General features: G+C 45.3%; 1 long non-coding RNA gene across 2 annotated transcripts; it reads left to right on the top strand.

Moving 5' to 3' along the window:
* The first annotated feature begins 12,152 nt into the window (after positions 1–12,152).
* Positions 12,153–45,207, top strand: LOC141101006 (uncharacterized). Of its 2 annotated transcripts, none has more exons than XR_012234842.1 (4): positions 12,153–12,233; positions 26,412–26,497; positions 40,850–41,100; positions 44,512–45,207. It is a non-coding gene; the product is annotated as an uncharacterized lncRNA (long non-coding RNA). The 2 variants fall into 2 exon arrangements; XR_012234841.1 differs by having other exon boundaries at positions 40,850–41,119.
* The last annotated feature ends 26,882 nt before the right edge of the window (positions 45,208–72,089 follow it).

Here is a 72,089-nt window from a genome sequence, read left to right as displayed (position 1 = left end):
TTTTCAATGCAAAATTGGTTGGAATTCAGATCGGACGCCATGTCACGTTTGGAGAGCCCCTGATGTACCTAAAAAGTGGAAACCCCCCACAAGTGACCCCATTTTGGAAACTAGGCCCCCCCCAAGAAACTTATCTAGATATGTGGTGAGAACTTTGAACCCCCAAGGGCTTCACAGAAGTTTATAACATACAGCCGTACAATTAAAGAATCATATTTTTTCCACAAAAATGATTTTTTCACCCTCAATTCTTATTTTTCCCAGGGTAACAGGACACTAAAAGTTATTGTGCAATTTGTCCTGAGTACGCTGATACCCCACATGTGGGGGTAAACCACTATTTGGGCGCATGGCAGAGCTCGAAAGGGAAGCAGCGCCTTTTGACGTTTTTGGCTGGAATTGAGATCGGACACCATGTCGCGATTGGAAAACCCCTGATGTACCAAAACAGTGGAAACCCTCCACAAATGACACCATTTTGGAAACTAGACCCCCCAAGGAACTTATCTAGATGTGCGGTGAGCACTTTGAATCCCCCCCCAGTGCTTCACAGAAGTTTATAACGCCCGGGCGTGAAAATAAAAAATTTGTATTTTTTCCACAAACATGATCTTTTAGTCACCAATTTTTTTATTTTCCCAAGGGTAACAGGAGAAATTGAACCCCAAAAATTGTTGTCCAATTTGTCCTGAGTATGCTGATACCCCATATGTGGGAGAAAACTACTGTATGGGCACATGTCGGGGCTCGGAAGGGAAGTAGTGACGTTTTGGAATGCAGACTTTGACGGAATGGTCTGCGGGTGTCATGTTGCCTTTGGAGAGCCCTTAACCCCTTCACCCCCAAGGGTGGTTTGCACGTTCATGACGGGCCAATTTTTACAATTCTGACCACTGTACCTTTATGAGGTCATAACTCTGGAACGCTTCCATGGATCCCGGTGATTCTGACATTGTTTTCTCGTGACATATTGTACTTCATGTTAGTGGTAAAATTTCATTCAAATAACTTGCGTTTATTTGTGAAAAAATGGAAATTTGGCAAAAATTTTGAAAATTTCACAATTTTTCAACTTTGAATTTTTATGCCCTTAAATCACAGAGATACGGCACACAAAAAACTTGATAAGTAACATTTCCCACATGTTTACTTTACATCAGCACAATTTTGGAACCAAAATTTTTTTTTGTTAGGAAGTTATAAGGGTTAAAAGTTGACCAGCGATTTCTCATTTTTACAACACCATTTTACTTTTAGGACCACATCACATTTGAAGCCACTTTGAGGGGTCTATATGATAGAAAATACCCAAAAGTGACACCATTCTAAAAACTGAACCCCTTAAGGTGCTCAAAACCACATTCAAGAAGTTTATTAACCCATTAGGTGCATCACAGGAATTTTTTTGAATATTTAAAAAGAAATGAACATCTAACTTTTTTTCACCAAAAAAATACTTCAGGTTCAATTTTTTTTATTTTACCAAGGGTAACAGGAGAAATTGGACTGCAAAAGTTATTGTGCAATTTGTCCTGAGTACGCTGATACCTGATTTGTGGGGGGGAACGACTGTTTCGGCGCATGGCAGAGCTCAGAATGGAAGGAGCGCCGTTTGACTTTTTCAATGCAAAATTGGCTGGAATTCAGATCGGACGCCATGTCACGTTTGGAGAGTCCCTGATGTACCTAAACAGTGGAAACCCCCTACAAGTGACCCCATTTTGGAAACTAGACCCCCCAAGGAACTTATCTAGATATGTGGTGAGAACTTTGAACCCACAAGGGCTTTACAGAAGTTTATAACGTACAGCGGTACAATTAAAAAATCATATTTTTTCCACAAAAATGATCTTTTCACCCCAATTTTTATTTTCCCAAGGGTAACAGGACCCTAAAAGTTATTGTGCAATTTGTCCTGAGTATGCCGATACCCCACATGTGGGGGTAAACCACTATTTGGGCGCATGGCAGAGCTCGGAAGGGAAGCAGCGCCATTTGACGTTTTTGGCTGGAATTGAGATCGGACATCATGTCGCGATTGGAAAACCCCTGATGTACCAAAACAGTGGAAACCCCCCACAAATTACACCATTTTGGAAACTAGACCCCCTAAGGAACTTATCTAGATGTGTGGTGAGAACTTTGAACCCCCAAGGGCTTCACAGAAGTTTATAACATAAAGCCGTACAATTAAAAAATCATATTTTTTCCACAAAAATGATCTTTTCACCCTCAATTCTTATTTTTCCAAGGGTAACAGCACCCTAAAAGTTATTGTGCAATTTGTCCTGAGTACGCTGATACCCCACATGTGGCGGTAAACCACTATTTGGGCGCATGGCAGAGCTCGGAAGGGAAGCAGCGCCATTTGACGTTTTTGGCTGGAATTGAGATCGGACACCATGTCGCGATTGGAAAACCCCTGATGTACCAAAACAGTGGAAACCCCCCACAAATGACACCATTTTGTAAACTAGACCCCCCAAGGAATTTATGTAGATGTGTGGTGAGCACTTTGAACCCCCCAGTGCTTCACAGAAGTTTATAACGCCCGGGCGTGAAAATAAAAAATTCGTATTTTTTCCACAAACATGATCTTTTAGTCACCATTTTTTTTATTTTCCCAAGGGTAACAGGAGAAATTGAACCCCAAAAGTTGTTGTCCAATTTGTCCTGAGTACGCTGACACCCCATATGTGGGAGAAAACTACTTTATGGACACACGTCAGGGCTCGGAAGGGAAGTAGTGACGTTTTGGAATGCAGACATTGATGGAATGGTCTGTGGGTGTCATGTTGCCTTTGGAGAGCCCCTAATGTACCTAAACAGTGGAAACCCCCCACAAATGACCCCATTTTGGAAACTAGACCCCCTAAGGAACTTATCTAGATGTGAGGTGAGCACTTTGAACCACCAAGGGCTTCACAGAAGTTTATAATGCCCGGGCATGAAAATAAAAAAATCGTATTTTTTCCACAAACATGATCAATTAGTCCCCAATTTTTTCATTTTCCCAAGGGTAACAGGAGAAATTGGACCCCAAAAGTTGTTGTCCAATTTGTCATGAGTACGCTGATACCTCATATGTGGGAGAAAACTACTGTATGGACACACGTCGGGGCTCGGAAGGGAAGCAGTGACGTTTTGGAATGCAGACTTTGATGGAATGGTCTGCGGGTGTCATGTGCGTTTGGAGAGCCCCTGATGTACCTAAACTATTGAAACTCCCCACAAGTGACCCCATTTTGGACACTAGACCCCCTCACGGAACTTATCTAGATGTGTGGTGAGCACTTTGAACCCCCAAGTGCTTCACAGAAGTTTATAATGCTCGGACGTGAAAATAAAAAAAAATCATTTTTTTCCACAAAAATGATATTTTTGCCCCCAAATTTTTATTTTCCTAAGGGTAACAGGAGAAATTGGACCCAAAAATTGTTTTGCAATTTGTCCTGAGTAGGCTGATACCCTACATGTGGGGGTAAAACACTGTTTGGGCGCATGGCAGAGCTTGGAAGGGAAGGAGCACCATATGACTTTTTCAACTCAGAATTGGCTGAAATTGAGATCAGACGCAATGTTGCATTTGGAGAGCCCCTGATGTGCCCAAACAGTGGAAACCCCCAATTCTAACTCCAACCCGAACCCCAACACACCCCTCACCCTAATCTCAGCCCTAACCCTAACCCTAGCCCTAACCCTAGCCCTAACCCTAGCCCTAACCCTAACCCTAGCCCTAACCCTAGCCCTAACCCTAACCCTAGCCCTAACCCTAGCCCTAACCCTGGCCCTAACCCTAGCCCTAATGGAAAAATGGAAATAAATACATTTTTTTTATTTTATTATTTTTCCCTAACTAAGGGGGTGATAACGGGGGGTTTGATTTACTATTTGTGGCGGTTTTTATGTTTGGCAGCTGTCGCACGCTAAAAGACGCTTTTTATTGTAAAAATAGTTTTTGCAATCACCACAAATTGAGAGCTATAATTTTTCCATATTTTGACCCACCGGGTCATGTGAGGTCTTATTTTTTGCGAGACGAGTTGACGTTTTTATCGGTACCATGTTCGGGCACGTGACATTTTTTGATCGCTTTTTATTCCGATTTTTGGGATGCAGAATGAACAAAAACCAGCGTTTCATGAATTTCTTTTGGGGGGGTGCGTTTACACCATTCCGCGTGCGGTAAAATTGATAAAGCGGTTTTATTCTTCGGGTCAGTATGGTTACAGCGATACCTCATTTAGGTCATTTTTTATGTTTTGTCGGTTTTATGCAATGAAAACTATTTTATATAAAAAATAATTATTTTTGCATCGCTTTATTCTGCGAGCTATAACTTTTTTATTTTTTCGCTGATGATGCTGTGTGGTGGCTCGTTTTTTGCGGGACAAGATGACGTTTTCAGCGGTACCATGGATATTTATATGCGTCTTTTTGATCGCGCGTTATTACACTTTTTGTTTGGCGGTATGATAATAAATCATTATTTTCTGCTTCGTTTTTTATTTTTATTTTTTAAGGGGTTCGCTAAAGGGGTTAACTAATGGGACAGTTTTATAGGGCAGGTTGTTACGGACGCGGCGATACCTAATATATGTACTTTTATTGGTTTTTTTTTTATTATTTTCAAAAAATGAATTTATTGGGGAATATTTTTTTTTTTTTTTACTAATTTATTTGGCGATTTTTTTTAATTTATTTTTACATTTTTTTTTATTTTTTTTTTTACTTTATTACATAGTCCCAGGTGGGACATCACTGTCCTGTGACAGATCGCTGATCTGTCACATCACAGATCACTGTGACAGATCAGCGATCTGTCACAGGCAGTGCCGAAGGCTTCCTCATGCCTGCGCTTTGCAGGCACTGAGGAAGCCAGCTTCCTCAGGTCCCCGAAGGCCCCCGTCGCCATCTTGGATTCGGGGGCCTGGAGGATAGGAGCCCCCCGCAGCAGCGCTGCACATTGCGCTGCCGTGGGGGGCTCAGGGAAGCACGGAGGGAGCCCCCTCCCTGCCGATGCTTCCCTTTAACTCCCGGTACACCGCGATCATGTTTGATTGCGGTGTGCAAGGGGTTAACGTGTCGGGGGCGGTCCGTGACCGCCCCTGACACATTGTGCCAGGTGTCAGCTGTGATAATCAGCTGACACCCGGCCGCGATCAGCGGCGCTCACCACGTGGGCGCCGCTGATCGCGGTAGACGTACTATCCCATCCACGCACATACGGGCCCGGGTACCGTGGACGGGATAGTACGTCGGATGTCAGGAAGGGGTTAATGTACCTAAACAGTGGAAACCCCCCACAAATGACCCCATTTTGGAAACTAGACCCCCTACGGAACTTATCTAGATGTGTGGTGAGCACTTTGAACCCCCAAGGGCTTCACAGAAGTCTATAATGCCCGGGCATGAAAATAAAAAAATCGTATTTTTTCCACAAAATGATATTTTTGCCCCCAATTTTTTATTTTCCTAAGGGTAACAGGAGAAATTGGACCCCAAAAGTTGTTTTGCAATTTGTCCTTAGTAGACTGATACTCTACATGTGGGGGTAAAACACTGTTTGGGCGCATGGCAGAGCTTGGAAGGGAAGGAGCACCATTTGACTTTTTCGACTAAGAATTGGCTGGAATTGAGATCAGAAGCCATGTTGCATTTGGAGAGCACCTGATGTGCCCAAACAGTGGAAACCCCCAATTCTAACTCCAACCCTAACCCCAACACACCCCTAACCCAAATCTCAGCCCTAACCCTAGCCCTAATGGGAAAATGGAAATAAATACATTTTTTTTTTAATTTTATTATTTTTCCCCAACTAAGGGGGTGATGACGGAGGGTTTGATTTACTATTTATAGCTGGTTTTTATGTTTGGCAGCTGTCATACGCTAAAAGACGCTTTTTATTGTAAAAATAGTTTTTGCATCACCACATATTGAGAGCTATAATTTTTCTGTATTTTGACCCACCGAGTCATGCAAGGTCATATTTTTTGCGGGACGAGTTGATGTTTTTATTGGTACCATTTTCGGGCACGTGACTTTTTTTATCGCTTTTTATTCCGATTTTTGGTACACAGAATGAACAAAAACCAGCGTTTCATGAATTTCTTTTGGGGGGGTGCATTTACACCGTTCCGTGTGCAGTAAAATTGATAAAGCGGTTTTATTCTTTGGGTCAGTACGGTTACAGCGATACCTCATTTAGGTCGTTTATTTATGTTTTGTCGGTTTTATGCAATGAAAACTATTTTATATAAAAAATAATTATTTTTGCATCGCTTTATTCTGCGAGCTATAACTTTTTTATTTTTTCGCTTATGATACTGTGTGGCGGCTCTTTTTTTGCGGGACAAGATAACGTTTTCAGAGGTACCATGGATATTTATATGCTTCTTTTTGATCGCGCGTTATTGCACTTTTTGTTTGGCAGTATGATAATAAATCATTATTTTTTGCTTCGTTTTTTATTTTTGTTTTTTTAAGGGGTTCGCTAAAGGGGTTAACTAATGGGACAGTTTTATAGGGCAGGTCGTTACGGACGCGGCAATAACTAATATGTGTACTTTTATTTTATTTTTTTTTATTTCCAAAAAATGGATTTATTGGGGGAATATTTTTTTTTTTCTAATTTATTTGGCGTTTTTTTTTTTTAAATTATTTTAACACTTTTTTTTTTTTACTTTATTACATAGTCCCAGGTGGGACATCACTGTCCTGTGACAGATCGCTGATCTGTCACATCACAGATCACTGTGACAGATCAGCAATCTGTCACAGGCACTGCTGCAGACTTCCTCATGCCTGCGCTTTGCAGGCACTGAGGAAGTCAGCTCCCTGCAGGCCCCCAAAGGCCCCCGTCGCCATCTTGGATTCGGGGGCCTTCTGGGAAGGAGCCCCGTGCAGCAGCGCTGCACATTGCGCTGCTGTGGGGGGCTCAGGGAAGCACGGAGGGAGCCCCCTCCCTGCCAATGCTTCCCTTTAAGCCACTGTACACCGCGATCATGTTTGATCGCGGTGTGCAATGGGTTAACGTGTCTGGGGCGGTCCGTGACCGCCCCTGACACATTGTGTCGGGTGTCAGCTGTGATAATCAGCTGACAGCCGGCCGCGATCAGCGGCGCTCACCACGTGGGCGCGCTGATCGCGCTAGACGTACTATCCCGTCCATGGGCATAGGGGCCTGGGTCCCATGGACGGGATAGTACGTCTGATGTCAGAAAGGGGTTAAGGTCCTCAAGCAGATCAGCTCTGAGGTCTATTGGCTGGCCCTTCCACCACACTTGGCTATCTCTGACACCTTCCACGTGTCCCTCCTTAAGCCGGTCCACACGTCCGGGTTCTCCGAGTCATCTGCCAGAACATCAGACCTGTCCTCAGGCAAATTTGAGGCTAATGCCATCGTGGGATGCAGGGTGGTACGTGGAAAAAAGTTTTATTTGGTGGACTGGAAGGGTCATGGTCCAGAAGCTCGGACCCGGGAGCCAGTCGAGAACATCCATGCTCCGCTTCTCATTTCGGCATTTGAGCGTAGCGAGGCTCAGAGGGAAGGGGGGGGTAATGTTAGGCGTCAGGTTCCTGTCGCTGCACAGCAGAAATCTCAAGCCTTGCATTTGGCAGTCTCCCATTCCTCTCCAGCCGCAGAGGAGGTTGCTCATCGATCCTGGCGCTCTGCTCAGACCAGCTCTGTGGGATTGGTTGCTTCCGCTACCTCTGGTCCAGCTACAGCAGCGCATGCTGGTCAGCAGCGAGCTACTACAGGAACTAAGTCCTCCTTTCGGTCCACTGAGCATGCCCGTGGGACGATCTCTCATTGGAGATCAGAGGTCACATGCTCAGGTCCTTCTCCAGCTCGGATTGGACCATCAGGATGTCAGGAAGTTCCTGGAAGGACGCTGCTATAAAAGATTCGCATGGCCGCTCGGCCATGTGCTAGTCTGCATTACCAGACTATGAGGAGTGAGTGTTGTATGCATGTATGAATGTCTCTGGTGAATGACTCATTAAAAAACCCTTACCCTTGGTACGCATGTGTTGTGCAGCCTAGCCTGTTAAGCACCCAGGCTTAGGTGTAGGTAGAGGCAGAGTCTGAGACTGGCATCAGTGTCCACCAGTGGCTCTGCACCCCACGGTGCACGTGCTCGACATGCCACCATAGTCAGCGTCTATAGTGGCATCCGCAGGTGCAACGCCGCGCGCTCAGAAGATCTAGAGGGACTCTGACCCCGTGTCCTTGGGGCAGAGTTCTGTGACTGCATTCTGTACGCTCCGTTGTGAGCTAAACAAGCTATGGCATTTATGTTCTGCGGTAGTGCGGCTCTGTGAGGTAACAGAGTTCGCCCTGTTCACAACGGGTGACGTTAACCCACGTATGACCTTTATATTTCCACCATTACTAAGCAGCAGTTTACCACCCCTGCACGGTGGACCCTGGGCTGCGAACGCACCTTACTATTATTTTATTATTTGGTGCATTCCGCCAGCCCTAACACCATCCTTAACTCCTTTACCCCCAAGGGTGGTTTGCACGTTTATGACTGGACCAATATTTACAATTCTGACCACTGTCCCTTTTAGTGGTAAAAATTTCTTTGATATTACTTGCGTTTATTTGTGAAAAATGCTGAAATTTTTCAACTTTGAATTTTCATGCTGTTAAATCAGAGATATGGCGCACAAAATACTTAATAAGTAACATTTCCTACAAGTCTAATTTACAGCAGCACAATTTTGGAACCAATTTTTTTTTTGTTAGGAAGTTATAAGGATTAAAAGTTAACCTGCGATTTCTCATTTTCACACCACCATTTTTTGAGGGGGACCACATCACATTTGAAGTCACTTTGAGGGGTCTATATGATAGATAATACCACAAAGTGATACCATTGTAAAAACTGCACCCCTCAATCTGCTCAAAACCACATTCAAGAAGTTTATTAACCATTCAGGTGCCTCACAGAAATCTTTTGAATGCTTTAAAAAAAGAATGAACATTTAACTTTTTTTCAGAAAAAAAATTATTTCAGGTCCAATTTTTCTTATTTTCCCAAGGGTAACAGGAGAAATTGGACCCCAAAAGTTATTGTGCAATCTGTCCTGAGTACGCTGATACCCCATATATGGGGGTAAACTACTGTTTTGGCACGTGGCAGTGCTCGGAAGGAGCGCCATTTGACTTTTTCAACGCAGAATTGTCTGGAATTGAGATCAGATGCCATGTCACATTTGGAGAGCCCCTTATGTGCCTAAACAGTGGAAAACCCCCAATTCTAACTCCAACCCTAACTCCAACACACCCCTAACCCTAGCCCTAACCATAGCCCTAACTGTTGCGAACTCTCTTGATCTGACTTCTGAGTCGAGGCTCCCTCTGGTGGTTACAGCGGGTAGTGGAGCTGGTTGTAATGACAGAAGTCTATCACCTGAAGACGATGATTGGAAGTCAGGGGTTATTGACTGGGAGGATTTAAGTGAGCAAGCTTCCTTCAGTTGCTGCTGGTGATTTGTTTGTCTTCCTGTTCATTGTGAAGTCTGCTTTTTCCCCCTTCTTGGTCTTGCATCATTCAAATAAGTTATTTGTTTGCTGAATCTTTTGCATTTGAAATAGTTTTTGCATCACCACATTTTGAGAGCTGCAATTCCATATTTTGGCCCACAGAGTCATGTGAGGTCTTATTTTTGCGGGACAAGTTGACGTTTTTATAGGTACTATTTTCGGGCACATGACATTCTTTGATTGCTTTTTGTTACGATTTTTGTGAGGTAGAATGAACAAAAACCAGCATTTCATGAATTTGTTTTGGGGGGGGGCGCGTTTATACCGTTCCACGTGTGGTAAAATTAATAAAGCGGTTTTATTCTTCTGGTCAGTACTATTACAGTGATACCTCATTTATATCAATTTTTATGTTTTGACGCTCTTATACAATGAAAACAATTTTATTTAAAAAATAATTATTTTTGCATCGCTTTATTCTGCAAGCTATAACTTTTTATTTTTTCGCTGATAGCGGCTCATTTTTTGCGGGACAAGATGACGTTTTCAACACTACCATGTTTATTTATATCCGTCTTTTTGATCGCGTGTTATTGCACTTTTTATTCAGCGTTATGATAAAGCAATGTTTTTTGCTTTGTTTTTTATTTTTATTTTCTAAGGGGTTCTCTAAAGGGGTTAACTAGTGGGAAAGTTTTATAGGGCGGGTTGTTACGGATGTGGCGATGCTAAATATGTGTACTGTTTTTTATTATTATTTGCATAAAGAAATGAATTTATTGGGGAATTTTTTTTTTCTTTATTTAGGAATTTTTTTTAAATTATTTTTACACATTTTTTTTACATTGTCCCAGGGTGGGATATTACTATTCAAAGTCAGTTCACTGATATGACACTTTGCACTTTGCACAGCACTGTGTCAGATCAGCGATTTGACAGGCAGTGCAGGAGGCTTCTCAGCGCCTTCTCTCAGCAGGCACTGAGAAGCCACTTCCCTGCAGGATCCGGAAGGACCCCGTGGCCATCTTGGATCCAGGGGCCTGCAGGGAGGAGGCCCTCAGAGCAACGCAATCACATTGTATTGTTCTGAGGGTCTCATGGAAGCACGCAGGAAGCCCCCTCCCTGCCAGATGCTTCCCTATGCCCTGTAACACAGCGATCATGTTTGATCGCAGTATGCCGGGGGTTAATGTGCCGGGAGCGGTCCGTTACCACTCCTGGCACATAGTTCCGGGTGTCAGCTGTGATAATCCCCCCGTGAGCGCGGGTGATTGCATATGATGTACTATACCGTCTATGGGCATGAAGACCCAGGGCACATGGATGGTATAGTATGTCAAATGTCAGGAAGGGGTTAAAGCACCACTCTAGCATTTTATTTTACCACTGAAGTGATGTCACTAATCTAAATTCCCTGCCCAGGATTATACTTATCAGTCAGTGTCTTTGCCGGTTATCACCAAGAAAAAGAATCAAAGCATGTATGATTTGCCTCCTATAATCAGATGGCACTAGCCTATTTGTGTCTATGGGTCCGTGGAAAACATTGGACCGCATTCGGATGACATTTAAGTGGATCTGATTTTCTCGAATAGGCTGAATAGAGAAGGTAGAGAAACTTTTTTTTCTCCATCTCTGAGAAAATTCGATCAAACTCTGATCAAAGTCTAAGGCCTCTTTCACACTTCAGTTTTTTGCATCAGTCAAGATCCGCCAAAAGGACGGATGGCGGATCCGTTTTAGTACTGATGGCACCCGTCCGTTTTTTTTGACGGATCCGACAAATGAAGAATTTTAAAGGAATCGCAGCCTGGAAAAGGAGAGAGAGAGAGAGAGAGAGATTAACTTAGTGACCGCGAGAATCCTGCGTCTCTTGTGGACCTTTGCCCTGTACCTATGCCTATATGGAACGAAATCCAGTGATTGCCTCAACGTTGAAGATTTTCTCATTCATGCATATGAAGTCCGATATGGCGGCTATTGTAATATCTGTATAGGGATTTTGTGTCTCTTTTCTTCTGACCTTATTGTATCTTATGTATATAATTGGAATATTATTTATGTAAACATCGGATACTCCTATAATGCTTGGCATTCGCTTATTTTAAATGGTTATGAATTTTTCTTGAATTATTGAATCCATATGATATGTGGGAGCATTTTACTGGTCCCTACATATATATATATATATATTTTTTTTTTACAACTTTATATTGCTCCCTAAAAGGTAATATGGGATAGGATATTAATATATATCTATTATACTGACTATATGCCTATTTAAGTTGCGGCTCACATATTGCTGATTTTGGGACATATTATTGAAGGTAAAATATTAATTCCTGTCCCGTATGACTTTATATGTATATGGTTGTATTTGGAGTCCACTGGGAATCGAACCACAGGGAGCTGTGCGCATTACTTTGTGGAGGCACCAGGCCGCTGACAGAAAGGTGTCTTTCTGCTATGTACCACGGGCTGTGCGTTGGCTGGCTGGTATTCATTCTTAGCATGACACCTATTCTGTATGACGACGCTGGCCGATCCCAGAGCACATGCGCCGCCCATACTCTTCTGATTGGCCGATTCGGATCATGTGACAGGGGTTATAGGGTATTTTAAGGTCCTGTGGAGAGGCAGATACCATCTCCTTGATAAAGCAGCCTGTTAATGCTGTGAAACGCGTGGTGGAGGTCACTACCAGACGCTCCCTCACCTTCCCTCTGTGTTCTGCCCGGTAAGTGCCTCTTTACACCAAATTGTTCCTGGGCATATTTTGGATTGCTGCATCTCACTATTCAACCATGGTGCAGCATGATGTTACACTGGAATTTTCCCATTGTGGATATATTACTCTTATAATATACACACAGGGACTTTAATCTGATATGGACGCACTTATCTCGATTGTATCAATTTTTTCTGTTCAATGCAGACACTCTGATAATATTATACCATACTGTTCTACTATATTGTTTTTTTGTAGCTCCCATTTATGTACATTTACCGTTACTACATCTTATGATTATTCAATGGTGCAGTTCGATATTATAGTGGGGCCCTTTTGGACCTGTTGCTAACACCATTTACACATATAGTAGAATTTGACTATTATCGGGTGTCCATGGGCTTTTTCAATCCAATATACTGCTTTTTGTAGCTCCTATTTACATGTATTTACCGTAACCGTATCTTATGATTATTTAATGGTGTAGTATGATATTACGGCAGGGCCTTGGTGGGGCTTTTTGGACCTGTTGCTAACATCATATATGCATATAGTAATATTTTGATTATCATCGGGTGTCCATGGGCATTCTTTATCTTGATTGTGTTGCAATTTGAACTATCTATTGTGGATATACTCATAACATCATATACAGGTGGACACAGTTTTCATCTGGGTCTGTGGAGGGAACCTTTCTGGGTGTATATTCATCTGTTTTGTATTGACACTTCATCATGACTCTGTGCACTTTTTTGTAAATTATTTAATAAATTTTTGATAATTTTGCAATCATTGTTTCGCTCCTTTCCTTCTCCGTTGTTCTATTGATTATTGGAGCAGATGTGGCTGTTGCCCGGGGTGAACAAACAGTTTTGATATCATCCCTGAGCATTACAGCTTCTTATATGGGATTCTTGCTATTATTATGTATGAGCTGTACTAATAGCTAGCGCTGTCTACAGCTATTGTAGACCATGTACCAGGGTGGGCAGGATACATCAAAGCCAAACTTCCCAGATTAACTTTTACTGACGAGTTTAGATTGAATACTTTTCCAACAAAAAAAAAGTGAACTCACACACACCCAGCCAAGACTTGCCGGAATCAATGTGCTGCACAACTCTGTCGGCCAAGGAGTGGGAACTACGCTGCTATAATTTAACTAATTGGGTTACTATCTAGTGTGGTTGTGGGGAGGAGGACTCCCAGACAGTGAAAGGACAGGTACCCAGGGGATCGCCATCAGGGTTCCTGAGGGAATGATACTGGGAGGACAGTAACAGGAAAGACTTGACTGAAGTTGTCAGGGAAACAGGGGGCGGGGCAAGCTTAAATGGAGCAGGGGGCGCGCTGAAGTGGCAGTTGACAGAGAGCAGGACAACAGACAGGAAGCCATGTGAGACAGAGGACCGAGGGAGCAGACAGCGTGTTGTGGAGAGACTGACAGGGGCCTGTGAAATGAAAGCTGTGGACTCACCAACTAGTGACACATGAGAGACTTCCACCAGCGGCCGCTCCCCACATACGGTCCCATACAGCGACTCCCGCTGCTTCCCACCCTGTTGTGACAAGGCGGCTACCTCAGGTGACCGCAGCGACGACAGACCATTCCTTTACAGTGGTCAGGACACTGCCCCCCTGCCTTCTCCCACAGCTGTGGCCCTGTCATCACCGGCCCCAGGGGGCGCCACCTCGCCACAGGCGGTAGTAGAGGCCCCCGTCCGGTTTGCTCAGGGACCTTGAGCTGAGGTTGGTGAACGGTTATATTTTGAGACTGCGTCATAACCCCGCGGTGAGATAAGAGCCGCAAGGAGACGCCTGTTGCGCCCAGCGGTACAGTTTCTTCAGGGCCTGTTGCACCCCACCTTCACAGTTTCTTCAGGGCCTGTTGCACCCCACCTTCACAGTTTCTTCAGGGCCTGTTGCACCCCACCGTCATCGTTTCTTCAGGGCCTGTTGCGCCCCACCTTCATCGTTTCTTCCGGGCCTGTTGCGCCCAGCTCCATCCTGGAATATTGAGGCGACAAGGCAGCAGCATCAGCGACCTTTACGCAGCCACGCCTGTGATACTGACAGACCCCTGGAAGGATAAGTTTATTATAAGAGATAAGGACCCCCCAGTTTGGTCATACGTGGCCTATAGCACCCGGGCCAACCGAGTTAGTCGCATTACCCATAAGAAAGTGTTGTTAGGTTTGTTGAGTCCCTGCGTGGACTGGTTGCTGTTAATATGCTAATACTTTTTTCCAGGACGTCCACCTGACAGCACCATGGAGGACGTCCTCATCCTCCTTACAGGGACAGTAAAGCACACGAGAGGTTAAAAGGCCCCGTCCCACCCCTTTCCCTCAGTGTCTTTCCTGTCCCTGCACGGAGGGACATATGAGAGGAGCAGGAAGATTACCTGAGGGCGCAGGGGGATCAGGCGGCCGGTCCAATCCTTCCCCCTGTCAGGATGCCCAGGGCCGACACTTCCCGGTGGGGAGTCCCTCTGCCCCAAAGCCAGGAGCAGGACGTCGCTCCTGGAGGAAGCCGCTCCTCCCGGTGGGAGGCTCTCGGCTCCAGGCCGCGCGGCAGTCGCCCGGGTCCCCGCAGGCAGCGAGCGATACCGGCGCGACATACATACCGCGCTGCGGTTGCGGCTGGAAGCGCTTGCCCCGCACGCAGCCAGCGGTGTGGGTGCCGGCGAGAGAGAACCCGGGGCAGCTGGAGCCGGGTCCCCGCAGAAAGCCAGATGGGCGCCGCCATTGCAGGATGCTCGGGGGGCGGGGCTTCAGAACAGGAAGCGGAAGTGGCCGGCGCGCGGCGATGACGTCACGGGCCGATTTGAAAACAGCGCGCCAGCAGCCTGGACATGCTAGCAGCTCAGTGCACGCCAGCAGCTAGCCGCACCAGCAGCTCTCACCGCACACCAGGAGTTCACCGCACGCTAGCAGCTCACCGCACGCAACAGCTGCTTCAGTGGTATGGACGCAGAGGCGCCAGCCGACAGAGGGGTAAGTGCACCTGGCGCAATCCAACCCCCACACGGCCTTCCCCGCAGCCCAGGACAACTGACCCGACTATCCCTGTTCTGTATTGTACAGGAGAAGGGTACCCCAACCCCCCCGACAGAGGTTAAGGACTCAGTAAAGGCCACATCTAAGTCTGTCAGATGCCCGGTTTGCAGGGTAAAGCTGCCAGACAACTATACCAAGACTCTCTGCAGACCCTGCACTTCAAGGGTCGTAAGAGACGAGCAGCCGTCCCTCCTGGCCGAGATGCGATCCTTGATTCGGGAGGAAGTACAGGCCTCCAGATCCAGTCTCTCACAGCAGCAGTCCCCTAGTCCGGGGCCAAGCTGGAAGCGGCCGAGGTGGGAGATGGAGCTAGCCTCGGAGACAAGTTCGCCTGAAGGGTCAGACCCCCGGGACTCGGATCCCGAGGAGGGGGAGATCCCGACTTACAGGAGGGACCAAGGCAGGAAATACCTGTTTAAGTTAGAGGACACCGAGGACTTGGTGCAGGCGGTAAGGAACACCATGCAGATAGAGGATGTTCCAAAACCGCAGTCCCGACAGGACCTGATGTTTGGGGGACTGGTCGCTCGGAAACAAACTGTGTTCCCCGTAAGCGAACACATTAAGACAATGGTCCTAGAAGAATGGAAAGAGGCAGAACGGTGACTTGTACTGTCTCGGGACTTTAAGAGCCGACTGCCCTTTGACCCAGAGGAAACACGATTGTGGGAGGAAATTCCTAAAATCGATGTTCCTGTAGCTAGGGTGACCAAAAAAAACGCCATCCCCTTCGAGGACTCATCAAGTCTCAGAGACCCGATGGACCGGAAGGCGGATATTCTGTTAAAGAGAACATGGGAATCGGCAGCTGCCCTTACTAAGGTTAACATAGCAGCCACCTCTGTGGCCAGGTCCATGTTCCTATGGGTGGGGCAGTTGGAAGAACATTTATCCAACAAGACCCCTAGATCTGAGATCCTAGTTTCCCTCCCTCTGATGAAATCGGCCACTGCGTTCCTTTCAGATACATCGGCCGAGTCAGTAAGATTCGCAGCCAGAAACAGCTCCTGTTCCAACGCAGCTAGGTGAGCGGTTTGGCTGAAGTCTTGGTCTGGGGATAATGCTTCAAAGGCAAAGCTTTGCTCCATCCCCTTTTCAGGCTCAAGGGTGTTCGGGCCAGCTCTAGATAGCATCCTAGAGCAGGTGTCTGACAAAAACAAGGGGTTTCCAGAAGAAAAGCCCAAGCGTCCCCAGTCCTTTCGTAGAGGGTCCTTTTTCATGAGACAGACCGATTTTAGGAGCCAGGGTAGATCCAACAGGGGCTCCTTTAGAAACACTCAGAGCCAAGGGGGGAGAAGCAAGGCCCCTCTTTTCGCGTCATCCTCCAGGTCTAGAAGGCAATGACGTCATAGGTGTTGGGGAAGACTGCGACGATTCGCAGCAAGGTGGCGCCAGGTAACCCAGAACCGGTGGGTCCTCAGAACCATCACAGAAGGGTACAGCATAGAATGTTATTCCCCTCCCCCCGACAGATACATCGCCCCCACCATAGTCCCAGAAGACTCTACCATGTGGGCAGACCTACAGGACCTGCTCCGGTCAGAGGTCATAGTGCCAGTTCCGCAGCAGGAGAGGGGAAAAGGTCATTACTCTTCCCTATTCTCCATTACAAAACCATCTGGCGAGGCCAGAACAATTATAAACTTAAAACCCCTAAATGCCTGGGTGGTATACAAAAAGTTTCGAATGGAATCAATACGCTCAGCGATTCAACTTATAGACAGGGATGCTGTCATGTGTACTCTGGACCTGAAGAATGCATACTATCAGGTCCCCATCCATCCCGCATCTCAAAGCCTATTAAGATTCGAAATCAGTCTACCATCCCAGACCTGCAACTTCCAGTTCCAGTGCCTTCCGTTCGGGCTGGCTTCGCCCCCCCCGAATATTTACAAAGCTGGTAGCGGAGGTGGTAGCCTACCTGAGAAAGCAGGGAGTCATTATAATACCGTATCTAGATGACTTTCTCCTAGTCGCAGGATCGGAAGAAAGGCTCATCCAGGACAGGAGCCGAACGATCAGAACACTGGAGTATCTCAGCTGGCTGATCAACGACCAGAAGTCAGACCTAAAACCAGAAAGCAGGAAGATCTTCCTGGGAGTCCTTCTGGATTCAAGAGACAGAATATCCCGGCTACCGAGAAAAAAGCAGCAGACAATTCAAGACAGAGTCAAGGGACTACTGAGACACCGCTCCTCCATAAGAGGTGCAATGGAAGTTCTGGGTCTGACGGCTTGCATTCCATGCGTCAGATGGGCCCAGTCCCATTCGAGGCCCCTGCAGAAGGAAATCCTCGCAGGATGGAACAGGATTCTCTCGACGGGCCCATATCCTTACCAGACATGGTAAGAACCCTGCGGTTGTGGATACAGCCCCAGAACTTACAGGTGGGCGTGCTATGGACAATCTCGCCGTACGTGGTAATCACCACAGACGCCAGTACGTGGGGATGGGGAGCCCACGTAGAAGGGAGAATTTTTCAAGGAAGATGGCCGGTCAGCATCAGAAGCAGATCCTCCAACTTCAGGGAGCTCTATGCGGTCTGGGAAGCCCTGCGTCAGAACCGGTCGGTAGTGAGAAATCGACATGTCCGGATATTGTCCGACAACACAACGGCAGTCTCATTCCTGAAGCACCAGGGAGGTCCGAGACATCGACCACTCCAGGCACTCGCAGGATGAATATTCGCCTGGGCAGAAGAGGTGGTCCTCTCCATAACGGCAATCCACCTAGAGGGTTCTCTGTTATGATTGAGTCACCGTAGGAGGCAGACACAAAAATAGAAGCTACGTCCAGAAAACCAGAGAAGTTGGCAACTATCAGATTGCAGACCCCTGAACCTATCAACACAACTAGCAGTAGCTGTGGGGGGTTCCTACGATGCCCTAGACCCCTCGATCACAGCCGGAGCGCTAAATAGCCTAAAGACAGAAAATGAAATCTAAACTGCCCCAGAGCAGACCCCAAAGTAAAAGGCAGCCCCCAACATATAATGACGGTGAAGCAAGATGAAAAAACACTCACACAGATAGAAACATAGGCTGAGCAAACAATGGGGCCCAAGCTAACTAAACAGAAAAGGAAAGGAAGGTTGCTGTCTGCAATCTGCCAAAAACCCTATCAAAGACTTAAGCCAACAAGCTGATATAAAAAAGACCCTGAAGCAGCTAGGCTTCAAAAACTACATCAGCACTCAGGTATTTTCAGAAGACAGAGCTAAAGGAATTCAGCACACCCCAGCAGGGAATGGCAGAAATCCAGAAAAACAAAGTCACAGCACAAACGCAAAAAGCCGAGCAGAAAACTTAGCTTTAGAGGAGCAGGAATTCAGACTGGTCTCCAAGGATCCCACAGAGAAATCACTCGCAGGGCAGAAGGGCGTCGGCAGCCTTATATCCAGTCAGTAACTTCACTCAGCCAGTCATCATCAGACTCAGGTGTTTGATAATCAGGCTCACTACCTTTCTTTACCAGAAGAGGGAGTTCCTCGGGCCTCAGTAGTGAAGGGGAAAATGAACTCACAACAGTTCTCAGAACGTAGTAGCAGACTATCTAAGCAGATAGCGGGTCAGCCCGACAGAGTGGGAACTAAACGAAGAGATCTTCCATCAGCTTTGTCAGCGTTGGGGGACCCCCAGTATAGACCTGTTTGCAAACCGGAAGAACTCAAAGGTCGCCAGATTCTACTCCTTGAACCCAGCAGACCACCCGGACGGAGTAGATGCCCTGAGCCAGGCCTGGACAGAACCCCTCTTGTATGCATTCCCACCACTGGCGCTGATACCGGCGGTACTCAGGAAGATCTGCGAGGACCGCGCGTCAGTGATATTAATAGTGCCATACTGGCCAAAGAGAAGCTGGTTTTCGCTGCTAGGAGCCATGGCAGTAGGAAACCCAGTCGAGCTACCCCTGAAGGGAGATGTTATCCACCAGGGGCCGATTCGCCATCCAGACCCAGCAAGGCTACGCCTCTCGGCATGGATCCTGAAAGGGACATCCTGAGAGCAAAGGGCTTATCTGAGCAGGTCATATCCAGTCTACTGGCCAGCAGGAAACCGGTAACATCCGCAATCTACAGAAATATGGAAGAGATTCTGCCTGGAAGGTGGCAGGTCCGACCTCTCAGCAGGTACCCCTGACCTCCCTAGTGTCCTAGACTTTCTACAGTCGGGATATAATAAGGGGCTTAAACCCAGCACGTTAAAGGTCCAGATCTCGGCTTTGAGCGCCTTCTTCGACTACCCTTTAGCCTCCCATCCTTGGGTGGTAAGATTCATAAAGGCCACGCAGCATCTTCGCCCCACAATTAGGCAGCTCACCCCGCCCTGGGACCTCGGCCTGGTACTCAGATCTTAATGTAGGGACCCCTACATGCCTAGTGATAGAATGTCCATTTCGACTCTCTCTCGAAAGACTGCTTTCCTCGTAGCCATCACCATGGCCAAAAGAATAGGGGAGATCCAGGCCCTGTCCACCAAGGATCCATATCTCCAGATCAGAGACGATCATATAACCTTAAGATTAGATCTGGCTTCTATCCCCAAGGTAGCCTCTTCCAGAATATAAATCAGGAGATAGTGCTACCATCCTTCTGCAGCAATCCCCGCAATGAGAAAGAACAGCGTCTCCACTCCCTAGACGTAAGACGGGCAGTTATAAGCTATCTAGAGGCCACCAATGACTGGCGTATTGACTCAAACCTGTTCATCCTCTTCAGGGGTAAAAATAGGGGGAGAAAAGCCTCTAAGGCGTCCATCGCAAGATGGATCACATCAGTAATTTCAGACGCCTACCAGTCGGAAGGCGCCAACCCACCATATACCTTAAGGGCCCACTCTACTAGGGCAGTTTCAGCCTCCTGGGCCAAGCGCGCAGGCGCCTCAGTCGAGCAGATTTGTAGAGCGGCAACCTGGGCCAGCCTGAATACATTTTGCAAGCACTACAAACTTGACGTGCTATCAGGCCAACAAACCGCATTTGGGAGAAAAGTTCTCCAGGCGGTGATCCCACCCTGAGGAGGTGCTATGGTGCTGTCAGGTGGACGTCCTGGAAAATAGGTATTAGACCTACCGGTAATGATGTTTCCTGGAGTCCATCCTGACAGCACGGGTAGTTCCCTCCCGGATAGGTTGTTATGTCATATGATGATACCATTAAAAGAGTTATAGCATTATCCACGCTGTGGTTCTTAAGTCACTGAGGGAAAGGGGTGGGACGGGGCCTTTTAACCTCTCGTGTGCTTTCCTGTCCCTGTAAGGAGGAGGAGGACGTCCTCCATGGTGCTGTCAGGATGGACTCCTGGAAACATCATTACCGGTAGGTCTAATACCTATTTTTTTGGTTGCTCAATATAGCCCCAGCGGCTACAGTTTATAAAAGTTATTTCCACAAACCACACTCAGTCTCGTGTCTCGTCACTGCATCCTGTGAACCTCATCACACGTTTTCCTAGAATTCTGGAACAATCAAATGAATCTCAGGGATGGCCTATTTGTGGTGCAGCACAGCAGCTTATAAAATTAACAAAATGACTCTAAACCCACTTCTACCCAACCCCATGAATAAATAAGCACTTGTGTCGCCCTCCCAGGGCTGTGGGGTACTCGGTACCAGGCCGGTCTCTCAGAGGGGATTGTCACAGCAGCGGTGACCCGGTCCGGGCCCTGGGCACCCATGTAAAAGGGGGTTGATTTGGGAATAAAGTTTATGAGTGATTTGTGACGCCACCTGTGGTGTTTGGGAAGGGAGGTCTTAAGCCGACGCTGCAGACAGATCCTCTGGGACAGATGGTGTAATGCAGCAATGATGTTGTAGCCCTCCACAGGCAGGGCTGTTGGTCCCAGGGCAGTGTAGTGGAATGTTAGGGAGAGGGTGCAGTGTTTGGCACAGAGATGTAGCTGAGGATGTTGCAGGAATGAGGCAAGGACACAACAGGGTGCAGTTTCTTTACCTTTACTTGGCAAACGCAGTCCAGGGTCCTGATTACAGATGGCACAGGAGCAGGCTAGCCTGGAAGCAACTCAGGGATCTCTCTATCAGATGGGTTGTGTAGTCTCCTTCCTAGCGCTGGCTTGAGGTACATGCAGTACAGTGTTACACTGAAGTTCCTCCTTATCGTCTCTTAGAACTACCTCGTATGGCAGACAGCTGTAGCCTTCTATCTCTCTTGGCTCACCCGTCGCTGTTGTGCCTCCGAGTCTTAGTTGGGAATGGAGCATTTACAGCTTCCTATTCCTCTGGTTTCTGTTGCAGGACCTTCAGTACCCATACAACCGTGGAGACCAGGCTCCAGATCATGCGCTCTCACTGGGAGGGAGCTGTCATTCCTCAGCTCAACCTCCAGCTTCTCTCCACACGTCTACACTCGATGCCTTCCTCACACTAACTATCTCCCCTCCCGGCCCTCAGAGCACTCCTCGACCATTTTTTTTTTTTTTTTTGGTTCAGAGCTCCCTCTGCTGGCCTGGAGTGGGAACTGTGTTGCATGACATGGTTAACTGTTAGAGAAACCCTTCATTGCCCCCAAGCATGACATCACCCTCCCTGGAGGATGGCAATGCCATTGTGGCGACCATACTCCTGGGGGCGCCACACACTCTTCACCCATAGCAGGCATGCATGGTATAGTATGATCCTCCTAGATAGAATTCAGTTATTGATTTAGTTCTTCCCTGAACCATGCTGAACACTGATGCTATCAAGTGTCTATTTCTGGTTGTCTGAGTTTAATTTTCAGATTTCATGATGCCTTGCACACAGTTTAATTTCATTCAGATGTTGACAGGCAGTTTATGCTAAGGTTATGTGCCCACGTTGCAGAAATGCTGCGGTATTGTCTGCAGCATTTCCACAACTCCCTGCCGTGGGTCAAACACATGTGGAATTCGCATGCATTTTCCAGCAAAACACAAGTGTTTTGCAAGCGTTTTTAGCTTGCAAGAATGCTAGCGCTTTTTCAAGCGATTTGAAGCATCGCTTGGAAAAGTGATTGACTGGTCACACTTGTCAAGCATATTGCTTGACAAGTGTGACCAACTTATTACTATTGATGCTGCCTATGCAACATCAATAGTAAAAATTAGAATGTTAAAAATAATTTAAAAAATTAAAAAAAATATGGATATACTCACTTCCTGGTGGCCCACGATCTCCTCAGCTGCGATCCCGATCCTCAGTGGCGCTGCCGGCAAGTTCCATTCCCAGGCGTCCTTTGCAAGAATACCCTTTGTGACATCACGGTCGCGTGACCACTACATCATCAGTGGTCATTCTCGCAAAGCACACCTGGGAACGGAACTTGCCGGCAGCGCCACTGAGGACTCCGGAGGCCCTATTTTTTATTTAAATTCTATTTTTTACAGGAATATGGTACCCAGGAAATGGATGAGAGTCTCCTCTCCTCTGGACCCTGGGTACCATCCGCACATGAAGCGCTCACTTTACGCATGGTGGGCAAAGTCACATGCGCAATGTGAGCATTTCTGTTACGGGGCTGGTGGAACGCACTAAATAATAAAGATGAAATAATACAGTTGTGGCCAAAAGTATTGACACCCCTGCAATTCTGTCAGATAATACTCAGTTTCTTCCTGAAAATGATTGCAATCACAAATTCTTTGGTATTATCTTCATTTAATTTGTCTTAAATGAAAAAACACAAAAGAGAATGAAGCAAAAAGCAAAACATTGATCATTTCACACAAAACTCCAAAAATGGGCCAGACAAAAGTATTTGCACCCTCAGCCTAATACTTGGCTGCACAAACTTTAGCCAAAATAACTGTGACCAACCGCTTCCGGTAACCATCAATGAGTTTCTTACAATGCTCTGCTGGAATTTTAGACCATTCTTCTTTGGCAAACTGCTCCAGGTCCCTGATATTTGAAGGGTGCCTTCTCCAAACTGCCATTTTTAGATCTCTCCACAGGTGTTCTATGGGATTCAGGTCTGGACTCATTTGCTGGCCACCTTAGAAGTCTCCAGTGCTTTCTCTCAAACCATTTTCTAGTGCTTTTTGAAATGTGTTTTGGGTCATTGTCCTGCTGGAAGACCTATGACCTCTAAGGGAGACCCAGCTTTCCCACACTGGGCCCTACATTATGCAGCAAAATTTGTTGGTAGTCTTCATAATGCCATGCACACTGTCAAGCAGTCCAGTGCCAGAGGCAGCAAAGCAACCCCAAAACATCAAGGAACCTCTGCCATGTTTGACTGTAGGGACCGTGTTTTCTTCTTTGAATGCCTTTTTTTTTTTTTTTTTTTTTTTTCTCCTGTAAACTCTATGTTAATGCATTTGCCCAAAAAGCTCTACTTTTGTCTCATCTGACCAGAGAACATTCTTCCAAAACGTTTTAGGCTTTTTCAGGTAAGTTTTGGCAAACTCCAGCCTGGCTTTTTTATGTCTCGGGGTAAGAAGTGGGGTCTTCCTGGGTCTCCTACCATTCAGTCCCTTTTCATTCAGACGCCGACAGATAGTACGGGTTGACACTGTTGTACCCTCGGACTGCAGGGCAGCTTGAACTTGTTTGGATGTTAGTCGAGGCTCTTTATCTAACATCCGCACAATCTTGCGTTGAAATCTCTTGTCAATTTTTATTTTCCGTCCACATCTAGGGAAGTTAGCCATAGTGCCATGGGCTTTAAACTTCTTGACACTGCGCACGGTAGACACAGGAACATTCAGGTCTTTGGAGATGGACTTGTAGCCTTGAGATTGCTCATGCTTCCTCACAATTTGGTTTCTCAAGTCCTCAGACAGTTCTTTGGTCTTCTTTCTTTTCTCCATGCTCAATGTGGTACACACAAGGACACAGGACAGAGGTTGAGTCAACTTTAATCCATGTCAACTGGCTGCAAGTGTGATTTAGTTATTGCCAACACCTGTTAGGTGCCACAGGTAAGTTACAGGTGCTGTTAATTACACAAATTAGAGAAGCATCACATGATTTTTCGAACAGTGCCAATACTTTTGTCCACCCTCTTTTTTTATGTTTGGTGTGGAATTATATCCAATTTGGCTTTAGGACAATTCTTTTTGTGTTTTTTCATTTAAGACAAATTAAATGAAGATAATAATACCAAAGAATTTGTGTTTGCAATCATTTTCAGGAAGAAACTGAGTATTATCTGACAGAATTGCAGGGGTGTCAATACTTTTGGCCACAACTGTATATAAGGTGCGTTCGCAGCCCAGGGCCCACCGTGCAGAGGTGACCAACTGCTGCTAATCAATGAGGGAAAGGCATGTAGGAGTAAAGCCGGACACCGGAGCGCAACCACTGAACCAGTGCTAACAGACACGTGCGCCGTTACTTCACGTAACACGTGCCTGCCGGCGAACAACCGCAACCTGTTAACGTCACGGGGTGTGAACCACTGCTGCAAAGTGTGCAGTATCCACCCTGACGGATGCCACTAACCAGGCTAATAACCAGGCTGGAAAGCGCTTCTAAAGCGCACGGCGTAACTAAAGGACGCTGCGATAGCAGTGGCCAAGGAGGCCTATACTGGCCAATGCCCTAGGTGCTATCGGTGGATGTGGAGCAACACTGCGGCGCTATGCAGTGTAGAGCTAACATACTAACTCTAATCCCTCACCCTAACACACACGTAATATCCAAGGAGGGGGGAATTATAATGCGTCAGTCACCAGGCTCATTCATCCATCATCACACATACACTAAATGCATTAGCCTCAGAGTCTATCATAGTGCATGGCAGGGCGGCCATGCACGCCTTTTATAGCCGTGCCCTTCCGGGACCTTCCTGATCCTCCAGATGGACCAATCGGAACTGGAGAAGGACCTGAGCATGTGATTCCGATCCCCAATGGAAGATCGTCTCCTGAGCATGCTCAGTGGAGCGAAGGGAGAACTTAGGCTCTGGAGTCTTTTGCTGCTGGACAGGCTGCATTGCCATAACAGGACCAGAGGTAGTAGCAGCAGCAACCGAACCCACGATGTTGGTGTGGGCAGAACGCCGGGATCGTGGAGTCTGCTGAGCAGGCTCCACTGCGGCCACAGGGAAATGGGAGACCGCAGATGGCAAGGCTTGGGATTCCCGCTGTGCAGCACCCGGAACCCGATGCCTAACAGTTTCAATGCAATCCTATGGCGGCGGAATTTTCGCAAAATTAATGGACATGCTGCAGATTTTTTCGCTATGTGATTCCGCAGAGGAAAAATCTGCAGAATCCCATAGGATTGCATGGGATGCGTTTTGTTACCATTTTTTAAGCGTTTCTGCAGCGGCAGAAACTCTTAAAAAGCGCAACGTGGGCACACAGCATAATACTGATGCACCCTGAGCCTACAGTACAGCTTGAATTTCTTCGTAACTTGATTGGGGCTGCTTATCCACATCCGGACTATCCTGTGTTACAGCCTTTCATCAATTTTTGTTTGTCATTCAAGTCCAGGGAGATTAGCTCCAGTGCCACGGGTTGTAAACTTCTTGATTATGTTGTGCACTGTGGACATAGGAATATCACGATCTCTGGAGATGGACTTGCATCCTTAAGATTGTTGATATTTTTCAACAATTACGGTTCTCAAGTCCTCAGACATTTTTCTTCTCCTCTTTCTGTTCCCCATGCTTAATGTGGCACACATAGACACACAATGCAAAGTTTGAGACAAATTCTCCCCTTTTATCAAGTTTCAGGTGTGATTTTCATATTGCCCACTCCTGTTACTTGCCACGGGTGAGTTTGAATGAGCATCACATGCTTGAAAGAAAGTTGTTTACCCACAATTTTGGAAAGGTACCAACAATTTTGTTTGGCCCATTTTTAAGGTTTTGTGTGAAATGATGTCAAATTGCCTTTTTTTTCCTCTTGTTTTTTTGTGGTGTTCCAATACACAAAGTAAATAAACATGTGTATAACAAAACATGAGTAATTGCAATAATTTTCTGGGAGAAATACTTTACTTTCTCAAACATTTTCAACGGTGTCAGCACTTTCTGCTATGACTGTATAACACTGCATTATGATCAGTGATGACCTCACTACTTGTACCTTCATTCCTCCCCACTAGTGGATCATTTAGGCATTATTACTATGCAGTGGTACTCACATTTACCCATAGAGGAGGGAATTGTAACACAGCTTCCCTTATATATTGCAGGTCCTGCTCAGTTAGTGGTTGGAAGCATCACTATGCAGAGAAATCCGTGAATGAGCTATGTCACTGGATTAATCAGAACACCATTGGTCAGTAATTAATGCTGTTAATTATGGTACTGAGAAGATGCCTACATCTGTATTGCAATAGAATCTGGTCGTTTTTTGTTTTTTTTAAATCTCTGTAAAACAAACCTTTTCTTCCCCAATAAAGGTTAGTTTCACCCCAGAATGAATGTATGATGAGGCTTATAACACTGTTAAAAAATAACTTTCAGCATCTAAAATCCCTAGCCAGGAATTCAAAGTACGTATGTAAGTTTGTCCCTACAGGGGATTATTACCTACTAATTATTATACTTACATCTTACTGATTGGCTGCTTCCTACTCATGTGTATTGGAACATAACTTTGATCTGTGACTACACTTTTGGGCTCATACTCATCTGCGAGGAAAACAGACGAGTGCAATCCGATAAAAAATCGGATTGCACGCCGACCAATGTTAATCTATGATTCCCTGCTCATCTGGGATTTTTTTTCTCAGCAGAAATTGGACTGAGAAAAAAATCACAGCATGCTGTGAGTGTCCTGGTCTCTCAGATTAAACTAGCTTATGCAAGTCAATGGGTGTGATAAAAAAAATCTCACATCACTGAGACCATGCACGTGCGGTCTGATTTTAAAACACCCATGGCCTTGAAAACCCGACATTTCATCTACTGCATACAGTAAAATCACAGCATAACAAGTCAGAATAGAATAGATGGAATAAATATATACATATAGAATAGATATAAAGATGACATATAATTAGTACACTGCTTATGTAGCTTACTGAGCATGTATTTTATTACTGAAAAAATATTTTCTGAAAAATATGGTGTAGAATCTCCCCAAATTTTATTAACGGGCAGAGAGAAAGTGGACAGTTGGGGACAGATGTTTATGGCCTGGGAAGTGGGTAATACCCATGGAGCTTCCCAGGCTATTAATATAAGTTCCCAACTGTATACTTAGCCTTTACTGGTTATTAACATGGGGGACCCTCAAAAAATGACATGGGGTCCCTCTATAATAACCAGCAAAGGCTAGGCAGAGAGCTGCAGGCTGATATTAGTAACCTAGGAAGGGCCCATGGATCTTGGTCCCATCCCAAACTAAAAATGTCAGCTCTCAGCCACCCCAGAAATGGCACATCCATAAGATATGCCAAATCTGGCACTTAGTCTTGTTTTTCTCACTTGCCCTGGTGTGGTGACAAGTGGGGTCCTAGTATTGGGGTTGATGTCACCTTTGTATTGTCAGGTGACAATAAGCCAAGGGGTTAGTAATGGAGAGGCATCTATAAAACACCCCTATTTCTAACCCCATAGACAAATTGTGAAAGAAATAACACCCAGAATAAAAGCCTTTATTTGATACAGACTCCTTGACTCTAAATTAACCAAAAAAGTTACACTAATCCACTGAAGCCAATGTCCCCTGTAAAATAATTAAAATAACAAGCAACCATATTCCTCACCTGTCCAACAAGAAGAAAATAATTCCATTGTCCTGCGACATGTCTAGCTCTGGAGAGCTTCAGAGGCAATGAACTCAGTTTAACTCAATATCAATGCAAGCGCCGAACTTCGATGACGTTTCTGAAGGCACCGCAAGCATTAGATCTTTCTCACTCTCGTTAAGGGGAGAATATATGGCATATGAATATATATCAAAATCAAATGTATATGATTGCTTTTTCTGAACTTGTATTAAGTGCCTACTTGTTCTTTAATTTAATTCTTGTCAATAAGCTGACCATCAGCAAGGATGACGTGATTAATGAATGGAAACTGCAATGTACCAGTGAGTATCAAGCTCCACAGCTGCCGCTTCTCACAGAAATCCAAGGGTGTTGGCCAAATCAAACCTATTAGCTAGATATGGTGTACCTTGTTTTCTGCATAAATACTCTGCATTTTCCAGCTAATAAACAGAAATCATTTTGAGACAATTGCTTGCATTTGTGTCCGATTTCCCGGCCGGAACACATTATAATTCAAAAGCAGACAATTAAGAAGCATCTAACCCTAGTGGGACAACTTCAACAGTGGCGCCCAACGTGGGGCCGGGATGATCACCCAGATGATCACAGCCGCAAAAACATCTCCTCCCAGGACGGACATCTTCAGAGGGACAGGACTGCAGCCCAAAAACCAGGTGAGAAAATATATCATCTCACCTACCCTTCTGTATTCACGTCTGGGCTGGGATGAGATAGTCGGCTGTCTTCTCTGGACATTTAAATGACCACATTTGAAAGTCCTGAGCCTACGAACCCGGTCAGATATATATATAATTCCTTAATTGTCTGTATTTGTGCACATTGACTAACCTAGCGAATCCAGAGGGTGTGTCTAGTATCTGTTGGAAAAGCCATCCCATACTGCGCTAGGGCTACTAGAATTATACAGTACGGAGGGGGGTATCTTATGGGGCAATCGCCCTGGTTCCGACCTTTGACGGTCGAAGAAACTATTTACACATACAAAGGTGCTCACGTCCGGCCATACGCCCAATAGTACAAATTGGGGTTGGTGACGTGACTGACACGGCAGATATATATACTGTGTATATATATATATATTTCACAAAAGGAAAGAGGCGACTGCTAAACCCCCCCCTCGCTGTGATATTAAGTACAGAAGCAAAGTTGTTCATTAACAGTACTGCCACTTTCTACCGTGACAAAGGTCAGCCCTAGTTGCCTGGTAACAGTAAAGGGATACGTTAATGATTACACGACAACTCACAATAGTCTCATGTCCTGCCCTTGCTGTGTACAGACTTTAGTTCTCACTATTTCAGAAGAGGGTTGGCGCATTGTCAAAGTACTGGACGCACCAATAAGTAGATTTCACACTGGTTATAGTGCCTATTCAGCTGAATTTCCTGAAATCAAAGAGTTTAGATTGAACATTCACGCTAGATTATCCGTTTTGAGTGATTTTTCAACCTCTAGGTGGTTGGTGACTTCTTGAGGGGGTTCCCACCGAAAATCATGATTGCTCTCTCCCTGTCTACGTAGAGTGTGTTTTGCCCAGGTGTAAACTTTTCATCTCTACAAATCAGGCTGGCATATAGATAGGTAAATTGTGACGTGTTTTGGTGTCAACAATTTGCAGTATTTGATGTCTGTACCAGTTTTGAATTAATTTTGTTTGTATTGTGTATGATTTGCCGGCAGGAGGCGTACCAGCATATGGTTAAATTTTGAATATGTATATATGTTGTGAGATTAGAGAATTGCTTAACCGGTTTTGTTTCCCATACTTTAGAATTGTAAGGTTAGTTGTCAAAACTTATTCATGGAGAGAGAGAATTCCTCGAATGGTAATTGCTTTAATTTGTACAGATATCTCTGGTAGTGTGAGATCAAAGTCCTCAGCTACTCTTTAGTTAATGTTTTACTAATGTCACTACATTTTTTTTCTGGGAGACGGGCTTGAAATGTTTTAAAGCAAAAGTGTTACAGAAACAGATAATATAGTATTTATCTGGTATTGTTAGACTACGCAGTTTCTGGATACACAAGAATTGTGAAATACCCTGGTGGTGATTATTGGCGAACTCCCAATATCACTGTATTCAAGATAGCTAGACATCACAATATCACTGAAGACCCCTTTACTCGGACATAAGGAGTACATACAGCTTTCACAGTCACATATCTAACTGTTCACATATCTAACTGAACTTGTCTCAAGAGATAAGACACATGACCCTCAGACGCACTCAGAATACAGATAATAGAATGAGTGGGAGTAGTCAGTCAAAACCTATAAGACAAAAACAAATCATAGCGGAGCGAAGAAAGAAAACTTACGTTAAGAAAACTCCAATCTCGAAGGGAGGAGGATTAGATAAGAAGGAACGGAAGAATGTGTTAATGAGTAGAGAGCAGCGTCCCAGCCTCAGGTACTTTGAGGTCTTACAGGACCCTGAAGCATTTTATAAGATGGTAAGGAGAGTTAGAAGAAAGATATGGGGGGAAAGGAATATGACAAGGTTACTGAATTTTATGCCAAGCAGGCGTCTACGGGAAAAGTGTCAGTTGCAACATCTGCATTACAGTCATTTATACCCCCTATATACATTCCCGATGGCTGGACATGTGCCAGCTGTCAAACGCAGAATGCAGAATATCGTGAGACTTGTTTTAACTGTCTGATGACCAACCAAAATAGCCCTACCTTCTTTTCAACTATCTATATAGATGGCACACCTTATGCTACATCCTGTCCAGCATCCACTATAGCTCCATTAATTAATGCAGCCTATGAAAAGAATGATGAAGATGACATGGAGATACATGATCAAGCAGAGCAGGGAAGACATGAGTCAACAGCTCAGACTGATAATCTACAGAATCCATTGCTATATGGTGAGGGGACATCATCATCTTTTAAGCCTTAAAGCTTAGACTCTCGTGCACAATCTACCCACACAAGGACTCCTGGAGATACCAGGAGATACCCTAGTGAGCAGCTTGCCAGACCCAGTGCAAGATCCCATGCCATTTTATAAAAGGATGAGTCAAATACAGAAGGCACACTCGGCCCCATGGACAGTTTTAGAAAGGCTCGCTCAAATTACAGCAGGATATTCCCTTTTGCCAAGGTTGTGACTAGCTCTTGAGCCCGACAAACTCCATGTAGAATGTACTTACCCATGAAAGTACATATACTCTTACAGTCCACAAAAATACAAGAAAGAAACAACACCTCTCGCCCAGATAGAGGTTGGGGATACTCCTCTCAAATTCCTGGTGGGTCTCTATGCAGTCAGAAACGTAATCAGGGACATTGACTTACCCGCTGCAGAAGCGTATAGTCTCTTCTCTTTACAGGACATACCTGTACATCATGTACTCGTTGAACTGATGGCCCTGATCCCAGACTCACTACGGAGCGCTACTACCAAGGAAACTGTAATACCCATCGTCCATTTAACAATCTGCAATCATTCCCATCAGGTTCTGCATGATACATGACTTGTGTGCTGTCAATGAAGCCACAGTACTGGACACATCCATTATGTCAAACCCACACTCTCTGCTTTCATCAAACACCCACCCCACCATGGTTTACGGTGATTGACCTGGCTGGTGCCTTCTTCAGTTTACCCCTACATGCTGCAAGCCAGTACCTGTTTGCTTTCACACATGAGGGTCAGCAATGTACTTGGACTATGATGCCTTGATGACCACGGTCCTGGAGCCCTGGAAGAGGACACATCCCACTGCCACTCTCTTACAGCACGTGGATGACCTCCTCCTCTGTGCTGACACCCTGGAAGAAGCTCAGAGTACATCTCCTTGCTACAATTCTTGCAAGGCATCTGAAGACAAAATGCAGTTCTGCAAGGAGAAAGTTGTGTTTTCCCATCAAACCAAACACCTGACTGAGGACAGGAAAACAGCCATGCAGAACATACCCCTGCCATCCAAGCCCCCACAGCTGGCTTGGACTTGTATCCTACTACCGTCCCTGGAGCCAATAATGCCTCTCTACCCATGCAACCCCTTTATACCTACTTAAAGGCTAACCAAGGAGGCCATCGATTGGTTTTATACGATAATCTGCAATCACATCTCTCCAGCTCTAGAACTGCCAGGCTATAATGAACTGTTCTGTCTGTTTGTCATAGAGAAGCCTGACTAAGCAACTGGATTCCTGACACAGCTTCACAGAGGAAGACAAAGCCCTCCTGGCTACTACTCTCCCAGACTTGACCCAGTGGCTCATGGAGTCTCAACCTGCATGAGAGCCGAGTTTGCAACCTACCTGTGCAGGACAAGGCTTCTGACATAATGGGTAACCAGCAGAAGGTCCTGGCCCAAAGTACCTGTCTGCCACCTACGTCTGCAATGCCCTACTCTGCTCCCGGACAACGTCACCATCTCCAGATGTGCTGTCCATAACCCAGCTACTCTCCTACCTCTTGCCAAAGGGGGAGAGGGTGAACACCACATCTCTGACACACCAGTGGAAGAGGTAGTCGACTCTGAAATGGCTCAACATGATTATCTCGCTGTCATGAGGCAAGAAAACATCTGGAAGATCCTGACCTGACGCTCTTTGTGGATAGACCAAGGTATGCAGACCACACTGCCTCCACACAAAGGCAGGACTGCGGGCCTTGACAAAAGCATACAAGAGGTCCACTCAACATGAGGCTATGACCAATCTAGAGGGAAAGAGACGTCATCACGGCTAACGGAATGCCGGTCAGACACCACAAAGCCATAGAAGAACTAATGGAGTCCTTGTTGATGCCAGGAAGAGTTGCAGTGGAAAAAGGTGAAGACACACACTGGAGACACCTCAAGGGAAGCAGTGGGCAGCAGATTATCTGAAGTAACAGCAAAAGAAACAGCAGTGACAACACTTACACAGAAACATCTCATCTGTACTCTAATATGGATCCAGAAACAGAGGGAAAGGGATAACCCTGGGGGAAAAATATAATGAAACATATTTCAACAATTACAGAAGAAGTGAGTGCCCTGCTTACAATCTATAAGGAAATCTATTATACTACATGGATGACTATGGAGAAACAAGCATCCAAAGAAGAAAAGAAGAAATGGACCCAAGATGAAGCTACACAGGATGAAATGCGCCTAAGGATGAACAAGGAAAATGTAAGGCCTCAAACATAAAACCCTACATACTTGCTGCTAGACAGGAAACAGGGGAGTCATAGCTAGTGTTGAGCATTCCGATACTGCAAATATCGGGTATCGGCCGATATTCGCTGTATCGGAATTCCGATACCGAGTACCGATATTTTCTTTTCGCCACGATAGCACCCACTGAGAGAGGGGATCTGCCCCCAGGAACAGGAAACCTACAGAGATAAAAGGGGCGGTCCCCCTCCCTCCCTCAGTTGGTTTCCTGTTCCTAGGAAGGAACCCACAGAGAAGAGGATTCCTGGCCTGGTAGCCGCCCGCGGCATTATGTGAGCAACGGGGGCCCCAGAGCTGGAAGCAGCGACGGGCGGATCCGAAATAGGAATCCCCCCTCTGCTGGTAATGCGGGTGAGGCCGTGGCGAGGAGTGCCTGGCTCACCAGGAGGTGCAGTGGAGGAGCACCTGGGAAATCCCTAGGAGGGGATTGTGCATTACGAAGCGCTGCACAGACGCAAGGTATGCCACAGGTGCTTGAGATGAAAACAAAAGACCGGCATCCTCAGGTATGATGCGGATTGCGGTAAGAAGCTGAACGCTGATTCCATACCTGATTCCTGGCGATGGTCAGTGGTATGGTCCGGTCCGACAGCATAGACCGGGAGAGGCCAACATGGCGCATATAAGAGGGCGCAGCACGGCGCAGAAGGCCAGCAGCCGGGGGCTTGGCATGGTGATGCAGCATATGGCTGGAGTAGAACTGGCTCCGGTCTGACAGCGTAGACCTGGAGAGGCTGACCTGGCGCGTATGAGAGGCGCAGCACGGCGCAGAAGGCCAGCAGCCGGGGGCTTGGCATGGTGATGCAGCATATGGCTGGAGTAGAACTGGCTCCGGTCTGACAGCGTAGACCTGGAGAGGCCGACCTGGCGCATATGAGAGGCGCAGCCCGGCGCAGAAGGCCAGCAGCCGGGGGCTTGGCATGGTGATGTAGCATATGGCTGGAGTAGAACTGGCTCCGGTCTGACAGCGTAGACCTGGAGAGGCCAACCTGGTGCGTATGAGAGGCGCAGAAGGCCAGCAGCCGGGGGCTTGGCATGGTGATGCAGCATATGGCTGGAGTAGAACTGGCTCCGGTCCGACAGCGTAGACCGGAAGAGGCCGACATGGCGCGTATGAGAGGCGCAGAAGGCCAGCAGCCGGGGGCTTGGCATGGTGATGCCGCATATGGCTGGAGTAGAACTGGCTCCGGTCCGACAGCGTAGACCAGAAGAGGCCGACATGGCGCGTATGAGAGGCGCAGAAGGCCAGCAGCCGGGGGCTTGGCATGGTGGGCCTGAGTCTCAGAGGAGAGCCGAGGTAGATTGACTCCCCCCTCGGCCGATAATGACAGCGTGAGGCAGGGGCCAGGTGAGGCCATCCTCGCTCACGGATGCAGCACGATATGGCTGGAATATAACAGGCGCGCATTTGCGCAGAGGGTCTGCAGTTGAAAGCCTTGTATAGCCACGGATAAAAGTGGTAGACAGAATGATTCCACAGAACGAGGTGGTACTACACGGTGAAGCAGACCACATCTTAGGCTGAGTTTCCACAGCCAGTACCATGTGTTAATCATCAAGGAGACGCGGGGTTGCTCTCTTTAGGTGGCTGCTGAGCAGATGAAGGCCGGGCAATTACCAGAGTGGGAGAGAGACCAGCTGATGATCCCTAGTCTGGTTGATGTGTGAAAAGAAAAAAAAAAGTGCACTAACTCACCCTGCTTCCCTGGAGGGGAGGCTCAGTATAGCTAGACCCTCGGCTTGCAATTGGGGGCTACAGCACCCGGCAGGGGTTAATGAAGCAGTGTGCAGGAGTTTGATCATTCTTCCTCCTGCTCTCCGAGAGAAAAAAAAAAAAAGGAAGGGTCGGCAGCCTTTCCAGTCTGACTGCTCTCGTTAGATGGCAGCAGCTAAGTAGCTGGAAGCCAGGCAAGTACCAGAATGGAATACCAGTCATAGATCCTGTTAAACAGCAGCATACTGGTAGCAGTCCAAGAGGCACACACAATTTCATGTGCTGAGAGCCTTATGGGGGACTTCAGCAGCGCATTGTCTCCGTGAAGATTGCCAGCTGCAGCTCGTTAATTGGCTCCTTCGGGTGAGGTCACTCTGACAACTGAGATGTACCATTCAGAGTGGGGGTTATCTGGAACTCTGAGAGGTGCCCCCTTGAGTGTAACTGTGGGCCTGGTCTCTTGTTTAGCACCTTCAAGCGGGGCCGTAAGTCTGTGTGTACCCCATGGGGCCTATGTATATCATATGATATAATAGAGTCTGGATGTATCGTATTACATCATTGCGGCTCTATGAATCGTACTACATCATAGAATACTTCATGGTAATTCATAGTACTTTAGGGTACTGCTTGGTGCTTCATAGTACGAAAGATATGCAGTGAGAGGTGGACACCACTGTATAAATTACCAAATATTACGGCCTGCTGCAAACATGCGCCAAAGATGAATAAAAAAAAAAGAGCGCAAATAGTGATGCACACGCAGCCAATGATATAATTCATGGTACGTCATATTTGCTTTGTGGTACTTCATGATATGTTATAGTACTTCTAGTTGCATCATAATGCATCATAGTGTGCCATAGCTCATCTGACTGCTTCATGGTACTTCATGATAGGTGATATGTGTGTCATAGTACCTTGTGGTACTGCTTGTTGCGCCATAGTACATCATAGTATGTCATAGCGCATAATATTGCTGCATGGTATGCCAGGGTACTTCATAGTACTTCATCATATTTAGTATTGCATCATAGTACTTCAGATGGCATAATAGTACTGAATAATGCTGCATTGTGCATCCTTTGTGGTTCATAATATATATGGCTTCATGGTACTTCATAGTACTGCCTCATACTTAGTATTGCTCCATAGTACTTCAGATTGCATCATAGTACTTCATAGTGCTTCATATTACTTCATGGTACTTTATAGTACCTTCACAGTACTTCATAGTGCTTCATATGGCATCACAGTGCTTCATAGTACTTCATGGTACTTCATGGGGCTTCATAATGCTTATTAGTACTTCATGGTACTTCACAGTGCTTCAGAGTACTTCATGGTACCTCAAGATACTCCACATTGCTTCATAGCGCTTCATGGTACTTCATAGTGCTTCATAGTACTTCATGGTACCTCAAGGTACTCTACATTGCTTCATGGTACTTCATAGTGCTTCATGGTACTTAATGGTACTTCACAGTGCTTCAGAGTACTTCATGGTACCTCAAGGTACTCCACATTGCTTCAAAGAACTTCATGGTACTTCATAGTGCTTCATAGTACTTCATGGTGCCTCAAGGTACTCCACATTGCTTCAGAGTACTTCATGGTACTTCACGGTACTTGGTACTTCACGGTACTTCATAGTGCTTCATGGTACTTCATAGTGCTTCATGGTACTTCATGGTACCTCATGGTACTTCATAGGACCTCATATCACTTCAGGATGCTTCATGGTATGATATGGTACCTTCATAGTATGAGGAGGAATACGGTCAATAACTCTGATATCTACCGCAGAGAGAATCCTGCAGAGAGCCAAAACATACCTGTTGTTCCTATTGACCCATTTTTATCAGGGTAGTAACGTCAGAGCCTGTTCCTGGTTGCTCTCCATGTCAGAGGAGTGGACAATTCCGGAGCACACCTCCTCAGCCACCCTACCCGGCATCAAGAGGAATGGGTGCTCAGCCGGGGCATCTTCAAGATGATAGCGGCTATATAGGGCATGCCGGAGATAGATCTGTTCGCTACAATAGACAGGTCGAAGGGTTCGCTCCACTGTACAGGGCATGTACTCGACGCCCTTCTAAACCCTTGGACGGTTCACCAGACCCTCCGATGTTATGGTCGCCAGCTGTTACCAGGATGATGAGGTAATAAGGAGCGAGAGTCATCTTAATAGCCGGTGGGGCTAAAAAGACGTGGGTTTCATGGCTGAGAGCCATGTCATGGATTCTCCCTCTGGATCGGGACCTGCGCTCACAAAGACCCTGTTACACCCTCAGGTCAAAGGTCTACGCCTCACAGCATGTAATTTGAGGGGCAGTTACTGAAGCTAAGCAGATGACTTATTTGGCACCCTCTTGGAGGAAAAACTTTAAATTTTCCATTCAGCAGACCTTTCCGGGGAGGGTCTTTTTCCTTGCCATATTAGAGTTCCGGCAGGAGGGGCGTGAGTTTGGACTTGCAGGTAACACCCTAAAATTCCAAGTTTCGGCTCTGGAGGCCAACTATAATAACGTGTGGGCAACAAAGGGGTAGCTCGATCCTTGCTTGCCAGCAAGCAAACCCGGTTCACATTCTTCAAGGACCGCCTTGGGGACCGTAGCTTAGTCCTAGATGCTTTCACACAGGGACCATTCGGGCCCATACACTTGACCTCAATAAAGTGCGTTTCATTGAAAGCCGCCATATTGGCAGCTCTAGTATCGGCAAGGAGGATGCATGATCTCCAGACCCTGTCAATAGATTCTCCATCCTGACAATATTTCAGGACAGAATAGTGTCAAAGACGGACCGTCCTACCTCCCTAAGAAGGCTGCTAAATTCCATAGATCCAAAAAATCTACCTTCCCTCTTTTTTTATGATAGCCCGGCAACACCAGAGAAGGAAAGATAGCATGGCCTAGACGTAAAGGGGGCCATCTTAGTCTATATAGATAACTCTAGGCCCTGGAGGCAGAGCAGGGCTCTTTTTGTCTCTTTTTCTCTTTCCAGGGTAACAAGATGTGTGGATCAGAAACGCATTGGCATATTCGGCAAAAAAAGGAGAAGGCCCGTCACAGGGCGTGAGGGCACATTCTGCAGGAGCCATATCTTCTTCCTGGGCCAAAAGGACGGAAGTCCCAATTGAGCTAATATTGGTCTGTTTCCCTAGAGGTGAGTAGGAGGTAAGGCCACAACCTGGTCTTCTCCTTCTGCCTTTTATAATCACTACAGGCTACATTTGTCTTCTTCCGATGACTTGGCCTTTGGTAGATCTGTCCTTAACACGGTGGGCCCTCCCAGGTGATTATCTCTGAAAATCTCTCAGTGGGTGCTGTCGTGGCGAAAAGAAAAAACCGGATTACTTACCGGTAATACTCTTTTGTAGAGCCACGACAGCACCCGCTCACTTCCCTCCCTTGATGTATATACATGTGGTTCACTCTGGTGGGTGAAGGATAGAAGCTGTATATAAATATATGCTAGAATCGCTTACTGAGCAAATTGACTAAAGCATGTGTGGTGGTTCCTCTTGTTCTCTGTAATCCAACTGAGGGAGCGAGGGGGACCGCCCCTTTTATCTCTCTGTAGGTTTCCTGTTCCTGGGGGCGGATCCCCTCTCTCAGTGGGTGCTGTCGTGGCTCTACAAAAGAGTATTACCGGTAAGTAATCCGGTTTTTTTTTCAATATCGGAATCGGAAGTTCCCATAATGCAAAGAGCTACTGCTGTGGCTCTGATTGGCTGCCGAAATGATGTCATCATGATGCGCGGTCTGTTCGCATCATGATGCGCTGTCAGTTCGGGCCTTCCGGGGGGTCTGTACTGGCCTGCCCGGGTGTCTTTGCTGGCCTGCCCGGGTGTCTTTGCTGGCCTGCCCGGGTGTCTTTGCTGGCCTGCCCGGGTGTCTTTGCTGGCCTGCCCGGGATTTCTTTGCTGGCCTGCCCGGGATTTCTTTGCTGGCCTGCCCGGGTGTCTTTGCTGGCCTGCCCGGGTGTCTGTGCCGCCTGCCCGGGTGTCTGTGCCGACTGCCCAGGGGTCTGTGCCAGCCTGCCCAGGGGTCTGTGCCAGCCTGCCGGTGGTCTGTGTCGACTGTCCGGGGGTCTGTGCAGGCTGCGGGGGTCTGTGCAGGCATCGTCCGATGGGACTACAAGTCCCATCAGGTGATGCCTGCTACCATGACGGTGATTGACACATTAGCCAATGATGGGACAGTAGTAGTCCCATCATCCGGCCTATGTGTTTAATGTAAAAAAAAAATACATACTACATGCATGCAACATGCATATTAATAATAAATAATAATAATCTTTATTTTTATATAGCGCTAACATATTCCGCAGCGCTTTACAGTTTGCACACATTTCACCACTGTCCCCGATGGGGCTCACAATCTAAATTCCCTATCAGTATGTCTTTGGAGTGTGGGAGGAAACCGGAGTGCGGGAGGAAACCCACGCAAACACGGGGAGAACATACAAACTCCTTGCAGATGTTGTCCTTGGTGGGATTCGAACCCAGGACCCCAGCGCTGCAAGGCTGCAGCGCTAACCACTGAGCCACCGTGCTGCCCATATTACATATATACTACATGCATGCAACATACATACTACATATATACCCATATATACCACATGCATGCAACATACAACATATATACTGCATGCATACTACATATATACTACATACAATACATTCATACAATACATACATATAGACATACAGGGCGGAAGGATACCTATCTCCCGACACTGGTTTCCTGGGGCCTGTGGAGAACGGTAGCATCAGCTGATGCTTTTGTTCTCCACGCAAGATCGTCGTGGGACACTCGTGGACTTCTGCGGATCAGGGAGTATATGGCTTGTTTGTTATTTTAATATTTATTCCAAAGATGACAATGGCTTCGGGGATCAAAGTGACAAGTGATGGTGAGTATGTACTCTGTTATATGTACTGTATGTCTGTATGTATTGTATGAATGTATTGTATATATGTATGTTGAATGCATGTGGTATGTAGTATGTATGTTGCATGTAGTATGTATGATGCATGTAGTATGCATGTTGCATATATGTAGTATGTGTGTTGCATGCATGTAGTATGCATGTTGCATGTAGTATATATGTTGTATATATGCATGTTGCATGCATGTAGTATATATGTTGTATGTAGTATGTATGTATGTTGTATGAATGTAGTATGTATGTATGTTGTATGAAGTATGTATGTAGTATGCATTTTTTTTTTTTTTTGGTACATTCAACACATTAGCCGGATGATGGGACTACTACTGTCCAATCATTGGCTAATGTGTCAATCACCGTCATGGTAGCAGGCATCGCCCGATGGGACTTGTAGTCCCATCGGACGATCCTGCACAGACCCCCGCAGCCTGCACAGACCCCCGTACAGACCACCGGCAGGCCGGCACAACCCCCCGACAGGCTGGTACAGACCTCCGCAGCATGCACAGCCCCCCGGACAGTCGGTACAGCCCCCCGGCAGGCCGGTACAGACCACCGGCAGTCCGCACAGACCCCAAGGCAGTCGGCACAGACCCCCGGAAGGTCCGTACACCCCCCTGAGAGGCTGTACACGGACAGAAAAGGGGTTTTCTTATTCCGATACCGGAAGTCCCATTGACTTGAATGGGACTTCTGGTATCGGAATCGGCGATACCCGATACTTTTTTCGTATCGGGCCAATACCATCCGATCCAATATTTTAGGGTATCGGATGGTATCGCTCAACACTAGTCATAGCATAAGAGTTTTAGTCTTTCCCTTGGGTCACACACACAAGCACACATACGTGACCCACACACATGCACATACAGACTAGCAGGTCCAACAAAACTCAGCCCTATAAGATCCTACTTGTAAATATTCGCAGTTTAGGATTATACTTTGCTCACTATAGTTGTCTACATGCAGACTAAGTTATTGTTAAGTTAAATAAAACATGTAACTAAAATTTGTTCTCAATTTCTATCCACCCCAGATCCTGAGGACCTAGGAGCCCACCAGATCCTGCCCGATGACTGAGTCCTCATCACCAAGTGGTTCAACAGACGTACCCTTGAACCTAGAAATGACAGCCTGTTCAGAGTCCTGTCAACTATCACAGCATTCCATGGGTCCACGCTTCCCACTGCAAGGAGATGCCGGATCCAGAGTCCAGTGGCGGCGGCCACTCTTCATCCGTCTGGCACTTATCCTTTTCCTAGCCCAAGGGGTAGTCAGTCACCAAGGGTAGTCACTCATGAGAAGGGTATAGTGACATTCTGGTATAATGTCTCCACCCCAAGAGTAGCATATCAATTTGACTACTGTCTAATAGTAGAATGTCCAGGCCCCATAGCACAGTTTGACATCTGGTTAAGTACACATTTCATCTGTGTCACTACTGCTGAAGCAGGGGAAGGTTCAAACTGTGAGGATGGGACACTTGTTGGGTGGCACACTGGTGAAAGGGACTGGAGACAACAACCAGTCCAGGCCCTACAACGCAGAGACAAATGGGGAATAAGCCTTCTAAGCCGTATGACCCTGTCCAAAGCCCCCTTTAAGGGCCAGAGGGGCCTTCCAGATTCAATACTCCCCATCACTGCTACTAATTGCCCCAAGGAGGGACGCATAGTTGTGTACCTCACCATCGAGAACCCCTCAGAAGGTGACCAAGGGTTATATGTACTGGGCACAAGTACTAAACTTGGCAAGGAGGATGGTGACAGAAAAGGTAAATTTTGGCTAAGAAGCATAGATACCAGTTTGGGCACACAGGGGGTACCTGTCATTCAAAGTCAGGACCAAGACAGAAGTTGGCTTTAACCCCACCATCCCCGTAACTAAGAATGCAAAGTGGATAAAACTACCTATACCATAATCAACAACAATGGTTTATAAAATACACTGGGGATGCCATAAAGGCAGGGCCGGTTTTAGACAAAGTGGGGCCCTAGGCAAAAAGTTAAAGTGGGGCCCCAAATGTTAACATTGTAAAATCACACACTTAGGTTACATTACATGAGCAGTATGCGGATACAGGTGGCAGAGGGACCTGTGCTGGCACTGTGGCCCCCATATTCAGGGGCCTTATATCAGCCAACGGGTCTGCCACTATTAGCATTACACAGGAGCGTTGCTATGGTCAGAAAAGATTGGGGGGCCCAAGACAAAGAGTTGTAACCCAACCCCCTCTTAATTTTTTTTTTTTTTTTTTTAACACTGCAGATAGCACAGCAGGGCTCCCAACTGTCCTGGATCCAGCGGGACAGTCCCGATTTTGACATTCCCACCCGCTATCCCAGCCGGGATTGTAGTTTTCCCGCACTGCGAATCAGCCACCATGCCCACATGTCATTTCAGAAAGGAGTGTGTACCGATCGCCATACAATTCCCACAGCACACTGCAGAACAGAAGCCCTCCCCGGCTCATGTGACTAGTCACATGACTGTGACCTCATCCTATGTAACACCACAGATAGCACAGTGATAACTCTTTGAGAACAGATAATGTAGTACATGTCACCTGCAGTCCTATGTAACACCACAGATAGCCATAGCGTTTCAGAGTAAGACTATGTTCACAAGCATTTTTTCAGTAGCCAAAACCTGTTCTGTTGCGTTGCTTGTTTTCTTTATACTTTTTTCAGCTTTTTTTAAAGTGAGGATGTTTGCTTTGTCTACAGTATGTTTAAGGCCACGTTTACACGTTGAGTATTCGGTCAGTATTTCACATCAGTATGTGCAAGTCAAAACCAGGAGGGTGAGAAATCCAGAAGTGGTGCTGCGTTTCTACTATACTTTTCCTCTCATTGTTCCACTGCTGTTTCTGCATTACAAATCCTGATGTGAAATACTGACCAAATACTAAACATGTAAACGAGACCTAATAGTTTAATTCACCAAAACCACTTAAAAAATTGCAGCGAAAAATGCCGTTCAATATCTGCATTTTTCATTCTTATATTCTTTCATTGCTTTCTACGGGTGAAAACACACTGAAAGAAGTGACACGTTGCAGATATAAAAAGCGCTACAGTTCTGAAATTCAGTCAGAAAAAAAAACAAGCGCATGCAGGAGATTTCAGAAATCTCATATGTTTTGCTGGCACTTTAAAAAGCCGCTCTTGGCCACGTTCATAGGCAGAATTTCTGCAGCTTTTTCTTCTGCAAATAAGAAGTTTACAGCATTTTACAGCACAAGCAAAGACTGAGATTTTCAGGATTCTCCTGCACACCCTTTTATTTTCTCCTGACTGAATTTCACAACTGCAGTGTTTTTTAGATCCGCAGCATCACTTCTTTCAGCAATTTTTTTCACCCATAGAAAGCAATGAAAAAGTTTTAGAAAAGCTGCAAATGTCGCAACGTTGTTTTTCCGCTGTGTTTTTGGTGAATAAAACTAACTTTATTAAACATGTACTGTAGACAAAATGCATATTGTAAAAAAAACAGCAAAAGCTCTAATGGTATGTGTCCACAATCAGTAAACTCTGGATGCTGCGTACATCCGCAGCATTCAGCCCGCAGCGGCCAGATGTTACAGCACAGTGAATGGGATTTCTAGAAATTCCATGTCCTCTGTGCGTGCACATACGCCCGCACCTCACCCGCAGAGACTGACATGCAGCACGACTCTCCAGACTGCAGCATGTCAATTTATCTTCCATAGATGCGATTCTCTGCAAGAGAAATGTCACCCTTACAATGCATAGGATGCGGTGATTCCGCACGGTTCAATGAACACATGCGGAATCACCTGCGTTCAAAAGATGGCAGCACTTTAGACGAAGCACATGTCCGCTGTGTCCAAACTGCTGCCATTTCCGGATCATCTGCACATACCCTAAAAAATGGGCATTTTGAAAGCAGTGTTTTTACTGCCAAGAGAGCCGACTTTGGCTGCAAAAAAAAATGCACCAAAAATGCTGATTCCTATGCACACCTGTACTATATATGTGTATGGTGTACCCTTATTATTTCACATGGGAATTCATTTATTTCTATATCATAAATATCCCCTGATTCAGCAGACAATATCCCTGTCTTGTGTCATCCAGACAGTAGTGACAGGAGGTCGCCCTGTCACATTACAAGCAGTGATTAGTGATTGTGGTCAGAGCTGATGCTGATCGCTGCTGTATGTGGCTGTGGATCTTGATCCTGCAGCGATCAGCACAGAGCTCCAGACCACAGTGAGTAAATCACTGCACTCAGACCTGTTATTGCTGCTCTTACCAGGTTCTGTGGCTTCACTTAGGCATATCCATTCTCAGGACAGTGCTAGGAGCAGCCATGATCAGGACTCAGGAGGAGACATACAGTGTCACTGTGCTGTAATCGGCCCCTCCCCCTCACTCTCAACTTTTAACCTGACTGCAGGGAGAAAGAGACAGGGGGGGCTCAAGGGGCTTTGCGAGAGACACTCCAAGACTTCAGAGCAATGCACAGCATTATTCACTGCTGTACACCCTCTGGGCACTTCTTAAATGGACTGCAGATGCAGGGGGCCCCCTTTGTAGGTGGGGTCCCAGGCATCTGCCTAGTCTGCCTGGTCCAAACGCCGGCCCTGCATAAAGGCGATTATTGACAAATTAAGTTCGCAATAGCTATTTTTATGTGTTTTGATCATATTTTCCTTAATTCTATGCTGCACAGCTCCATGCCTTAAGAAGATGATGATGAAAACCATGGAAACCACAGTGATGACTATGCATGCCGACTTCGAAGATCCCCTATTCGAGAAATGCTGCCTCGAAGATTCCCTATGTGAAATAATGCGAGAAAAGCCTTGTCCACAGCCCCCGGAATATATGTCTGCCTGAGGCAAACCAATGAGGGAGAGACCAGGATCTGACTTCCTCCTGTGCAAAGTCCGTTAGGAGGGGGTCCATCTACTAGAGATTGGCCGTCTCGTGTATATGGTGAAGATTAGTTAGTTAGGGACCGGCATTTTGAGATAGGTAGGCCGGGAGGACAGATCGATAGGCTTAACAAGATCAGGGTTTTTGATTATTGCATATCTTCAAGGGGGGACTGTAAAGGGGAGAATAAATGGCATATGAATATATATCAAAATCAAATGTATATGATTGCTTTTTCTGAACTTGTATTAAGTGCCAACTTGTTCTTTAATTTAATTCTTGTCAATAAGCTGACCATCAGCAAGGATGACGTGATTAATGAATGGAAACTGCAATGTACCAGGGAGTATCAAGCTCCACAGCTGCCGCTTCTCACAGAAATCAAACAGTGTTGGCCAAATCAAACCTATTAGCTAGATATGGTGTACCTTGTTTTCTGCATAAATACTCTGCATTTTGCAGCTAATAAACAGAAATCATTTTGAGACAATTGCTTGCATTTGTGTCTGATTTCCCGGCCGGAACACATAATTTGAAAGCAGACAATTAAGAAGCGTCTCACCCTAGTGGGACAACTTCAACACTCATGTGATGACATCAGTGAGGTGAAATCAGTTCATCGGATATGAAATCTGCTCAACTTTAGCACATCACCACTAGGCACTGACCTTAGTAAGTATGTGTAGCTCAGTGTCTCTACTGGATGGCAGGCTGTATAGTCACATAATGCAACAATGCAGCCTGCCATCTAGATGCAGCAGAGCTAGACGAGTCAAGGGACAATTGGATTATCTTCTTGTTGGACAGGTGAGGAATGTCGTTATTTTAATTCTTTTACCGGGGACATTGGCTTCAGTGGATTGGCTGTAAGTGAGTATAACTGTTTTAGGCTAATTTAGAGTCAATTAAGCCACAAATAAAAATGGAAAGTAAATATTACATATTGGATATACTGAGAATATTGAGCCTTAAAAGGGATGATCCCACTCACTTACCAAATCTTACAATGCCCAATTTTGGACATTTAAGCTCTGCTGTCAAAATTACTTGAAAATGCCCCTACATTGTCCCGAAACATTAGCAAATTGATGTTTTTGGGTGTAGTTTTGGTAGATCGTACCCCTTTTTTATCCGTTTAACGTGAAGAATATTAACAAGCACCTGCTATAAAAATATTAAAATAAGTGTTAGGCTATGTGTCCACATTGCAGAATTGAAGCAGATTTTTCCTCAGCTAGTCCACACCCCCTTGCCAGGAAATTGCATGCAGATTTTGACACGTTTTTGATGCGTTTTTCATGCGGTTTTTCTAAGCATTTTGTAAGCGTTTTTTAAGCGACTATGAGCATAAATAAAGTTGGTTCAAAAAAAAAAAAAAAGGCTCCAGTGAGGTCATTTCCTAGTCCAACCTCTCGTCTCCATTTTTTTTTCATATTGCATTCAGGATTCCACAAGTGCAGCCCCAGCAGCGTCTCAGCCAAGAAAATATTCAGATTTTGCATCAGGGGCACACTTTTTATGATCCCATTTTCCATTGACAGTACCCAAACTGTAATTAAGCATATACTCCATTTTTTTTTAGAAAAAATGACCACAAACAGTTTTACTAATACATTTTTTTTATTATAGTCAGGGAAGCAGCCGATAACCATGGCCCCTTCCCTGGATATTAATACCAGGCCGCAGCAGTTAGCTTAGCTTTTGCTGGCCATTATACAGGGGGGACCACCCCAAAAAAAAATGACATGAGGTCCCCCTACAAATTGAAGCCAGCAAAGGCTAGCCGCTTTGCCTCTTCTGGCTACTATACAGGGAGACCCCCCAAAAGAATGACATGGGGTCCCCCTATAAATTGTAGCCAGCAAAGGCTAAGTGGACAGCTGCGACCTAATATAGCCTAGAGAGGGGCCATGGTTATAGGCTCCCCCAGGTTATAATATCAGCCTCAGCCACCCCAAATTTGGTGCATCATATTTGTGCGCCAAATCAGGCCCTTAGTCCCACTCTTCCACACTGACCTGGTGCGGTGGCAGGGGGTAATGGCGGTGGGGTTCATCTATAAGACACCCCCATTACTACCCTACAAAGAGTTAAAAAAACGCAACACCCAGAAAAAAATATTTTATTTGAAATAATAGACACCATTTTATTTGATTCTCAATTGACAAAAAAAAATTTACCTGTCCATGTTCCTGCGATAATCTCCTAAGACAGCTATGACATCTGCAGACGTGGCAGCTGTCATGGCTGCTGCATGCTCACACTGCCAGGAACACGTCTGCTCCCGGCAGTGTTTGCCTCTGAATGAGGTCACCGGAGTGCACTGAACTCACGCTGCTCCGGTGACCTCATATATGGCCCTGCTGTACAGTGAGAATTTCTCACGGTCTTTGGGGTCAGACAGCTGCAGGCTGATATTCATAGCCTAGGAAGGGGCCATGGCTTTTGGCCCCCCTGGCTACAAATACCAGCCCACAAACACCCCAGAAATGGCGCATCTGTACGATGCGCCAATTCTGGCACTTAGCCCCTCTCTTTCCACTGCTGTGTAGCGGTAGCATATGGGGTAATAAGGGGTTAATGTCACCTTGCTATTGGAAGGTGACATTAAGCCCGGTTAATAATGGAGAGGCATCAATAAGACGCCTATACATTATTCTTATAGTAAGAAAGGGTTAAAAAAAGACATATAAGAATAAAGTATTTTAATGAAATAAAACACGACACAGTTTTTCATAATTTTTATTACACGCCTAAATCCATTCGAAGTCATCAATCACCTACAAAAAAATTAAAAAAACAAACCAACAATATACTCCCTGTCTGACGTAATCCCATTAATAACAATTGTGCCACGATGATCTCCCCTATAGAGCTGTCACATCAGCAGATGTGACCGCTCTATAGGCCTCCAATGACACACTGACCCGAGAGAACCCTCGGGCAGTGTGCCATCGGAGATAAGCCTTGAGCTTTATGGCACTACATCGTGAGAAAATTCTCATGCTGTAGTGCCGCAAAGTGACAGGTGAACTCAGGTGACCTGTCGGTGGCGGAGTGATACAATGCGGAGGATTATCTCCGTCATTGTATCACCGGAGCCCCTGGGGAACGGATGCATCAGCTGTTTATTATTTTAAATTTTTTGCAGGTGAGTGAGAGCTTCGGGGATTAGGGTCCCAATGATGGGACTTCTACTGTCCCATCATTGGCTAATGCGTCAATCACTGTCACTGTAGCAGGCATAGCCGGATGAAACTTGTAGTCCCATCGGATGGCGTCTGTATACACACTGACACACACACACACACATACAGCCCCCGCACAGCCCTGCACAACCTCGCAGACCTCCGCACAGCCCCGCAGACCCCCGCACATCCCCACAGACCCCCACACACACACACATAGTCTGCACATACCATACACGCACACAGTCACCGCCCCCACACACCATACACACACAGTCATCACCCACACTCTGCCCACACACTTCCCTCCTCCCGATCTGCAGCGTTTCACCTGCAGCAAAACCGCAGAACTATTTTAGACCTGCGGTTTTGCTGCGGAAGTGCCTGACTCAATGCAAGTCAATGGGTGCAGAAACGCTGCAGATCCGCACAAAGAATTGACATGCTGCAGAAAATAAAATGCTGCGAATCAACAAGTTGTTTTCTGCAGCATGTGCACAGCATTTTTGGATTTCCCATTGATAAACATTGTGTGCATGCTGCACTGCGGATTTGATGCAATTCTGTATGTCCAAAATTGCACGGAAACTATCAAAATCCGTAACGTGTGCACATACCCTAGTAGTGAAAGTCGGAGATAGCTAAGTACTTTATGTGCTATTGATTATTTGTATTGTGCAATGAATTGAGAGCCAATGCATATGATTGACCAAGACAGAGCCCCAGTCTAAGAATTGCTGGGATTTCTTGGTATCTGTTCACAAGCTCCTTTAAATGAACAATGACAAAAAAAACACTATGAATCTAAATTTAAAGTTCCAATTACAATCTGGGCTTAAAGGAAAACTGTCAGTAAGATCAACCCCCGCCAAAGCCACTTTTATGAACATGTAGGCTTTGAAATGTAAGTCAATCAACACCTGTATATCTTTTATCTGTTGCTGCATTCCTGAGAAATAAGTTTTAAAATGTATATGAAAATGAGGGATTAAGTGCTCCAGTTGTGACTAAGCACTTCCTGACCCTCTGCCTACCAATGTTGTTTCCTAACCCAGCACCATCCACTTTAGTTTGATTTATACCTCACTGTCTGTATCCCATCAGGCACTAGACAAGGAAGTCAAACTGAGATATCAATCAAGCTAAAAAGACTGGTGCTGGTTAGGAAACAATTTTAACACACAGATGTTCGGAAAGTGCGCTGCCATGCCCAGAGCATTTAATGTTTCATTTTCATCTGAATTAAAACACTAACTTTTTGGAAATGCAACAACAGATACAAGATTTAAAAGTGTTACTTGAATTAGCTTTCAAAGACCTATTTACCCGTATGTGTGGGTTGGGCAGATTGATCTTATTGATGCTGTAAGAAGTCTCCTGCTCTGAAATGCAGGGTTGCAGATCATTTCATGACTTTGAATGTGTACCTTTAAAAAGGTTGGAATGTGGGAGAACCAATTACAAATAAGATTTTGAGCATTTCATATTGATAATTGCACTCTGTGCTGGAGTTTTCCTTTATATTTGGCTCCAAAATGCACGAGGCACCATTTCTCTCAGCAGGTAGTGAAGAGATCCATTGCATTCTTTATAAATTGGGTCACCACCCTCGGATCGTCTCCTGATGTCTCAGCCTGGAATATAGCACTAGGCAATTTTTGTGCATGGTAAATGTGCAATGAAGTGTTAATCCATGTAACTTGTATTTTTTAGGTTAAACAACTCATCTCAATCTGCCAAGTATATATGCAAGTGTCTCGTGATATCAGCTGCGGGTGGGATTGGGGTCAAACATCTATTTCAAAGCAAGCACAGTAAAATGTGTAAGTTGTACGCAGAGATACTGAATAGATGTTCCAATTCACGGATACAATACATCTGTAATTAGGGGAATGGCAGGCGACAAGTGTTATCGCCTGAGTGAAGCATGCAGAAGCTTTAACTAAATCGCGTCTCCTTTGTGAAATATTTTGAGAGACTGCAAGAAAAAATATAGAGAAGGAGGTGGGGAATATTTTGCCTCAGGTTTGTTATTTAGATTTTTTATATGTACTATAGTTTGTTAATAACCTTTTCAGTTAGCACTGCAGTCATGCAGAACTGGGGTCCTCGATACAAATCCCACCAAGGAGAACATCTGCAAGGAGTTTGTATGTTCTCCCCATGTTTGCGTGGGTTTCCTCCGGGTACTCCGGTTTCCTCCCACACTCCAAAGACATACTGATAGGGAATCTAGATTGTGAGCCCCATGGGGACAGTGATGATAATGTCTGCATAGCGTTGTGGAATTAAAGGGAATGTCTCAGCAGGATTGTGCTGAGTAAACTACAGGCAATGTCAGGTTGGCGTCGTTAAAGTTATTACTGATTAAAATGATGCACTGGTTGATGAAATCCGTCTTGTGGTTGTTGTTTAATGTTTAATTGCAGTTTTCAGTTAATGAGATTCTCGTGCTTAGGGGCAGCCTGTGGAGGGGTTTTTATGTGGTGCTCTAGATATTCATACTGATGGCTTATGACAGGTCTCTGATCCCTCACTGACCTGCCTCCTATTTTAAAAACTAAATGTAATATCGTTCAGATAAACACTACTACGCAGGCGATGCCGGCGCCATCTTGATGGAGCCAAAAATTTTTTCCTCTGCATCTATGGGAATGTCACTGTCAGAGACCCCTTCCCTCCCTAAAATGAAGCGTCATCAATGACACTCATTTTAGGGGCTGTGCTTGTCTCTGCCGTGTCCCTCCCTGCGATCTGTGCAATCTGCACAGTGACAGCGTCCACTCTGTGGTCGGCTGAGATCAGTAAAAATCAGCCAGCAACATAGTGGACTCAGAATATCCGGTGTAAAGGACACTAGTGCTGCCTCTGCAAGTGACATCACTGGTATTCTGGCACCGCTCTGTGGCTGGCTGATTAATACTGATCTGAGCTGACATCAAAGTGAACGCTGTCACTGTGCAGATTGCACAGTGCACAGATCGCAGGCAGGGAGACAACAGGGACAAGCACAGCCCCTGAAATGATGATGCTTTGTTACCGGGAGAGGGCAGGGGCTGCAGTAGTGACCGCAACCTCTGTCCTCTGCTATGATGACACTTTGCGTAATCCTAGCATGCACTGGGAAACAAGTATCTTAGAAAATAGCTTAAATTATGGCACTAAATAGAAAGAGATCGAGGATAAAATTCAGATTGACTACAAACTACCCTTTTTAAGCTGATCCCACTCAGTAGTGTAGGTATTTTCAGTGTTATGTCATGATGCCATGTTATCTTGTGAATATGTTCTGTTTAGTCATCCTACTTTATGAAGAGTTTGTTGTGAATGGCAATCTGCACTGTGGAACTGCTCTGGACCTGGGGAAAAAAGGAAACTCCTATAATTCTTGTGTAGTAAAAAATGTTTGTTAATTGAAAAATTAGCAATGGTAAACATACTATGGGCAGCACGGTGGCTCAGTGGTTAGCGCTGCAGCCTTTGGTTCAAATCCCACCAAGGACAACATCTGCAAGGAGTTTGTATGTTCTCCCCGTGTTTGCGTGGGTTTCCTCCCACATTCCAAAGACATACTGATAGGGAATTTAGATTGTGAGCCCCATCGGGGACAGTGATGACAATGTGTGCAAACTGTAAAGCGCTGCGGAACATGTTAGTGCTATATAAAGATTATTATTATTATACTATAAAATCAAAAAACATACCACAGCTTTAGGCAATAAGAATGTGGGGGCCACAAGCAGCAGTACCAGCAATTAAGAGGAAATGAAGTATGTTATAGACTGTATGGCACATCACTCATCCTAGCCGCAACATGATGATGTTATCTCTGACAGTGACATTGTCAGCTTGAGTCAGTGATCTGCACATTCCTCTTCCTCTGTTACCGTAACACTTAGTCTTTTCAATGGCAAACTTTCAATTCCATGAATGACATCTCTGTCTTCTCTGACCCCTAATCCACAGCACTCCAGGTACTGAGGAAGATATTCCACAACTTCTTCCAGTTGATGTGTTGGATGAAAGCAGCCAGTGAGTCAGATGAGATGGGGTGAGGAAGAAGACATGACTCAAATGCTTAGCTTTGTTGGTGGTGGTAATAGTGACACTGCCAAATGTAGTGGTAGGGACTAGTGATGAGCAAGTGTGCTCGTTATTCGAGTTTTGCAAGCATGTTCGGTTGATCTACAAGGATCTTGGGCATGCTCATAGATTATGTTTGTGTCTCCGCAGCTGCATGATTTGCGGCTGCTAGATAGCCTGAATACATGTGGGGATTGTCTAACAAACAGGCAATCCCTGCATGTGTTCAGGCTGTTTAGCAGCCGCAAATCATGAAGCTGCAGAGACACAAACATAATCTACGAGCATGCCCAAGATACTCAGAGATCACGTGAGCATGCTCGGAAAACTTGAGTAACGAGCACACTCGCTCATCAGTAGTAGGGACATTTAAAATGACAGGTAGTGGTACTTTGCGTTATGGCAAATCTAGATGTTGAAATTAAGAAAGAATTTTTGGGGACATTAGTACATTTCTAAAACTGGGACTACTGTCAACCTATCTAGTGATAACAAAGATGATTGTGTGGTAAACAAGTCCTAGGAGCCAGCTTGAGGTGACAAGGAGGTAATGTCATTAGTAGTTATTAGACAAGGAGCATGATGGCATGGACAATAAAGACCAATGTCCAGCCGAAAGGTCTTCACGGGCAGATCTGATTCTTCTCCAGTCAGCTAGTGAGCAGGTGATGCTATTACTGCTCTTGAAAGAGGAGGGTCAACAGCGCCTGAAAGCTATGGTCATGGTCATGGTGGTTCCACATTACTGGCCGACAAATCTTTTGCAATGTCTAGGTTGCATGAAGAAAATAAGCCGAGTTCAAGTAGATGAGGAATTGCAGCTCTCCGTCAGTTCAAGAAGTGGCAACATCTGCTTACATGAGAAAAAATCAATCTGGACAGTAATGAGTAACCCTCAAGCTCAGGCTCATGTCTTCCTACTTTTCTCCTCGCGCCTGTCTTTCTGGTAGTCAGGCTATATCCTCAAGAATTACCTGGTCAGTGTCATCAGCATCATCCACTATTTATTATACTTCGACTACCCATCTTCCTTTCTCCATTGTACCCTGAGAAATGCATGTCCAATTGTGTGGCAATTGAAAAATAATGTGCTTCAAGTTAGCCACTTCTGTGTCAATTCAATTCCACACTTGATTAAGTTGCTGATGATCTATAGTTTCCATGCCGTTTAGTGGATTTTACTGCCTTTCGTGAACTGATGGACTACACTTAGCCTCACTAGAAGATACCCAGCCACAAAGTTATTGCAGAAAGAGATACCCTCCCTATGCTTTCACATGCAGGAGAACATGGGACGCTGCCTGGACTCAGCATTGAGCTTGAAAGTGCAGTGCTAAGTCTAGTTCCAACATCAGGCGGTGCTTATCCACCTCTTTTTACAATTCCTCTGCATCCTCCTCAATGGACATCATCCATCTTTATTAGTAACAGGTCATAATGTTGCATCCACTTCCCACCCATAGTAGTTTTGTAATTTTAAGTGCTGCCAAGCTGTTTTACAGCTTATTTACAATGGCACCAAAAGCCACAAAAATCATACAGTGGATTAGTTGCCCCTTTGTATAAAGCAGCAAATATCTGCTAGATCGCACCCTATCAATTACAGCTGGGTATTGTAGAAAACGACAATGCCCGAAACATTGTTTTTGCACTAAATTTGGAAAAATAACTCATGCACTCTGCAGACAGCACATGATAAATTTACAACTTTTTGAAGAAATATACCCACTTGAAGATTATGGTGACCTCGGCCAGAACTGTAAGTGAGCATGTCAACCATTCTTATGTGATGAAACACAGCGTCCAGGCTTTGCAAACACAGAACAGTTTCCTTGAGCCCCACCTGATTTGCAATGTTGAAATACAATGGAATGCTATGCTGCATATGTTGGAGCGTCTGTATGAGCAGCATCAAGAAGGCATAATGCCCCATACAGCAGCATGTGGACGAAAATGGGGAGCAGCAATAGGTAGATATGCAGGCGGACTTTGATTTATCCCAGACATGGGATGAGGCTGAAGTCAATGTGAAATTGATGATGACGACAATAGAGGCTATGATAACTAACCATCATAGTAGAGGGCAAAAAGTGAACCATTGATTACATTGGTTGTGCTTTTGAGCATGCTCACTTTCTCTTGGACTATCCTGCGTATTGTTAGCACAGACGAACATTTCCTATCCATCGTTCAATACCGCCATTGCCAAAAGATAGCCACACAGCTGCTGCCTGTTCATTGCTTGATATAGCTATACTGTACCGCTGCTGTACATCCTATCCTGCACAGAGTAAATATAAGAAATCTGTAACTGCTTCCAAGAAAAGTAACATTCTTGGACAGCTTTTTTAAAAAGCTATTTCTTCCTCACTTTCCAAAACCTGTTTTGGCTCCCAAATAACGGGATAATTTTTGGAAGGCTTCTAAAAAAACTCTTTGCTTAATCGTTTTATAACTAACAAGCCTGGTGCTCACCTCAAAAAGGTAACATTACTGAATGGATTGTTAGAGTCTGTGCTTCTTCACGTGCCGTACTGTCTTTCTGCAATAGGCAATAACTACTGCAAGTTGTACAATAAGAATGTTATTGTCAGCTTAAAAATGCTGCAGTTTGTTGTCACAGCTGTCAGAAGCCATGGCTTCTCCTTCCTCTTTTTTAACTCAACAAAACCAAGTTTTCTTTCACTAATTTTTGTGACACTGCTACTGCTGCAGCAAAAAGTAAATAAATAAGTAATGTAAAGTGATTAAATTTTCCCAGGACAATTTACATGAGTTTTATGCTATATGGTGCTTTCCCACTGTTTATTCAGTTTCTGAACACATACTAGGATAAGGAATAAACAATTTCTGGGACTGCAAAAATAAGCCAACACATTACTTATTCAGTTGGGAAACACCAAACCAATTGCTTTTCCTCAAAAAGGGATAATTTTTGGACCACCACTTATCTAAAAGCCATGGTGTCATGGGGTTGCAGCGACAGAGAGAGTCAGAAGACCAAAGTGTCTGATTGCTCCTACTCCTGCACTCAGAAAAAGCAGTTCACCTTCTTTTTAAATGGTGTAAATTTATTTTGACAGTACAGGAGTTAATCGGCCATGTTGGGAGCTCTGGGAGCTAGGGCTCTCAGCTGAGCACTGTTAGCCACTCCTCTCCCTTATCTAATCTGAGTCTTGACTGACTCACATTATCATAGCTAAAGAAATTTGGGCGAGATAGATAAAATCCTCAATTTATTTCAAATAATTTAAAAGATCATACAGGCTGAGGATACATCTCAACGCATATCTGGCAAAAGCCCTTATTCACTGAGATACAGATTCCTTATGATATATGGTATAAAAACAAATGGCAACCAGCCATTGATCAATGAACACATACGTTAACAATCAATCACATTTGAGGATAATTTGCATAATCGCCAAGCTAGATCCCAAGAGAAAAAAAATGAAAAATAAAACCATTTTCAGTACTCCATATAGTTGCCAATTTCAGGAAATAAAAAATATTGTACATAGATATGTCCCTATATTATTCCAAAATTGGGACTTATATTAAATCCTGGAAAATGGATTAGTACGTGTGTCGAGAAAAGGGAGATCAATAGGTGCTACTCTTTCCCCAAGTCTATGCATGCCAACAAAAAGTGATAAAAAAAAAACTTGGCTAAACTGCAAAGGATTCTTTAAATGTGCATGTCCCAAATGCAATATACACTGCAAACTCAAAAGATTGATGCAGCCAATGATATCAAAAGATTCAATAATTGTAATACAAACCATGTTGTATATTGCATATTTTGCAAAGAATGTAAAATGAAATACATTGGCTGCACAATACGTAAATTAAAGAAAAGGATAGCAGAACGATACTTTCTATTTACAGTAAATTCCAGTGGTTTGATTATGGAGGGTTTTTTTTTCTCTTGCGATTTAGCTTGGTGATTATGCAAATTATTCTCAAATACGATTGATTGTTAACCAATGTGTTCGTTGATCAACACTCGTATTATAAGGAATCTGTATCTCAGTGAATAAGGGCTTTTGTCAGAAACGCGTTGAGATGTTTCCCAACCTGTATAAAGTTTTAAAGTACGGTATTTGAAATAAATTGAGGATTTTAACTATTTTTGGGACTCGCCAAAATTTCCTTCCCATGATAAGCCGCAAGTCACGACTATTGGCTGGAGACCCACTACATTGCAAGACGGACTGAATTATAATATAGGACACGGTGAGGCTATCTTTTTGTTTTTTGTCATAGCTAGCTTATGCTGCATGGCTGGGAGGATAGTAGTTGGTGGTTGTTTGAATAGGAGTTTGGTGGGTTTACATGCGACTGCTGCTTGGTTTGGTAATTTTATACACCAAGCATTTTCTAAGGATTCATATGATAGATTGTTGCTGCACTTTGGACAAAATCATGTAAGTTATGTATTATTATGTATTTGATTGCACTTTGTAATGTAATTGTAATTAATTATTGTTAAATAATGTCTATATATACTCATCCTGCAATGACCCCGCTACCTTCTTCTCTCTCACCACTACCGGTGATATCACCTCAACCAACACCGGAACTGCTGCAACCCACCAACCTACTGTCTCCTTCCCCACCATCCTGTAGCATGTAAGCCTGACAGAGCAGGGTCCTCTCTCCCCTCTGTACCAGTCTGTCATTGTTAGTTTGTTTACTGTAAGTGATATCTGTAATTTGTATGTAACCCCTTCTCATGTACAGCACCATGGAATCAATGGTGCTATATAAATAAATAATAATAAATAATAATAATAATCTGTGTGTTAAACTCAATGCTTGAGAAAGGCTCAGTGCAAGTCGAAATGTTAACATGCCATGTGGGTCTTAATAAATCCACTTTTTTCACTTTAAAGTCTCTGGAGTGCTGCCTTCCTTTTAACTTTTGTTTGGTTTAGTAAATGTGACAATTCCCATTCCTTCTCCTACTTTGGTTTTACCCCATCCTCTACTCCCCAGTTCATTCCTCTGTTATATGTGAGTGAATATTTGTATGCATGGTATTTTCCATTTCCCCTGTTCATCTTACCTTGTTTGTCTGGTGTACTACGGTGCACAACTACTCCACTCTTACCTGTGTGGGGGAAGGGCACTGATGGAGGTCAGATTCAGGAGATAAGGCAAGGAGCATGGCCCCTTCACCTTCACCTTCAGAAGTAACCTGGGGAACAGGGCGAGCTAGGGCACGTCCCTAGTGTTAGGGACAGGGATGTAGTCCCTGATCCCAGGTCACCTGTCAACAGAGTCAATTTTTGAAGGGTTTCTAAGGGATACCATTATGGAATATCTCAATGTTAATAAATGTTTAACTCCATATCAACATGGATTTATGAAGGATCGCTCCTGTCAAACTAACCTGATCAGCTTCTATGAGGATGTAAGCTCTCTAATGGACCAAGGAGAATCATTAGAATCATAGAATCATAGAATCGTAGAGTTGGAAGGGACCTCCTGGGCCATCTGGTCCAACCCCCTGCTCAAAGCAGGATTCGCTAAATCATCCCAGTCAGATGTCTGTCCAGCCTCTGTTTGAAGACTTCCATTGAAGGAGAACTCACCACTTCTCGTGGCAGCCTGTTCCACTCATTGATCACTCTAACTGTCAAAAAGTTTTTTCTAATATCTAATCTGTGTCTCTTCCCATTCAGTTTCATCCCATTGCTTCTAGTCTTTCCTTGTGCAAATGAGAATAAAGTTGATCCTTCTACAAAGTGACAGCCCTTTAGATATTTGTAGACAGCTATTAAGTCTCCTCTCAGTCTTCTCTTTTGCAAACTAAACATTCCCAAATCCTGCAACCTTTCCTCATAAGACAGGGTTTGCAGACCGGTCACCATTCTGGTCGCTCTTTTCTGAACTTGCTCCAGTTTGTTGATGTCTTTTTTAAAATGTGGTGCCCAAAACTGGACACAATATTCCAGATGAGGTCTGACCAAAGAGGAGTAGAGGGAAATAATGACTTCACGTGATCTAGACTGTATGCTTCTGTTAATACATCCTAGAATTGCATTTGCCTTTTTTGCTGCTGCATCACACTGTTGACTCATATTCAGTCTGTGATCTATTAGTATACCCAAGTCTTTTTCACATGTGCTGTCACTTAGCCCTATTCCTCCCATTCTATATATGCTTTTTTCATTTTTATTGCCCAGATGTAGTACTTTGCATTTCTCCCTGTTAAAAACCATTCTGTTAGTTGCTGCCCACTTCTCCAGTTTATTTAAATCTTTTTGAATCCTCTCTCTCTCTTCTCTAGTATTAGCTATCCCTCCTAGCTTTGTGTCATCAGCAAATTTAATCAGTTTACCCTCAATTCCTTCATCTAAATCGTTGATAAAGATGTTGAACAATACAGGGCCCAGGACAGAGCCCTGTGGTACCCCACTTGAGACATTCTTCCAACTGGATGTGCAGCCATTTACGACCACTCTTTGGGTCCGATCACTAAGCCAGTTATGAATCCACCTAACAGTTGCCTTGTCCATTCCATACTTAGTCATTTTTTCAATAAGGATTGTATGAGAGACTTTGTCAAATGCTTTGCTGAAGTCAAGATATACTATATCTACAGCATTTCCTTGATCCACCCAATCAGTGATACCGTCATAGAAGGAAATTAAGTTAGTCTGACATGACTTATTAGTTAGAAACCCATGCTGACTCTGTTTAATCACTTCATTCTTATCCAGGTATCGACATACATGTTGTTTAATAATTTGTTCAAAGATCTTTCCTGGTATAGAAGTCAGACTCACCGGCCTATAGTTGCCTGGGTCCACCTTCTTCCCCTTTTTGAAGATAGGAACAACATTTGCTCTTCTCCAGTCTTCTGGCACTTCTCCTGTTCTCCAAGAATTTTCAAAGATTATGGAGAGGGGTTCAAAAATTTCTTCCGCTATCTCCTTCAGTACTCTGGGGTGTAATTCATCTGGACCTGGAGACTTGAATTCATTTAGGTTAGCTAAGTGTTTCCTCACTATCTTTCTGTTTATAGATATCCTGGATTCTTCTATTCCCTTAATAGGACAGTGAATAACAGTTGATGTTGCATTTCCTTTCTGAGAGAAAACAGATGCAAAATAGGAATTTAAAAGTTCAGCCTTCTCAACATCCTGTCTTACCATTTCATCATTTTCATCCTGTAAAAATCCTATAGCATCTTTGACTTTTCTTTTACTTTTGACATATCCCCAAAATCCTTTATTATTGCTTTTGACATCTCTTGCAAGCCTCAGTTCATTTTCAGCTTTAGATAATCTGATTTGTGCCCTGCAGGTTCTGCAGACAGCATTATATTCTTCTTTAGATATGCCTCCCTCTTTCCATTTTATAAACATTTTTTTCTTCCTTTTTAGCATGTGCTTAAGTTCTGTGTTCATCCATCCTGGTTTCCTTAAATGCTTCCTATTCTTCCCTCTTTTCGGAATTGTTAACAACTGTGCTTTGAGAATTTCATTTTTCAAGATTTCCCATCCTTCCTGGACATTTTTGTCTTTAAGGATATCCAGCCATTGGATCCCTCCAATTCTCTTTCTGAATCCCTTAAAATCTGCCTTTCTGAAATCTAACCTTGACGTCTGAGTCTTCACAGGTCTTCCACCTCTAGTTATCCAAAATTCTAAAATAGCATGGTCGCTACCTCCTAGGGTCCCAGCCACTTTTACCTCCTCAACCATTTCCTCCCTGTTTATAAGGATTAGATCCAAGGTAGCAGTTCCCCTTGTTTTCTCCCTTACCTTTTGGAAGATAAAGTTGTCAGCAAGAGAGGATAAGAATTTCCTTGACCTGTTAGTTTTGCCTGAGAGAGATTCCCAACAAATGTCTGGATAGTTGAAATCTCCCATGACAACTATGTCATATTTTTTGGAGAACTTGGCCATCTGATGCATAAAGAGTTCATCTATATCTTCGGCTTGCACAGGCGGCCTGTAGTAAATGCCTACAATGGTGTCCTTTCCATTGTTCTGTCCTTGTATTCTTACCCAAACAGTTTCCACAGAACTCCCAGTCTCTGAAGCTTCAATCTCTGTGCAGATATACGCGTTTCGAACATACAATGCGACACCCCCTCCTCGTTTATCAAGTCTGTTTCTTGCAAATAAGTTGTATCCTTCTAGTCTTGTATTCCAATCATGTGTATTGTCCCACCAAGTTTCAGTGATTCCAATTACATCATATTTCTTTTCCTGTGTTAGTAGTTCCAATTCTCCTTGTTTGTTGCCCATGCTTTGTGCATTAGTATAGAAACATTTTAGTTTGTGATTGGTTTCTCTTTCTCCAATATTTTTATTAATTAGATTCTTTCGTCTTTGTTCTTCCTTTCCACTTCTAATAGCAGAGTTCTCAATAGCATTTGTCAGGTGTATGGCTTTTTCTGGTCTTTTGCTTCCCTTCCCATGTTGTTCTAGTTTAAAGCTCTCCTTACAAGTGTAGCAAGGCGACTTCCAAATACATGCTTTCCAGTCTTCGTAAGGTGCACCCCATCTCTAGCAAGTAGTCCATCGTATAAGTAGTTCACTCCGTGATCCAGAAATCCAAATCGTTGCTGACGGCACCATCGACGTAGCCAGTTGTTCACCTGCAGAATCTTATTCCACCTCCTTGTTCCATGGCCATCCACTGGGAGGATGGAAGAGAAGACCACCTGCGCTCCCAGTTCTTTCACTTTCTTGCCTAAGTCTTCAAAGTCTCTGCAGATGATTTCCAGGTCGTTTCTTGCGGTGTCATTTGTCCCCACATGTAGTAGCAGGAATAGGTAGTCATGTCATTACATGTCATTTATCTCGACTTCTCAAAAGCATTTGACACTGTCCCACATAAAATATTGGTAAGTAAGATGAGAAAGCTTGGGCTAGGAGAAAATGTGTGTAGATGGGTAGGTAGCTGGCTTAGTGATAGAAAACAAAGAGTGGTTATTAATGGGGCATACTCAGATTGGGCCAGGGTTACTAGTGGGGTACCACCGGGTTCTGTATTGGGCCCCCTACTATTTAATATATTTATTAATGATCTAGTGGATGGCTTAAGCTGTGTGCCCACGTTGCATTTTTTAAGCGTTTCCGCAGCGCTTTTAGACAAGCGTTTCTGCTGCGGAGACGCTTAAGAAAAGCATCTAATGTAATAGAATGGAAAACGCACATGTTGTGCTAATGGTGCGTTTTTTCTGCTGCGGAAACACTTAGCGGAAAAAAACGCAGCATGTTCATTAATTGTGCGGAATCGCGTGCGATTCCCCATACATACACTGTAATTGCAAAAACGCATAGGAAAACGCATGTCAAAACGCTTGACAATCACATCAAAAACGCGTGCGGTTTCCCTGGCAAGGGCACGCGTTTCTGCTCAGGAAAAAAAAGCTTGAAAAACGCTATGTGGGCACATAGCCTTACACAGTAAAATATCAGTATTTGCAGATGATACAAAACTATGTAAGGTAGTTAACACAAAGGAGGACAGTTTGCAACTACAGACAGATTGGAATAAATTGGAGAATTGGGCTGAAAAATGGCAAATGAGGTTTAGCAGAGATAAGTGTAAGGTTATGCACATGGGATGGAGAAACAGATGCTATAATTACTTACTAAATGGGAAACTGCTGGGGAAATCAGACATGGAAAAAGACTTAGGCATCTTAGTCAATAAGAAGCTAAACTGGAGTGCCCAGTGTCAGGCAGCTGCCACCAAAGCAAATAGGGTCATGGGATGCATTAGAAGAGGTCTGGGGACACAAGATGAAAACATAATTCTCCCTCTGTACAAATCACTCATCAGACCACACTTGGAGTATTGTGTGCAATTTTGGACGCCCGTGCTCAAGAAAGACATTACTGAACTTGAAAGGGTTCAAAGGCGGGCTACTAAAATGATAAATGGAGTTGGTTCACTACAATACCCAGAAAGGTTATCAAAATTAGGTCTATTTACTCTAGAAAAGAGAAGACTTAGGGGAGACCTAATATATATGTACAAGTATATCAGAGGGCAATACAGAGATCTCTCCAATGAACTGTTTGAACCAAGGACTGTGACAAGAACAAGGGGGCATTCTCTTCGTTTGGAGGAAAGACCATTTCTGCACCAGCATAGAAGAGGGTTCTTCACAGTAAGAGCAGTGAGGCTCTGGAATTCTCTTCCTGAGGAAGTGGTGATGGCCAACTCACTGAATGAATTTAAGAAAGGAGTGGATGCTTTTCTTGTGAGTAACAGTATAGAAGGTTACGAATAACAGAATATTATAGGTAGATGGTTGACCCAGCTTAGGGGAAGGAATTTTTTTTCCCTATGGAGAAAATTGGCTTCTACTCTGTGGGTTTTTTGATCAACAATGCAGAACAGCTGCACTAAAAATAGGCTGAACTAGATGGACACAAGGTCTTCCTTCAGCCTTCAAACCTATGTTACAATGTTACATGGGGCCCGATTCATGAGGACCAGAATTGTTCACACCAGTCTTGATGAGGGGGCATGCTGGAGTCACATGCCTCTTCATTAATCTGGAGCGTCGGATGAGCACTGTACACCTCCATGTGCTCTACACCACACATTCTACTGCAGTAAGAGTAAGATTTGTTGCATAGCAAATATCACCACTCGTCATCAATTTGATGAGCAGGGTCACCATGCCCCACAGGGGATGCAAGAAACTGGAAAAAAGATTCCATAAATTACAAAGTTTAGGCTCAGCTCCGAGTTGTGCCTAACGTTTGTGACATTTCAAAGCTTTTACACTTAAACTCTGACATCACAGCTTTGATGCATCAGGCCCATGTTTGTTTCCGTGTACATCACCCATATAAAAACATGAGCATGGCAGCAATCTGCCCCCACAAAGGGACATATGGAATCCTTTTTAAAGTTTAAAAAGCTTCCACAAGTCTGTTAGTGCAGTGTGTTATTAAACAGGTTGCTGGTTAACTTACCACCATTTCCATATATCCATATATGCTGTGGTCACTTTGACATTACTAAGGCTCAGTTTGTATTAAAGAGTTTGAAAGGGACTGGATCTCAGAGTGTTTTGCAAAAAAAAGTGTATAAGATAAAAATAAAATGAGCAAATACCCTGTAGTAAATAATAAATAGTAATAATACATGTAAATCATAGTATCATAGAATGTTAGAGTTGGAAGGGACCTCCTGGGTCATCTTGTCCAACACCCTGCTCAATGCAGGACTCACTAAATCATCCCAGACAGATGTCTGGCCACAACCACGGAGCTTCGAGCTGACGATCTGGCGAATTACTTCAAAGAAAAAATTGACCAGATCCGACAGGAAATTATCTCCCAATCACCTCATACCATGCACTGTCCTCCCTCCCCCACTGCATCTAGCTCACTCTCTGATTTTGAACCAGTCACAGAAGAAGAAGTAAGCAGGCTCCTTGCATCTTCTCGCCCAACCACTTGCACCAGTGACCCTTTCCGTCACATCTACTCCAGCCCCTTTCCCCTGCTGTCACCCCTCACCTAACTAAAATATTTAACCTCTCTCTCTCTTCTGGTATCTTTCCCTCCTTATTTAAGCATGCCATCATACATCCACTACTTAAAAAACCATCCCTAACCAAAACTGTGCCGCTAACTATAGACCTGTCTCTAATCTTCCCTTCATCTCTAAACTCCTGGAACGCCTGGTCCACTCCCGTCTTATCCGCTATCTCTTTGATAACTCTCTTCTCGACCCTCTCCAATCCGGTTTCTGCTCTTTACACTCTACTGAAACTGCCCTTACTAAAGTCTCTAATGATCTACTAATAGCTAAATCAAATGGTCATTACTCCATGCTAATTCTCTTGGATCTCTCTGCAGCATTCGACACTGTGGATCATCATCTCCTCCTCACTATGCTATATTCTCAAGGACACCGTTCTCTCCTGTGACGAAGTGTCAGCTTACGCTGAGTCGTTCTTCTTAGAAAGAGTGGACCCTCTGGGCCATGGCACCCACCCACCTAGGGCGAGCTGACCTAGTGAGAACCACCCCCTATACAGGGAGTGTCAGGGGTAAGACCAAGGGGGTGAGCCACCACGGCTGCTGGACCAGACGGCCGGCTCAGGAAGACAAGACGAGTCATTAATTCAAAGGAACTTCATTAAGGAAGACTTCAGGTACAACAGGTGCAAAACGTGAACACACAGAACATAAAGCAGGGTGCGTGCAAGAGCACGCTGAGGTCCAAGACTTGAGGAACTCTTCAGGGTGCAACAGCAAACGTGAACACAGAGTTCATGAAACAGGGTGCGTGCAATGGCACGCCGAGGTCCAGGCATGGAACGTGCAGATGGTACACGGACATCGGACTCCGGACAACAGTCCACGATCAACCAGGGCATCAGGGTCTGTAGCTCAGAGGGTGATTGGCAGGATCCAGACATCCAGTAGTTAGCCAGGGTTCCATGCAAGGAAACAAGAGAGTTAGTGACATGGTGCGTGTCAACGGACACGCCAGGATCAGGTTCACAGGACAGAGACCTGCGCATGCCGAGGTGCATGCCAGGAATGGGTCAGGTTTACAGGACGGTGGCCTGCGCATGCCAAGGGGCATGCCAGGAACGGGTCAGGTTTACAGGACGGTGGCCTGCGCACGCCAAGGGGCATGCCAGGGAGAGGCACAAGGTACGGTGGCATCGGAATCCAAATGCTGGCATCGACCGACAGGGTCCAGGTATCTGGCTACGGACATCAGCTCCGGACATCAGGCCGCAGTCATCTAGGTCCGGACCTCTGGCAGCGGTCGGCAGGTTATGGAATCCGGCAGGCAAACTAGGGTACAGAAAGGAGCAAAAGGAGACAAAGGCTTTGTGCAAGAGTAGCACGAAAAGGCACAGTGCGAGAACCAGCGTGAGTGCAAGGGAGCACAGAGACCACGGCGGGGGGCACCGGCAGGTGGTACTGACGATGGCAGTTTCAAGCGGGCACGACTAGAGGCGGCACCGCTGCGGGGCCACGCAGCCAGACCACTATAGCACTGGACGGGGCATGGCTGGGGCACACAGGCGAGCACGGCTAGAGGCGGCACGGCTGAGGCACATCAGGTAGGCACAGGCGACCAGGCACGTGCACGGAGGCACGGAGCCACAAGGCAGGGCTAGGCAAAGACACAGGACAGAGACGCGTACAGACAGTACGGCAAAGCCTAGTGCGAAAAGTGCAAGGGCGCACGAAACATCAGGGACAATACAAAGAACTAGGCAGAGACCTGCGCATGCAAAGAGCATGACAGGGACAGTCTAGCAGCGGAGTGTAGGCCGAAGCCCAGAGCCGGGCCAAGGAAGGACCTTGGGACTAGACAGGGTACACAGGCGAGGCAGAGTCCTGCGCGTGCAGAGAGGCACGCCAGGGACAGGCGAGGCAGAGTCCTGCACATGCAGAGAGGCACGCCAGGGACAGGCGAGGCAGAGCCCTGCGCGTGCAGAGGGGCACACCAGGGACAGGCGAGGCAGAGTCCTGCGCGTGCAGAGAGGCACGCCAGGGTCAGGCGAGGCAGAGTTCTGCGCGTGCAGAGAGGCACGCCAGGGACAGGCCAGGCAGAGTCCTGCACATGCACAGAGGCACGCCAGGGACATGCGAGGCAGAGTCCTGCGCATGCACAGAGGCACGCCAGGGACAGGCGAGGCAGAGTCCTGCGCATGCACAGAGGCATGCCAGGGACAGGCGAGGCAGAGTCCTGCGTGTGCAGAGAGACACGCCAGGGACAGGCGAGGCAGAGTCCTGCGCGTGCAGAGAGACACGCCAGGGACAGGCGAGGCAGAGTCCTGCGCGTGCAGAGAGGCACGCCAGGGACAGGTTCAGAGCGGAGGCCTGCACGTGTGAGGACACGTAAGGAACAGAAACAGAGGCAGGGTACCTGAAGCCACAAAGCAGAGCAAGACATGACACGAGGACAGAAACACAGAACAGAATCAGAGCAAACAAGGACTACAAGGCAAAGCAGAGCAGGGACAGAACATGGCACGAAGGACAAACACTAGACAAGACACAAGACCAGAGACGGAATACGAGCACGGAGCGTGTGCAGAGATGCACGACAGAGCAGAGTGCAAGGGCACAGAATAGAGGGAGCGCCCCACAGACGAAGCAGCCATGCAGGGACACCACACAATACTCAGGCCCTGAGCACAGGAAGGGGCGGCCTGATATAGGGCATAGCACCTCCTCTTCCAGGTCAGGACCAGGGGAGCACTTCCGGGTTCAGATCCACAGGATAACAGAGGGTAGTCACATGATTGGAGTTCCAAACATGACGAGACGACTGCAGAATCAGTGCTGAAACCTAGACAGATCACATGATCATAGTTCTAGACATGACGAGATGATTGCCGAACCAGACAGTGCAGGATCTTTAAGAAACGTCACATGATCAGCATTTCAGACATGACGAGATGATTGCAGAACCAGACAGTGCAGAATCCTAGGAAAGGTCATATGATCAGCATTTCAGACATGACGAGATGATTGCAGAACCAGACAGTGCAGGATCCAGGCAGGGACACATGAGCAGGGATTCTAGACATGACGAGAAGATCACAGAAGGCAGAGCAGAAATGCAGCCATCCTGCAGCTCAGACATGAGGTGAGTGTGCACACTGCTCTAGGGAACATGCAGGACAGCAGACAAGATATGTGCAAGCACATCGCTCCAGGAGTTCTTGAGACAAAACAGACAGGGCAGACATGACAGACATGGCGGACATGACATCTCCTGGTTCTCCTCCTATCTCTGACCGCTCCTTTACTGTATCTTTTGCTGGCTCCTCCTCCTCTCATCTTCCCCTTACTGTTGGGGTTCCTCAAGGATCAGTCCTAGGCCCCCTCCTCTTCTCTTTGTATACTGCCCCTATTGGTCAAACAATCAGTAGATTTGGTTTCCAGTACCATCTCTATGCTGACGACACCCAATTATACGCTTCTTCTCCTGACATCACGCCAGCCTTTCTAGAAAACACCGGCGATTCTCTAAACGCTGTGTCTAACATCATGTCCTCACTATATCTGAAACTGAACCTGTCAAAGACTGAACTCCTTGTGTTTCCTCCAGCTACTAATGTACCTATACCCGACATTGCCATTTCCGTGCGTGGTTCCACTATTACTCCGCAGCAACATGCCCGCTGTCTTGGGGTCATACTTGACTCCGAGCTTTCCTTTGTCCCCCACATACGATCACTGGCTCGCTCTTGTCATCTGCACCTCAAAAGCATTTCTAGAATTCGACCTTTTCTTACTTTTGACTCCGCAAAAACTCTTACTGTTTCTCTTATTCATTCTCGTCTCGACTATTGTAACTCTCTTCTAATCGGTCTCCCTCTTACCAAACTCTCCCCTCTCCATTCTGTCTTGAATGCTGCTGCCAGGATCATATTCCTCGCCAGTCGTTACACCGATGCCTCTACCTTGTGCCAGTCATTACACTGGCTACCCATCCACTCCAGAATCCAGTACAAACTTATTACCCTCACCCACAAAGCTCTTCATGGCTCAGCACCACCCTACATCTCCTCCCTTGTTTCAGTATACCATCCTACCCGCGCCCTCTGCTGATGACCTGAGGTTAGCATCCTCAACAATCAGAACCTCCCACTCCCGTCTCCAAGACTATACACATGCTGAGCCAATTCTTTGGAATGCACTTCCCAGGTCAATACGATCAGTCCCCAATCCCCACAATTTTAAGCGTGCCCTGAAAACTCATTTATTCAGACTGGCCTATTGCCTCAACACATAAACCTAACTATCCCTGTGTGGCACAGTCAAAAGTTTTTACCATAACCAGGTTCCCCGCATCATGTTCCCACATGCTTTATGCATCCATTAGCCCTCTGTGTCTGTACTGTCACACACTTAACATTATGGCTGGTCCATACAATCAGGGCAACTGTTACCACCCACCTTTTGTGTCTCCCTTTTTTCCTCATAGATTGTAAGCTTGCGAGCAGGGCCCTCATTCCTCTTGGTATCTGTTATGATCTATGTGATTATTGTTATGCTGTAATGTCTATTGTCTGTACAAGTCCCCTCTGAAATGTAAAGTGCTGCGGAATATGTCGGCGCTATAGAAATAAAATTTATTATTATTATTATGTCCAGGAGAACTCACCACCTCTCGTGGCAGCCTATTCCAATCATTGATCACTCTAACTGTCAAGAAGTTTTTTGTAATATCTAATCTGTGTCTCCTCCCATTCAGTTTCATCCCATTGCATCTAGTCTTTCCTTGTGCAAATGAGAATAAAGATGATCGTTCTACAATGTGACAGCCCTTTAGATATTTGTAGACAGCTATTAAGTCTCTTCTCAGTCTTCTCTTTTGCAAGCTAAACATTCCCAAATCCTGCAATCGTTCCACTCTTCTCTGAAGTTCCTTCAGTTTGTTGATGTCTTTTTTAAAATGTGGCGCCCAAAACTGGACACAATATTCCAGATGAGGTCTGACCAAAGAGGAGTAGAGGGAAATAATGACTTCACGTGATCTGGACTGTATGCTTCTGTTAATACATCCCAGAATTGCATTTGCCTTTTTTGCTGCTGCATCACTCTGTGGACGGATGGTCCTTTCTCAAGTTTAAGTGTCACAGACCTCAGTATAGATGGGTTCAGAGTGGAACCCAGACCCCACTGTTCAGACATAGGAAAGTGGAAAGCTATAAAAACAAAATGCCAGCTGAAGAAGGGGGAGCCACACCTAGTATGTACAAAGTACAAGAAACTAAACTTTTTTTTCAGAGTAATTGTAGGTTTTCTAGTACTTTTGTTTGTATCATCCGAATATATTGCAGTTATCCTATTATACAGCACTCTGTACTTGCAATTGCTCTTTTTGCCTTTCTATCAGATAATTCTTCTCTTTTCCATTATGTCTCTGACCTCACGGGATTATGAACTGACGAGCTGAATCCTTCTAACATCTATGGAGGAATAGGAGGTACAGCATTCTGTAATGCTGTAGATAAGCCCCCGATGTAACCTGAAAGAGAAGAAAAAGGAGTTATATTATACTCACAGGGGGGCGGTCCGGTCTTGGTCCGATGGGTGTTGCGGTCCGGCACCTCCTATCTCCTAACGGTGACATCCTCTTCTTTGCTGCCTGTCGTGGTTCCGGCGCAGGCGCACTGCGGACTGCAGACGTATTGAGGGCATAGCAGAATACTGCAGTGCGCAGGCGCTGGACCTCTCCTGGTGCCTGTGCACTGCAGGACTCTGCTCTGCCCTCAATAGGGCAGAGCAGTGCACCTGCGCCGGAACCACGAGAGGCAGCAAAGAAGAGGACGTCACCATTAGAAGATGGCAGGTGCCGGACCGGACTTCGACACCCATCGGACCGGACAGGACCCCCGGGTGAGTATAATCTAACTCTTTTTTCTCATCTTTCATGTTACATCGGGGGCTTATCTACAGCATTACAGAATGCAGTAGATAAGCCCCTGATGTCGGTGCCGGCAGCTCATAGTCGAAAAAAGGGGCGACAGATTCCCTTTAAATAATTGACACCCTTCCAACCTATTTAACTCTATGCTTAAAGCAACATATTCACACATTTAAAGGGACAGGGGGTCCACTCCTTCACGGCGGCACATCAGGAGGTTCATCTGTTCCAGTCCAAACCTGGCTGGCAGCAAGCGTGCCGGCGGCTGGTTCGTTGTTGTTATTAACCCTTTCCAAGCTACACTTTTCATTACAGGACTGTGAATCCATTTGTTATATTGTGACATTCCCTATCAGACTTAGGTGAGTTTTCTGAGCATAAGAGATTCTTCAGACACTTTTGTAGGAGTTAAGAACTGTTGCCTTTTCCTCGGAGGCAGTTTTTCAGTTTTTCGGCTGCATATGTCAGTGAGGTTTTTTTTATCTTACAAAACAAGGATGCAAGTCAGCAGCAGGGGAATGTGAGATTCTGTAGGAAATGGTATGCTTCACTTAACGCAATGTTTCAGTCTAGCTAGATATTTTAGCTTAGCTGGTCATCTCTCATAAGAAAGCACTGTGAAGATGAAATTGTACACTTTCCAGTTAGTTACAGCAGATCTGCGCCTCAGTAGCAAATGCATTTTCTGCATCATCTCTTTCAGGGTGATTGACTGAGGATTGTCTGCCATCTAGTGGTCACAAGGTGGAACTGCGGTAATACTTTTCTAAGTTTGCTATCCAGATGATGCACAAAAATGGTGAAAATAGGCAAAAAAAAAAAAAAAAAAATCAAATACTGTTATACTGTAAAAATATGTTGTTATACACTTTGTGTGGAAATGTAGCAGAGTTGAGCCCATACTGTGACTGGTTATTTTGATCACAATGAAAACCGATTGATTTTGGTGAAATCTTCGATAAATTATAAACTTATATGTAAAATATAACCTTTTCAATCAATGTGTATGCGGATACAGAAGAGCTGGCTTTGTCATGTTACAGTTTCTTTTGTTCACAATATCTAGCTGATTGTAAGGAAAACATCTCGCTACTGCAATAATACGGAAAATGCTAATATATTGCTATTTTCATTGTGAATGCGGAGGTGGAAGAGCTGAACCGGTCAGGTAACGGCTCCATTTGTGCACAACGTTATAGCACAGATTTAGAGAAAATCTCTAAGAAAGAACCATGTCATACTGTGCTGCATACCATGTCCGAAAACATAGAGAAGTGTCATTTATATTTTTTCTTTATTTCAACATATTTTTGAACATATAGCAAGATATTTAGTAAAAGATGACCGCCTTTAAAAAAAGAATAACATATATAAAAAAAAAAAGAAAAAAAGATTTTCCCAATACTCTGTTGGGAGATGTTTACACTATATGTGTCTATATGCTGCCACCCAGTGGTTGTGATGTAAGTTGCAGGTTTTGTTATTGTTTCATAATAATATGTTGGATTGATTTCATGACATATTTGATGTTTGTATGTAGCATAGAGGAGACTTATGTTTCTGCTATGAGGCCCATATGACCACTATTGAGACCTACAGAGGGTGCCGAATATTGTGCTTGAATGCGACCGAGCTGCAGTACCAGTCGCAGCCACCACAAATGTGCAGCGCTGTGCCTGGTAAACAATGAAGACAGCTGAGTTAGCCAATCAGTGGAGGGCAGAGGGAGTCGGATACCACCTAAAGATAAGGCTACACCTTAGATGGGTGTCGTGTGAACAATGATTTAGCCCATCGTTCAGCCAACAGCAATCCCAGCCGACACTCCCATATACCGCGGCGCTCGATCAGTGGGGCGCTCCTGTGCTCTCTATGAGAATCCACCGGCTGACACCGGCTACCCAATTATCTCAAGGAAAACAATGCGGTTAGCCGTCCAAAATCGGACATATGCGTTTACCATCTCCCCTGACCGTCAGTCAGCCGCAGCCCCCATACACATTAGGCCATCAGCTGAACCCAACGATACCGGTAGGTCCCACCAACCATAGTCTAATGTCTATGGGGGCCTTAAGGTCATATTGTAGGGAAGGTGACCTGATGGACGGACGGACTAGTCAGAGTGAAGAAAGATAGGTTTGCACAGTGTAGGTAGGAGACAGTGATTACAGTGGGGAAACAACTAGAAAAGTGTAGTGGACGTGCAGTACCTTGGGATGACCATTAGATGGCAGGGTGGAGTGTGAGCAAAGGACTTTACAGCAGCTTAGGGCTTTAGAAACCGTTGGTCATGGGGGCGTGGTGACAGTTAGTGACAGTTTCAAGGAACCGGGGAAGTTATAAATACTGAGGGAGGGTTCCAGAAAGTTCCAGTCCCCAGGGGGAGCCCAGGTGACAGGAGGACTTCGCCAGTCTGTGTGCCCTGAGGAGAATCCGACCAAGGGGACTGAGGAGAGGAAACATCAGGGGGTGGTCCTGACAGAAAGATACCGCAGAAGAGACGAGGCAGTGAGTGCCATATACCGTACTTGACACGACGACTGACCAGTGAAAGCGCTGTTGGTTATTGGGCCTAGGGCGGCCACAGTGGCGGACCTGTCAGGAGCGTCGAACAAGTGAAGGAGGGACAGTACGCATATGTACGTCCCTATTGTAAAAGTACGGTGTGTAAACGGCTCTGGAAACGGAGGGCCGATAA

The sequence above is a fragment of the Dendrobates tinctorius genome, unplaced genomic scaffold (assembly GCF_039654945.1).
Source record: "Dendrobates tinctorius isolate UK_male_01 unplaced genomic scaffold, ASM3965494v1 ptg000113l, whole genome shotgun sequence".
In the NCBI taxonomy this organism is placed as follows: domain Eukaryota; kingdom Metazoa; phylum Chordata; class Amphibia; order Anura; family Dendrobatidae; genus Dendrobates; species Dendrobates tinctorius.
This window is presented reverse-complemented; position numbering and strand designations above follow the sequence as displayed.